We start from the raw sequence: 72,089 nt of genomic DNA, 5'->3' as shown, positions 1-72,089 counted from the left end.
CCAATCTAAGTCGCCCTCCCACCCTCATCACACCTAACTGGTCTAAAAATGGATGCAAAAGCCTTACAGAGGATTGCCTTTTTAGAGAACGATGTTGCTTGAGATCTCGTATTTCTTCTTGGAAGCATTCAGCCTGTGCGAGACGAACTAGTGTCATTTTTGCGCGCAAAAGTTGATCAACGGTTAATGAATGCAAATGATCCGAGCCAACAAGATTCACAGGATGTGTTCTGGTTTTAGTTCTGGTGTTGTAGGCGAATTTCAAGCAGTAGGCGACTATACGGGTCAAACGTGAAAATGTTGAGTAACGAGAAAATATTTGGTTGTACTTCAGCACAGAACGGGCTACGACGGTGTTAACTGGTTTGCGTTCAGTATCTGCTTCGGTTGAATCTACTTGATTGGACACCGGCCATTCACCTTCACAACAGGACAGCCACTCCGGTCCTATTCTCCACAAAGCACTGCTCAGGAAATCTTTAGTGTTCATGCCACGAGATAGCAGATCAGCGGGGTTTTGTGTACCTGCAACGTGGTTCCAACTAGCTCCGTGGGTGGTCGTCTGGATTTCTGAGACGCGGTTTGCCACGAAAGTTTTCCACGAACCAGGAGGGGATTTCAGCGAATGGAGCGTCATTGTGGAGTCAGACCAAAAAAAGGAACCTGCAACATCCATGTCCAGAGCCTCCGTGATTCGACTGTATAGCTGAGCTGCGATGACTGCTGCACATAATTCAAGCTTGGGGAGCGATAATCTTTTGAGGGGCGCTACGCGAGTTTTTGCTGTCAACAACTCGTACATTCCCTTCGGAATCCACTGAACGTGCATAAGAACAAGCTCCATAAGCAGCTTCGGAAGCATCCGCAAAGGTATGGAGTTGAACTTCAGCATTTGGTTGGAATGCATAGCGTTGAATCCGGAACTCAGACAGCTCCGGGAGTTGGCGATAGAAGATGTCCCACTTTTGTTTCAAATTGTCAGGAACTTCGTCGTCCCAGGAACAAGCTGCTAACCATAACTGCTGAATCAATAGTTTGCCTCGCACTACAATAGGTGCTATCAACCCTAACGGGTCGAATAGTTGAGAAATAGTCGAAAGGATAGTCCTCTTTGTTGCTCGTGATATGTTCTGTCTTACATTGAAGTTGAACCGAAATTGGTCTTTCTCCGGTTCCCAGCAAATGCCTAAAGTTTTTACGGTTTCGTCTGGATCAAATCGAATGCTAGATTGAGTTCCTAGGCAATCTGCGTCGAGTCCTTCTAGTACTGGTAATTTATTGGACGTCCATTTCCGGATGGGAAATCCTCCCTTCGACAACAGAATGGTTAGCTCGTCGCGCACCTGAATGGTTTCCGGTTTCGAAAGATTTTTGTAGTGCAACTTTTCCCAGTGGATAGGCCTGACCCTCATCGATGGCCAGCTGCTGCAGTGTGCTTGTAGCCAGGAAAGAAGAAGGAGCAGGACCGTATGTGATCGCCTGAAGGTCATAGATTGAGGGTGGTTTAGATGAATCAGATCGCCAGATTATTCTCAGAAGTGGACCGTCTTCGGGAGGAATTAGTATCTGGCTATGCATTTTGGCAATATCCTCAATCAAATCAACAGGAAACTTTCGAAAACGTATAACAAGGGTCAGAAGATCGTCCTGCACTACCGGTCCAACATGCGTCATTTAAAGAGTATCCGGAACTGGACTCATCAAACACAACACACGTTTTTGTGGTTGTGCTGGATTCCTTTATTACTGGGTGATGAGGAAGGTAGCATTCCAGAGCATCGGGTTTCTCTTCTTCATGGATTGGGCGCATATGGCCTAATGATAAGTATTCTTCCATGAAACTCTCATAGTTTTGCTTCAACGAGAGGTTTCTGGCAAAACGTCCTTCCAAAAGAGTGAATCGGCGCAGTGCTGTTTTCTTCGATTCTCCGATCATGGTGTTGGAATTTACATTTTTTGGGTATCGAACAATATACCTTCCTTCTTCGTTGCGGGAAACAGTCGAGCGATAGTAATCTTCACATGCTTTCTCCTCCATGGAGAGAGCAGTTCTAGCGGAAAGTTCCTCGATGTTCCAGAATCTCTCCAAACTTTCTTCAAGGTGACTCGTCGAAATTGTAACTGTCTGACAACACATGGAATCCATGGAAGGAGGAACAAGATGAGATCCACCAGCGACGATCCACCCAAACTCGCTATCAATGAGTATCGGTAGAGTGTCCGACAACTGAATTTTGGCCGCAGAAGGGAAACAATCGAAGAAATACTGCGATCCCAAAATCAAATCCACGTCACTGGAGCGATTAAAGCCAGGATCGGCAAGAAAAATATCCTCCGGTAGCTTCCAATAGTCCACAGACACAGTACTATTAGGAAGACTGGAAGTTATCTTACGAAGAATGAGGAATGTCACATTGCAAGCAAATTTTCCTCAATGAGAGCGGATCTCTGTTGTCACAGACTCGGTAACGTATTCAGGCCTCTGCCCAATCCCTTGAACTTCCACGTTCGAAGAAGTTGTGCCAAACGATCCGTTATCAAATTGGGTTGAGAACCACTATCGAGCAGAGCACGAGCGTAGTGTTCCTTTCCGTATGTATCCACAATTTTAAGCACTACTGTTAACATGAAAACCGTAGGAATAGCATCGCGAGCAACATTACTGATTTGCACCTCAATCGGTTCAGTGGTCGCAGACGCGGACTGGACTCGGCGTTGGTCATTGTACTGCGAGTTATTCGAAGTAACAGAGTTGGAGGTTCTCCCGGATGCAGAGGAAGGGACATCTTGGTTGGATGGACTGGAACTATTGGAGAATCCGAAATGCAGCAGAGAATGGTGTCGCTTTTTACACACTCGACATGTGTAGTTTGATGAACAATCCCGGGCAAAATGGTCTTGACGGAAGCAGTTAACGCAAAGGCGCTTAGAATTCACTAGCCGTAGCCTTTCGGAAACAGCCATGGCCATGAATCGAGGGCATTTTACTAAAACATGACGGTTGTCACAAGCATGACACTTGGGGAATGCACTTTCTGTTACGGAATGGGAAGACAATTTGATGAATGGCTTGCGGAATTGGTAACTGCTAGACTGGGATGCGATAGTAGGCTGAGTGCCATGATGGTTAGCCGAAATGGATTCCAATACGCGAACTCGTTTCTCCAGAAACTCGACCAGACAGGAGTAGCTCTGGTTGTTGACAGATGCGGCGTGGTCTTCCCAAGCCTTAATGGTATCGTCGTGAAGTCTGGTGCACAGAAGATGTTCCAGCAAGGTACTCCAGGTATCTGTTGGCTCACCCATCTGCTTGAGAATTTTGATGTGACGCTGAAATTCATCCAGGGTCGAATGTAGCGCAGCCGCAGTCTCCTTTTTCATTCGTGGAACGTCCATCAGGTCCTGTAAATGTCGCTTCTTCAATAAATATTCGTTGGAATATCTACTGATTAATGAATCCCACGCCAGAGTATAATTCGCAGCACTAATCGCTATTGTTTCGATCGATTGTGCAGCTTCTGCCTTCAGGGCAGCCCGCAAATAATGGAACTTTTGTATTACGGGCAACTCATCGTTGTCGTGGATAAGTGCCTTAAACGTGTCGTGGAACGTTAACCATTGACGGTAGTCACCGTCAAATTCAGGCAGCGAAATGGTAGGCAACTTCAAATTAGACAAGGTGGAATTGACGCGAGGGGGGTCATGAGGGCGACTGACTTGTGGAAGAATTGGCGGAGGCAGTTTAGCTTTTAAATTGGCTTTAATTTTAAATAGCTTCGGCTCGAATGCAGCACGGAATTTAAGATTGGCGGTCTTACCCTCACTGGTTGTTTCGCTGTCCTCCAGAGCGGTTTGCACTTCCTCGAGAGATGCCCAAAGTACGTCCAAATTCTCCATCCGTAGCGGTACCTCGAGCTCATCCCGTCCGGCGTCGTATTGGGCGATGAACTGTTCTGCTCGGCCTAGCTGCGCTAGTAGTGTCGTCCTTCGAGTAGTAAGTTGTTCTCGCAGTCTATCATTCACGGCAGTCGAGCTGGTGCTTCCATCCGGCATCTTGTTTGAGAGTAGGGTAGCAGGAAAGAAGTAGGAAAGTGCCTGGCAAACAGAGAAACCGGGTAGACCTGGATGGATACGAATAGGTCACTTGGACAGGTACTAACCTTTTCCAAGGCTATTCGAGCCTTGTATAATTAATCTCCGCGGAACTGGAACAATCGCACCCTGGTGCGAGTAGTTTTGATGTGCTTCAAACTCCTATGCAACTCGTTCTGATGATCTGATTGAGCACTGGGATGGCATGCGAATATCCACAGCGAAGCATGCAGTTCTTGGATGGGGTAACAGTGGTGACTAATAATTAACGTTGCAGTGTCAAACGGCTAACACCTTGCAGCGATGATTTCCAATCGCCACCGAACAGAATTGTGTTGATGATTGCTGATTCGAAGCCACAATGTCGTACAAAATAATCGATGTGGGTTTATCCTTGTAGGCGGTGTGATCGTCTAGTGCATTTAATATGCTGACACAACGGCGATGTTGTGATGACCATGCAAAAATGAAGAAAACATCTAAAAGCACCCACAGATGCGCAAGAAACCACTGGAGAGGTACATTACCTTGTACCTAATTTAATAGGCTTTGATTGTAATTACTAGCGGCAACGTGGATCAGGAACAATGGCGAAGGCTAACAGTGGGCATCTGAACAATACCCAACAGCAATGGCGCTTCAAGAGGGAAAACGTGCAATCTTCTTAGGTTGTGATGGCTGCTGGTTCACAGCTTTCACTGGTATGGGCTAGATGGATTCAGTAGTGCAGCTCACGATCCTGGTCACGGCACCAGAAATATGTATGGGCAGGTCGTGGCTCACCTAGAACTCCAACGGAATGGTCACCGTACTTCACTAGTAGAAACTCCGAACAGCGAACGAACACGTTTTCCTTTGCACAGGTGGTATTTTCTCTACGCGAGTAGCACAAGACACGATAAACTTTACCACTTCTCGTTTTATTAGAAAGTGCATGCAAAGAGAATTTCGATAGTTTCGATTTATTTTAACGTCTACCTTGACCGGTGGCTAGCGAACAACTAAACTGAGTGACCGTCGGCTACTGATATGCCGAATAGCTGTCTATCGTGTGATAGTCGAAAGCGTGAGAAACTCTCCACACCTTATCGGTGATGGTATCGGCCTAGCGTGTATAACATACATGGATCGTACAGAACACCATGTTCAAGCATAATTTGCCATAATTCGTTCCGTTTCACTGAATCGTACGCCGCCTTGAAATCAATAAACAGATGATGTGTCTGCAAGTTGTACTCCCGGAATTTATCAAGGATTTGTCTCAGGGTAAACATTTGATCCGTCGTTGATCGGCCCTCACGAAAACCTGCTTGGTATTCGCCGACGAAGGACTCTTCAAGCGGTCTCAATCTGTTGAACAGGATACGGGACATAATTTTGTACGCCGAATTAAGGAGGGTTATTCCTCGGTAATTGGCGCACTCCAGTCTGTGCCCTTTCTTAAAGAGAGGGCAAATGAGGCCGTCCAACCAGCTAGCAGGCATTTCCTCGTCTTCCCATATTTTCGACATAATATGGTGCAGAACTTCATAAAGCTGCTCACTGCCATGTTTGAGAAGTTCAGCCGGGAGCTGGTCCTTCCCCGCAGCCTTATTGTTTTTCAGCTCTTTAACAGCTTTTTAACCTCATCTAGTGTAGGTGACTCCACAGCTTGTCCAACGTCGCTAATATTTATTCTGTTCACCGATGCACCGTCACTTCCTCCATTCAACAAAGTCTCGAAGTGTTGCTTCCACCTGGCAGCCACTTCAGTTTTATCTGTCAGCAAATTCCCTTGTTGGTCATTGCACATGATGGGAGATGGCGCTGTCTTTCTCCGCACGCCATTGACAGACTCGTAAAACCTCAAACCTCCGCATATCGTTCTGCTCCATTTTTTCCTGCGCCTCACTAATAACTTGTTCTTCGTACTCTTTTTTCTTCCTGCGGTGGGTTCGTTTTTCGGCTGCTCTTGCTTCCTTGTACCGATCTCTATTCGATCGGGTACCCGACACCAACATCCGGCTTCTGGCAACGTTCTTCTCGTCTGTCACTCTCTGACACTCCACATCGAACCAACCCGTCCTGAGTCGCCTCTGTGCAGTGCCTACCACTTCTCGTGCTGTTGTGCTCACCGCTCCATGGATCGACTCCCATAGATCGTTGATGTTGTCGCTAACGTTGATTGCACTTATCCGTTCGTCGAGCTTCTGGCGGTACTCAGCCGATACTCCTTCCGCCGACAATCGCTGGATATTGTAACGCATCGTTCGCTGTGATCTTTCGTTCGATACAGTTGACAACCGTGATCGAATTTTATTGACAACGAGGTAGTGATCAGAGTCAATGTTCGGACCTCTGAATGTCCGCACATCGATAACATCCGAGAAATGGCGCCCATCCACCAGAACATGGTCTATCTGGTTGCAAGTTTGAAACTCCCCCTTTTTTCTAATCGACAACTATCACTAGCCAGGCCAGACCAGGACACAAGAGACTCTCCGGCAATCCCAGGGTCGGCTAACTACTGGGTAATCAAGGGTTTTTCGCGGTAAACAAAAACTAACAACACAGAACTTTCACATTACTTGCACATAATTTTATTTTTCCTAATTGTGGTGTGTGCGTGTTGTTCTGTGTAATAAATTTGTGTTAATTTGTTAAGTGTGACCTATTCTAATGTTGGTACCGGTACATACCGCTGCTGCTGTTGGTGACGGGAGTAGAATGGCCGACACAGCGACTCCTATCGAGCTGTGCGACCAGAAATCTCGCCGGAATAGCGAGGCGAACGGTGAACGGACGGTCTTCGTCCGACGGGGCCAGCGGGCGTTGCTGGACAATGGTGGGCAGGCGTCTTCCCTCGTAGGCGCGATCGGCCGGCCGTGGCTTAGCCACCTTGGACGGCCGAGAGGGGAAATCCTCCTTTACGATTAGGGCCTACGGCCCGAGGAATCGTCCGGTGAAGGACGTTAAAATCCTTGACGGATTAGGCGCGGAAGCCAAATGACTTCGCGGGCCGAACCGTGTGCTGAGAATCTACCACAAAAGGTAGAGGAAGAGACAAAAGAGGTCCTAAAGGACCGATTGGTATTAAAACCGGGTTTCCCAGTGCACAGCGTCGAATTACCTGAACAGGTTTCCCCAATAATAAATTCTAGCTCCTGCTAGGAAGGGGGGGGGGTTCTCACGCACTGTATCAACTGCACTTTTTAAAAAAACACTTCTTCAGCACACGGACGCCTGATATTAAAGAGGCCGAATTTGGGCAATGGCTCCTCTTTTAAAAGAAATTCCCTCCATATTTTCCCGCTATTTCCATTTCTGTTTCATCCAACATGACATTTGCACATCATGATGCCATGTTGGATTTTGGTAGCTTCCTCATGTAATTACAGCGGTACAATCCCTAACGTTTCTGTGGTAGCATCTACTGTTATTGCACAAGAAACGTGAAGGTTCCGAAACAACAACATAATGACAAAACAAAAATCCACAATTTGTAACCAAACGGTTACACTATCCACCACCCCGATGAAAAAAATGCGAAAGCACGAAGAGATTTTGCATTTTTTTTTTCAATTCACTCTCTCAAGTCATCTTCGGCCGTCATCGGTTCGTGGATGTTAAACAATTTAAAATATATACAGTATTAACAAAAAAACAATTTAAAATTCTAAACTACTCTACTTATATCGCGCGATATCATAATACAGCTTTACAACAAATTAAAAATATAAATAATAAATATGATAAAATAACAATAACGTACGTGCACCAATATATACAAATTAAAATACAAAAATGAAATAAATTAAAACATGCAAAATATACAATAAACAAATTAAAATCATTAAAATATCCCGTATTATGGGTAAACAACATTATTTATAATATTTACAAGTTGCGCATCGAAAAACAATTTTACAACCCTATTTACAATATTTACACCACATTCGATCACATTCGATGTGCGCGGCCGAACCCCCTGGCGGGATTGATTCGCCGGCGGGCAAACTGTCAGTTAGTGACAGCTCGCTGAAACGTCATGAATCTGTCAAATCAAACTGTCACAGCATATCTATTGTTTATTTATGTTTACGTTATGCTGTGCAGTGACTATGAAATAATTTAAAGTGAAAAGTGCCTTTTTGTGAATTAATCGGTAAGTAGTACGTACGATTTATATAAACATATCGAAGATTGATCTTCGTATGTGTTTGTGTTTTTTTTAGGTGAATGACTTCATTCAACCAGGGTTGTTGTGCTATTTGGCAACAATCTTTCCGATGAAAGATTGGCCAATAGTAAACCCATAACGGTTCCGGGACACCGTGATAATCATCTTGCCACTGCAAGATGCAATCAGGTAAGTAATGTGTACACAATTAACAATCCATCATAGTCATGATTGGAATTTAATTTTCTAGTTTGGCCAATACAATCAATTGGGCGATCCCCTCCCAACATCTCCACAGGTGGAGCGAGATGAGGGAAATTGTTTTGACCCCTCGCCTCCCGCTCCGATCCTGCCAGTGCTGGTATGGATCCCCGTAATAAATCAGGTAAGTGGATCATTTTATTGCATGCTAGCCTTTTTCACCGACTGACCGGAGTCTTTCATCCGTCGGTCAAACTACATTAGGACTAGACTAACAGCTAATTGATTCTCTTTACAACTAACACAACCGACTAACAATTCCATTGTCCTTGGGTGTTATAAAATGATTAAAATTGGTTTCTCAAATTCTTTCCAGGTGTTCATCCTTTCGGCGGTGATTGCACCAAGTGACTGGGGCAAATAATGATCCCGCACAGCACCGGAACTGGGCAATCTGCCATAGGTAAGGAATTGGAAAATGATGAGAAATAAAATTGTCAAATTTTTAGTTGGATTTGTTTTTCTTTTTATTGAAGGAAAATACCTTTTGGTGGGTTCCAGGTGTGCGTCCGGAACGGGGATTTTTTAATGAAAATGTAGGTTCCAAAATCGAAGTTATTTTCGTGCACAGTTCTTTGGCCGTGGGTTCCGCTTGAAGATTGTTGTTGGCCTTTTTCCGTCGGATCTTAAAAGTCCGAGTTTGCTTCCTTAGGGATTCGGGGTTCGAAGATTGGGAATTTGAAGAATGGAAAGCACTACCAGGTAAGTCTCGGGGATAGTCGAATGAAGGAAGCATCGACTTACTGGTGAAATCGGGAGAAAAATAACCGGAAGAAAAGCGTGACATTGGGCTTCTTGTCGTTCCCTTATCGACCTGAAGTTGGTCTTCCGAATTGAATTCGGACTCGCTGAAGGACATATTGTTTTCATCGGAATCGGAACTAGGAATTATTAATTCATGGTTTTCTTCTGGTTCCGACTCCGGTTCCCTGAATTCGCATGTCGCGCTAGGGGGTAAATAGCGAGAATTGGCATCGCTTGTGACGATGTCCATGTCACGCATAAATAAATTAATTATTCTTTTAATTTTTACGACATCCGCTGGCATCATTATCCCCGAAGTCCTCTGCTCCCGAATGGTATGCAGAGTCTCTTCGAGGTCCAGCTCTAACTCCTCTAGCGGGTAGTTAGGATGCGTCGATAGTAATGGACAGGGAATCTCAGTAGATTCTTCCAAGTCCGATTCGTCCGCATCATATGTCTGCGGCTGCCAATTTATTGCTGCATAATTGGTTTCAGCCTTTGCTCGTCGCTTGCGTGTCATTGTTTATGAGAATCAGTGGTGGTTAAGTGGGTGAAAACAAAATCGTAAAACACAGTGACGAAACAAAACAAAACAAGTTAAAATAAATTGTGCGCGTTCGTTGTCAAAGTAAATGGGCATAAACAGTAAAGCATAATTCTGATCTGGGTGCTGCGGATAGAATCGATTTGGTTGTCAAACTGAAGCCAAAATTTTCTATTGTGCCGGAGCCAAACATTGAAGATTGTGGTTATGTTCGTTTCTGATCTAATATTGAGAAGTATTGTTATTATTTTGGAAAAAAATAAAAATAAACTTTGTTTGAGTTTTGTATTCTTTGTAACAAATATTCTCACATTATATTTCGAGTGGAAAATTAGTGGGAATGCAACTAAAAAGCACTCGTTACGAAATTTCACGAGATTCAGCAGCTGATTAGAGCATGAATGTATGTAAACAATCGTAAAGTCATGTAGAGTCTAGCACATTTGTGTGCCCTCATGCAGCGGGGAAAGAGAAATTCGAAGAGCGGGAAATTTTTGACAGCCAAGTATCTGCAAAATAATTTTGTTTATGGGAGTGATTTCAAAATATCCCTCTGCTAGCTTGAGCGCAGAAAAACGGCTCTATCCGCAGCACCCAGATTATGATATATGTTATAAAAGTCAATAAACGGTTCACGAAACACAAAATTTGCCAACATCAACGAATTTTAGTACGGAAAAAACGACAATCGATCGCAAATGTGTCCGTGATGTGCTCAGGACCTCTTTTGAAGGCAAAAGCCTTGTGCAAACACTTTTTTCCACATCAAGGAATGAATAGTGATTAAAGGTGGATGTCATTCGTGCAAGCACGGATCCCTGCCACCTCCCGTCGGCAAAATCGTTAGATTTTTGTACACTACGACGGACCCTTGATTACCGTTCGCGGACTTTTGGCTGGGAGCCAATTGAAACTACTGTTTCCTGAATCGTCAACAATCAATAGCCAGGCCAGACCAGGACACAAGAGACTCTCCGGCAATCCCAGGCTAACTACTGGGTAATCAAGGGTTTTTCGCGGTAAACAAAAACTAACAACACAGAACTTTCACATTACTTGCACATAATTTTATTTTTCCTAATTGTGATGTGTGCGTGTTGTTCTGTGTAATAAATTTGTGTTAATTTGTTAAGTGTGACCTATTCTAATGTTGGTACCGGTACATACCGCGGCTGCTGTTGGTGACGGAGTAGAATGGCCGACACAGCGACTCCTATCGAGCTGTGCGACCAGAAATCTCGCCGGAATAGCGAGGCGAACGGTGAACGGACGGTCTTCGTCCGACGGGGCCAGCGGGCGTTGCTGGACAATGGTGGGCAGGCGTCTTCCCTCGTAGGCGCGATCGGCCGGCCGTGGCTTAGCCACCTTGGACGGCCGAGAGGGGAAATCCTCCTTTACGATTAGGGCCTACGGCCCGAGGAATCGTCCGGTGAAGGACGTTAAAATCCTTGACGGATTAGGCGCGGAAGCCAAATGACTTCGCGGGCCGAACCGTGTGCTGAGAATCTACCACAAAAGGTAGAGGAAGAGACAAAAGAGGTCCTAAAGGACCGATTGGTATTAAAACCGGGTTTCCCAGTGCACAGCGTCGAATTACCTGAACAGGTTTCCCCAATAATAAAATCTAGCTCCTGCTAGATTTTAGGGTTCTCACGCACTGTATCAACTGCACTTTTTAAAAAAACACTTCTTCAGCACACGGACGCCTGATATTAAAGAGGCCGAATTTGGGCAATGGCTCCTCTTTTAAAAGAAATTCCCTCCATATTTTCCCGCTATTTCCATTTCTGTTTCATCCAACATGACATTTGCACATCATGATGCCATGTTGGATTTTGGTAGCTTCCTCATGTAATTACAGCGGTACAATCCCTAACGTTTCTGTGGTAGCATCTACTGTTATTGCACAAGAAACGTGCGAAACAACAACATAATGACAAAACAAAAATCCACAATTTGTAACCAAACGGTTACAAGTTTCACCATTTGGGTGTCTCCAGGTGTGCTTTCGGATGTTCTTTCGTGCAAAGTAGGTGCTACTGATGGCCATCCCTCTGGCAGCAGCAAAATTTACTAGCCGTAGGCCGTTGTCAGTGGTAGCGGAGTGATTACCGATTACCGATTATGGGACGGAAAACGTCCTCTCTACCGACCTGAGCGTTAGCATCTCCGATAACAATTTTCACGTCATGCTTTGGGCACTCTCCATAGGCTTTATCAAGACATTCATAAAACGTGTCCTTCACGTCGTCGGATTTATCGTTTGTCGGTGCGTAAACGTTGATTAGGCTGTAATTGAAGAATTTGCCCCGTATCCTCAACACACAGATTCGTTCGCTAATGGGTTTCCACCGCATCACTCGCTTCATCTGCTTGCCCATCACTACGAAACCAACTCCATGCTCTGCTTTTTCACCGCCACATTTGTATTTATTGACACGCAAAACAACTTGTGCAAAAGATAAACTTGAAAGGTTAATAAACTTTTATTCTAGCATGTTGAAATGGTTCATTATTTCATGTTTCACTTATTCAACGCATTGATCTATTTTGTAACAATAAAATAATACACAAAATACTAAAACTCTTTGCCCAACCGCAGAATCTCTTGAGTAACGTACATTATCAAATCTACTGAAATTTAAAACTGATTTCGGTTATGCAATGTGATTTTGATGGTACCAATGAAAAATAATAACTTATCGATTCCAAAAACAGTTTTATTGTTAAGAAAATTATTTTGAGCTTTTTAGTGGAAGACAAGTCATAAGACAAGTTTGTAGACAAGACAATACAAGTTTGGTGGAATTAAATGGGATTGTACAAACTCGTCTTATGACAAGTGACAGTTTTATTGTTTTAATAGGTATGGCCACATTCTGGTTAGTTACGTGATTCATTTGCGAGAGCGCGGCGGAGCTGTAATTGTCTAGAAGGTACGAGGTGTTCTGATGAATGGCAGAGTGGCGCACATCCGGAAAGAGAAATCCATTGGAAGAATTCACCCAAGAAATTCCTGGGAGGTTGAAATCGCCGATTACAATCATTTCATCGCTTTTTCCAGAATAGTGGAAACAGATTGACAATGAGTTTTAACCCTTTTGTTACCGACAAAAAAGACACCCTTACGTTACCGACAGGGTACCCGGGTACCCACGGACTTAAAATGATCATAACATTGTCAGTTTTTCACCGATTTCGACGATTTTGGTTGCAACTGATGCAGGAACTTACCCGCTATTCGATACATGTTACAGAGAACCGATTCGGATTACCTGGTAACGGGAATTCCGGATTAACTGGGCCAAGTCCCAAAGTATGTGTGAATTGAAGATATATATTCAACCAAATGAAGATTTCTTGCATGATGACTAATCAACTTCGTTGGAAATTTAAAGAATATAACTTAACTACGTTACAGGACCATTTTATGAATTAATCCCGGAACGGTTATTCCGGAAACAGGTTCCCGTCGGGCCTAAAGTGGCCACAAACTTATTCTGAAGAAACCCTGGCAATATGGGTATCAAAATTCATGAAATTGTTTCGGAAGCATGATCTGATAAGTAATTGGACCATAGGATGGTTTGACAATGGACCGGTCATCCTGGAACAGGTTCCCGTGGGGCCTAAAGTGGTCACAAACTCATTCTGAAGAAACCCTGGCAATATGGGTATCAAAATTCATGAAATTGTATCGGAAGCATGATCTGATAAGTAATTGGACCATAGGATGGTTTGAAAACGGGCCGGTCATCCTGGAACAGGTTCTCGTGGGGCCTAAAGGGGCCACAAACTCATTCTGAAGAAGCCCTGGCAATATGGGTATCAAAATTCATGAAATTGTTTCGGAAACATGATCTGATAAGTAATTGAACCATTGGATGGTTTGACAACGGACCGGTCATCCTGGAACAGGTTCCCGTGGGGCCTAAAGTGGCCACAAACTTATTCTGAAGAAACCCTGGCAATATGGGTATCAAAATTCATGAAATTGTATCGGAAGCATGATCTGATAAGTAATTGGACCATATGATGGTTTGACAATGGACCGGTCATACTGGAACAGGTTCCCGTGGGGCCTAAAGTGGTCACAAACTCATTCTGAAGAAACCCTGGCAATATGGGTATCAAAATTCATGAAATTGTATCGGAAGCATGATCTGATAAGTAATTGGACCATAGGATGGTTTGAAAACGGGCCGGTCATCCTGGAACAGGTTCTCGTGGGGCCTAAAGTGGCCACAAACTCATTCTGAAGAAGCCCTGGCAATATGGGTATCAAAATTCATGAAATTGTTTCGGAAGCATGATCTGATAAGTAATTGGACCATTGGATGGTTTGACAACGGACCGGTCATCCTGGAACAGGTTGCCGGAGGGGAGGGCCTAAAGTGATCATTAATTCATTTGGTAGAATCCCTGGCAATATGGGTATCAATATTCTTGGAATTGTTCCGGAAACATGTTTTCCATGTAGTTGAGACCATAGGATGGATATCAACCGGAATGGTCTTTTTGGAACAGGTTCCCGGAGGGCCTACAGTGACCATAAATTCATTTGGGAGAATCCCTGGCAATATGGGTATATATCCAATCTATGGTCTCAAGTACATGGAAAACAAGTTTCCGAAACAATTCCAAAAATTGTGATACCCATATTGCCAGGGTTTATTCTAAATGAGTGTTTGGCCCCTACGGACGCTCGGGGAACCTATTCCACCGGTTGATATCCATCCTATGGTGTTAACTACATGGAAAATATGTTTCCAGAACAATTCCAAGAATTTTGATACCCATATTGTTTTTATTCTAAATGAATTTTTGGCCACTACGGGCCCTCCGGGAACCTGTTACAGAATGACCGTTCTGGTTCATATCCATCCTATGGTCTGAACTACATGAATAACATGTCTCCGGAAAAATTCCAAGAATTTTGATACCCATATTGCCAGGGTTTTCTCTAAATGAGTTTTTGGCCACTACGGGCCCTCCGGGAACCTGTTACAGAATGACCGTTCCGGTTCATATCCATCCTATGGTCTGAACTACATGAATAACATGTCTCCGGAAAAATTCCAAGAATTTTGATACCCATATTGCCAGGGTTTATTCTAAATGAGTTTTTGGCCACTACGGGCCCTCCGGGAACCTGTTACAGAATGACCGTTCCGGTTCATATCCATCCTATGGTCTCAACTACATGGAAATTATGTTTCCGGAACAATTCCAAGAATTTTGATACCCATATTGCCAGGGTTTATTCTAAATGAGTTTTTGGCCACTACGGGCCTTTCGGGCCCTCCGGGAACCTGTTCCAGAATGACCATTCCGGTTCATATCCATCCTATGATCTCAACTACATGGAAAACATGTTTTCGGAACAATTCCAAGAATTTTGATACCCATATTGCTAGGGTTTATTCAAAATGAGTTTTTGGCCACTACGGGCCCTCCGGGAACCTGTTCCAGAATGACCGTTCCGGTTCATATCCATCCTATGGTTTCAACTATATGAATCACATGTTCCCGAAACAATTTCAAGAATTTTGATACCCATATTGCCAGGAATGAATTGGGTTGTTTAGGGGTATATATGTTTTTACATATTCTGAATCTGCATAAAAAACTAAGCCTAACCCCAATTTTTCAGAATTTTTGGAAATCCGGAACTATTTTTAATTTGCATTTTAAATTTATATGGGACTAAAAATTTGTTCTTATGCTGCATGGGCCAACTGTCATTCTATGAATCTTAGTGTCATTCTATCGATTGAAATGGCTTATTGTTACCTGTATAAAAATGTAAATAAAAGGTTTACAAACAAAATAAAAATATGTTGGAGATCAGCAAAGCATGCTCTTTATGTTAAACTATAAAAAACCTCATATTTTTCTTTGCTAAACAACCCAATTTGCGGCCACTATAGGGCCCACGGGAACCTATTCCGGGATGTCCGTTCCGAGTCCATATGATCACGTGGTCCTAATACGTTGGGAAGTCATAATCCTCGAATTTTCTGCGAAACTGGTAGCTCAGGGTACAAGAAATCATCATTTGGATTCTATAAGATCAACTTCTCCATTTTTGATACATGGTCTAGCAAATCCGGATTTCCGGTAACCAAGTAATCCGTATTCGTGGCATGGATCGGATAGAGGACGAATTCCTATATCCATTTCAAACAGAATCGTCCAAATCGGTTGAAAACTGGCGAAGTTATGGTCATACCAAGAAAGTGGGTACCGGGTACCCTGTCGGTATATTACGGGGTCAAAATATTCAGTAGAACCACCCCAAGCCCCCCTACTTGATTTTCATTTTCGTACCACCCAAACCTTAATTTTGCCGAGTTTGAAGATGTCACGGAGTTTCAATTTCCTGCGATGTTCAGAACCCTAAAAAAATTTCACTTGAAAACGAAAAAGGTACCCGGGTACCCTGTCGGTAACAAAAGGGTAACGCTACGTTCGCGAATTTTGTCGGGTGGAATAAAAGATATTTTAGTTATTTACTAGATAAAGATTGTCGCTGTCGTCGCTGTGCGGAACATCTTTTGCTGGCGAGGATAGGGGAGCTAAATGTCAAAGAAGGAAAATCCATACGATCTGACAGCTTGGTACCCAACATGTTCCGGACAGCAGAACAAAGGGAACCGAAGCGACAATCTTTATCTAGTAGCTAAAATATCTTTTGGAAAACCTCATAATCGTTGCCAAATATCTGGCTGGAGAGCGTGCGTGAGTCCAACCATGTTTCAGTGAGAATGATGAAATAAAGGTCAGTAATTGCTATGCGATAGTTGTCAATCTCGCTGTTGATACCACCTACGTTTTTATAGTAGTTAAGTATTTCATCATGGCGTTCGGGTGTGCTTGAATAGGGGATGGTTAGCGTGGAGCTCCGATGACTGACAAGGCGGCTGAATTCGAAGCGGTATCAGGTGGATGAAAGATTGGACTGTCATTGTACTTGCCTGTGTAGACAGGCTGGAAGATCCCCGGTCTATCTCTGCTGTCAGGACCGAGACGACTGTGAAGAACGCTGGCAACATTAGGCTCGACTGAAACAGGAACCGGGGACTTCCAAAATGCTTTTTTACTATGCGTCTCGGTTGGTGCCGTGGTACTTAATTTATGGTTTGAATAGGTTCGTTGTTCTTCTTCTTATTGGCATTACATCCCCACACTGGGACAGAGCCGCCTCGCAGCTTAGTGTTCATTAAGCACTTCCACTGTTATTAACTGCGAGGTTTCTAAGCCAGGTTACCATTTTTGCATTCGTATATCATGAGGCTAACACGATGATACTTTTATGCCCAGGGAAGTCGAGACAATTTCCAATCCGAAAATTGCCTAGACCGGCACCGGGAATCGAACCCAGCCACCCTCAGCATGGTCTTGCTTTGTAGCCGCGCGTCTTACCGCACGGCTAAGGAGGGCCCCAGGTTCGTTGTTACTGTTAACAAACTGGGCAATGCAGCTGGAATTCGAGGCGGTATCAGATCGGTAAAAGACAGAATCGTGAGGGTACTTGCCTGTGGAAGCAGGCTGGAAGACCCCCGGTCTATCTCTGCTGTCAGGACCGAGACGACTGTGATGAACGCTGGCGGCAATAGGCGCGACTGAAGCAGAGGAACCGGGGGTTTCCGGAATGCTTTTCACGGTGCGTCTCGGTTGACAGGCGGCAAAAAATGGCATCAGATGACCGGTGAGTCTATCTGGTGAACCTTCCTGATGGTCACTGCTCGTGGGGTTGGTCGCGGAATGATTGGGTCTCAGATTTCGAATAGCGGCAGTCTTTGGACATTTGACATCGTATTTCGAAAGGTGTTTAGCATGCTCGTTATTTGAATTAAGGCTGGAATCGGAAAACGATTCAGAGAGCAAATCGATCACAGAGAAATAGTACTTGCCTAGAAGTTGATTTTGGAAGGCCCCATCTCCGTACTCAGACACAGGACCGGGACGGCTGTTGGGCGTTGTCAGGAAAGGCTCGACTGTGTTGAGAGGATGGGGGACTTCCATAAGACTTGTGGATTGGCGTCCCGGTGATCCAACGCAGATTGGTTCAGGTATTATTCGATCATGATTTCTTCTACAGTCGGGAATCCCAACGGGTCGTTGATCACGGATGATGGTTTTGGCCGCCAAAAATTTGCCGAAGAATTATCACCGGAGAATTCCCTGAACACTATTCCCTTTGGCCAGGTTGAGGTAGAGAGTGCCTTCTGTTTCAGTTCCGCATTCATCGTGACTTTAAAAGAGACAAAGGAGAGCGTACTAACGTCTCTTCCTTTTGCTACAAGTCTAGCTACTTGAATGTCTTCTGTACTCAAGCGTTTTTTTGCAAGATCAGTCACTTGCTCCAAAGAGACTTCGGGTGCGATTCGCGAAAGATAGAGGTAAAATTTCGGCTGGGCTTTCGGAACTATTCTGATATCCGTTGAAGGGGATAGAGTACTACCGGATCCTTCCATTTGCCGTGCCAATTTGGGTTGACAAGCCAGGCTTATTGTTCCTAGCGATTCCGCGCGCACTATTAGGAACAGGAAGTCAATTTTGTGCCATATTCTGCGCAACAAAAATTGCTTTCTATAAGATAGAGATTACAATCTGAAAGCCGATTTTCATCATATTGAAGCAACATCTAATTTTCTTTTACACTTAGCTTTGAAAAAATGAGTCCAAATCTTTTTTTGCTCAAATTCGAGAAAAATTTGTTTACTGGCGTTTTTAGCAATGCTACTAATGGAAGCCATTTTTAGATTTTACCGATTTTGGGAAGCAGCAACTAGGCGAAGACATACGAATGGGATTTAATGGTAGACAACAGGAGGAAGACATTCTTAAATGTATAGTATTGTTTATCGGGTACACGTCTTGCTGTATCGCGGGTATAAAAGTCGATTTCATGCTGTTTTTGTAATGTAAATTCTTTTTTGCTGTGTTCTGTCATTAAACCGTCGAATTCTTGTTGTTAGCAAATTGGAGTTCTCATAATAATCAAGCTGTAAAACCCGAAAAGTGAGAAGTTGAAACATTGAGATTTCAGTCGAAACAACGCCTCAACAGCATTCTTCTACGCACCCATCGGAATGGCCTGTCGGAGCTGTAATATGTCAACATTGATTGGGGAAGAAGTGATCGTTTGCGAAGGGTTTTGTGCTGAAACGGTTTAGGGTCATTTGGCCGAATACCGTTTGGCCGAATGCCGTTTGGCCGAATAGTTGAAATAAGTTTGCTTATTAGGTGTGTGATGTGATCAGTAAGAAGAATATGTAGTGGGAAGCAAGAAGTGAGAAGTGATATAGCGAGTAGCAAGCAATACGAAGCAAGATTATCTCTGAATAAAGAATAAACAAAGAAGAAGGTAGGAGGAAGAAGAAAGAAGGAAGAAGAAGGAATAATGGAGAAGGAAGAAGAAGGAAAAAGGAAGAAGAAGGAAGAAAGAAGGAAGAAGAAATAAGAAAAAAAGAAAGAAGAAAGTTGGAAGAAGGAAGAAAGAAGAAGGAAGAAGAATTATAGAAGAAGGAAGAAGGAATATGGAAGAAGGAAGATGAAAGAAAGAAGAAGGAAGATGGTAGAAAAAAGAAGGAATAAGGGAGGATGAAGAAGGAAGAAGAAGGAGGAAGAAGAAAGAAGTAAAAAGAAAGAAGGAAGAAGGAAAAAGAAAGAAGAAAGAAGACGGAAGAAGGATAAAGGAAGAAGGAAGGAGAAAGAATGGAAGAAGGAAGAAGGATAAAGGGACAAGGAAGGATGAAGAAGGAAGAAGAAGGAAGAAGGAAAAAGGAAGAAGGAAGAAGGAACAAGGAAGGAGGAAGAAGGAAGAAAGAAAAATCAAGAAGTAAAAAGGATGAAGGAAAAATCATGAAAAAGGAAAAATCAAGAAGGACGAAAATTCTTCTCACTCTCATTTCTCACTATTCACTACTCGAAATCTGAGGACAATTTTTTTAACTCTTCGGCCAAACATATCACGCAAAGTGTGGGTTAGGTGCCTGCCAGAGTAGACGCGTCTACGCGACGAATAACAAATAATAATAACAATCAAAAATAAGGAGCTGTCAAATCGTATGGACGCTTCGCTTCGCATTTCGCGTCTACTCTGGCCGCACCCTTAGTCAACGGATGAAAAAATCTGCTGCATAAAAAATCCCCATGTGTTCTGGATCTGCAGTTTCTGTAGCAAAATGTTACATGAAATCCACTATTCAGAAAGTATAGTAACAGTATAGTAACAGTAGAAGCGCAAAATCATAATGATAGTGAACGCAACGTGTCTACCTGCGAATCAAATATTGCCATTTCCGAAATCAAAGCAGAGATAGTTTTGATCCTGAAAACGTTAGCCGAGCTTACTGCATCTCGTACTTCTGCTTTAGGCACGACTGTTGCTGTTAACGAACAACCAATGGCTCATTCGTCGCCCGTGTCATCGCACCACTATACGCTTGAATGTCGGTCTGAAACCCCCACAGGAGCAACGCCACGCAAACCGGGAATTGAAAGCTGCTCTATGAACTGCAATGAAATATTTTGGATCTTCTTCTCTCGTGTGAAAAATGATGTTACTGAGGATGAAATACGCTTGATGGTTGCCGATTCTTTGGAATGTACCGATGCGATCACAGTGCAAAAATTAGTATCTAATTGGGTAGATGCAACTCGTCTACCGTACATCTCATTCAAAGTAGGGATCGATTACAAACTTCGAGATCGTGCAATGCGTAAGTCAACGTGGCCCAGCAGTGTATGGTTTAGAGAGTTCAAGGAATAATGTTTTACATGGCACCCTCAAGTTCGACAAAAAAAAATATAATACTGAATGTTAATGTTAATTTGATGATGTTATTGTGCATTATATTTTTTAAATGTTTGTATAGAATTAGTATAATATGTATTTAGCAATAAGATTCAATTAGATCCACACGAGATCCGTTGAATATAATCAAATAAATAAATAAATAAACCAAGCAGGGCTGACAATAGTCATTCTCGTCGTATGAAGAAAGCGAAAAAAATTTAGTCTTCGTCATAGCATTGCACGACGCAACACCTATTCGTTTTCTTCGCGCCGCATGCGTACCACGACGATAGTCGCGCAGCCAAAAGTTATGACGATTTTCGTCGTCACTTCTTCACACAATTGATTGCACGTCATTATAGACGGACTGGTAAAAAACATAATAGCGTCTCAAATAAACAAATAGTAGGAAATTTGGTAACAAAAAATGTATAGAAAACATTCATAACGCTTTCATACGTTGCTTCAAATTCATTATTACAAAGAATTAGTAAAAATCTTCGCATGGCAGCTGCCGCTTGAAGAATAACGGTATGAAGTATTCGTTCTTCGATGTCGTCAGGACGATTTGGTTACACGACGGAAGCTAACGTCGTGCGCGTCATTGACGATGTGTAGAGTAGCAATGAAGACAATGCAACTCGTCGCTACTGTGGCATTTCGTGCTATGACGATGACGATTGTCAGCCCTGAAACCAAGTGTTACGACAGCAAAAGGGATGGGTGGACGATGATTACAGTCTAACATCACCCATTTTCAATAATTGGTGGACAAGGGACATGTATTCGAGATCAAAGCCCGCCAACATTTCCCTGCTTTCCTCGGACCCGGAGATATTCAGTTAGGCCAGATCTGGGGCCACGTTGCTCCTCGCACGCCCACACGACCTGGTCAATGCCCTGATAATCTGTGCCGCATACACAGATATTGCCTTCTGAGAGACCCACTCGAAAAATATGTGCATATAAAGAGTAGTAATTGGACATTGACACATGGTTCGAATGAAATCTAGTACCAAATTCATTTTTTTGAACCATGGCTGCTTAGACACCTGTTGGTGATACAGCCATCTACCCATCTCCCCATCTGTCCATTTTTGTTGCCAGCTGATCAAGGTTTCCTGACGAACTAATGAGAAAAAATCATCGAAGGTGATTTGCCGATCGTAATATCACCTTCCTTAATAGGGGCCCTCCTTAGCCGTGCGGTAAGACGCGCGGCTACAAAGCAAGACCATGCTGAGGGTGGCTGGGTTCGATTCCCGGTGCCGGTCTAGGCAATTTTCAGATTGGAAATTGTCTCGACTTCCCTGGGCATAAAAGTATCATCGTGCTAGCCTCATGATATACAAATGTAAAAATGGTAACCTGGCTTAGAAACCTCGCAGTTAATAACTGTGGAAGTGCTCAATGAACACTAAGCTGCGAGGCGGCTCTGTCCCAGTGTGGGGATGTAATGCCAATAAGAAGAAGAAGAAATATCACCTTCCATAGCGCCCACCTTAGTCAGAAAGCCCGCTTTCTCATTTCCCGGAATCGAGCAATGAGAAGGGGCCCAAACCATTGTTGATTGTGTAAGACCGTTGTGATAAAGCACTCAAAGCTTTCCGTATCCCATTAATGAGATACGCTGAGTGCTTGACCGGTTTCATTGACCGAACAGCCTCCAAGGAACTTAGACTGTCGGTGAAGATGAAAAAGTGGTCTACCTCCTGATCACTTTTCCATCTTCACCGACAGTCTAACTAAGGGATGCGATCTGCTCCAGGGAATAGTGTATAGCTGGTAGCTTAGCAGTATACACGGAGCTAGGCTCTTTGAGCTTACAGTAGGCGCTATGAAAAACGTTAAATACACCGAACCCAGTGGAGTCATCCAAGTTTGACCCATCTGTAAAAAAGCTTCTCTCATCACTGGCGTGCCAATATTTGCTTGCAAATAATGGAGGTATGACCTCCGGACGAAAAAAGTCTGGTATTTCATGAACCTCCTGCTTCATGGACAGATCAAAAATTACAGAGGAACTAAGAAGTTAGCACGATTGGTATCTACCGAAGAAGGGCTTACCTCCAGCGTTATGTACCAGTGGTAAATACTCATGAATCGAGTTTAAGGGTTTTGTTCGAGTAGCTTGAGGAACTGGAGCGATAATTCCGCGAAACGATCTGTGAGTGCCAGTACTCCCGCAAGTACTTCCTAACTCATCGTATGCGTCGAATTCATACAACCTAACGCGATACGGAGACAGCGGTACTGAATTCGTTGAAGCTTCAGCATGTGTGTTTCAGCCGCGGACTGGAAGCAGAAACTACCGTATTCAAGAACCGACAGAATGGTTGTTCGGTACAACGTGATAAGATCTTCGGGGTGCGCTCCCCACCAAGTTCCCGTTATCGTTCGCATGAAGTTGATTCTTTTCTGGCATTTTTGTGTCAGATACACAATGTGTTTCCCAAAGGTGCATTTCGAGTCGAACCAGACCCCGAGGTATTTACTGCCGTCATATGCATATTTGTCCCATGTTTTCTGGGATTTCCTATGTACATGGGACAGTTATGCGTAGAACGGCAGTTTAGAAGACATGCTATGAGTGATTTCCTTACCCATCAGTTGGATTTTACCGATTTTGTTTTTCTGAATATTTTCGTTATCAACGCTGATTTATTGCCCATGACAACAATAAATTCTCAACTTTTTGATTACATGTAAGTAAATATATTAATAACAGTTAATAAAATTTGAAAAAAAAAATATGTTAGTGTCAAAGTGCGCAGAATTAGGATCCGCGGAGAATAAGGCATGCTAATCATGTCATGCTCACGGTCAATTGGATAATGCTAAGTTCCTAGAAGTGTGTCTACAAATGCTGTACACATACACACACATACATACATATACACACACAGACATCACCGATCGGTATATAAAACCATGGGTCTCCGGGCCTACTATCAATTTTTTTTTTTGGGTAATCCTATAGCCTTTCGGTACAACTTTGTTATATGAGAAAGGCAAAAATGTGTAGAATGACAGTGAAAGTCTCCAGGAAAAAAAACTAACTTTTGATGAAGAATTGCATTGTTTATTATAACGTTTTCTTATAGGAATATAATACAATTTAAATTGAAGATTTTCTAAACACTTTATGGTACAAAAGATATTTTTTTCTGGGAATGGCACTTAATAAGTTATTAATATAAAACTCATTCGTCTACAATCTACCTACTACATAATTTCTCACTTCACTGTTTTCATTTAATTTTAAATATTGTAAATTATATGCTTGGAAAAATGCATTGTGTAGAAGTTGCTAAGAAATGAAAATGTAATGGCACACATTCCGAGTCCTGCATTATAATTCTGAAGATATTTTGTTTCCATATTGGGCATATTTCTTATGTTTTATAAATAGGCTATTCAAACTACAAGCTTTATATTTTAGTATAGAGTAGCTAATTTTTGCTGGACATGAAATATATGATCTTTCATATCAATATACTGTATATCACGTGATAAAGCTCGTAGTCTAAACACCCTATTTCATTATAAACAAAAATACCTAGACGCCTTACAATGCTCAATACATGGCTACGAAACCCTCGTATTTTTCGACCGAAAATATGTCTGCTCTCCTTAAACATCAAAATAATTTGAAAATATTCAAATGATTTCAACCTAATACATAAACCAATAAAATGCAACTGTAGAAGTGTTTATTCCTTTGGATTTATCTTTACCCGAATCATGATCCACATCAATTTAGAGTGCTGCTCATTTCAAATGGAAACGTGATATCTTTGGTTACCATTGATTGAATAATTGTACATTTTAACATAATTAATTACCTTTTTGCTTGACTTTACATATAATACGATTCGACTAGGTAGTAAAACAAAGGTGCGAGTATAAAGGATAAGTGTTGTCTGACACAAAGTTCCGTTAGTGTTTATAGAGTCTTCGACACTAACTTATATGGCAGGAATTAAAACAATGCTCCATGGTGTGGCGTCTTAGGCCGAGATCTGAACTTTGGAATTTGCTGCAGTGAATACTGTTAATACAGCGCGGTACATTAGAATATTGTATGCTTTAATTGCGTATTCTCGGAATTCATTGTTTGATATAATGCAATTTGGCATAAGTGGTTTAGAAAGGTCACTCAATACAGTTTGTTGTTACTGTTTTCTAACTTGTTTTCTAGGAGCTCTAAATCTAATTTCCAAGACATTTATAAGTCAATCCGACTGTCTCAGTCGTGATTATTGTTTTTTCATTACCACTACGAACCTTTGGGCCTGCTTGTTGTAGCATATTTTTGCTGGGTTAGCTTTTAAATAAAATAATATAAAAAGGGCAAACTCGAAGTTTTTCAGTGTAATGTTTTCGCATGTCTTGAATATTAGTTCGTATTATTTTATTCGTTTGCAATAGTCCAGTGTCTACTACAGACACTATTGAAATCGATATATGCGTATCTTCCTGTATAACTACTTTAAACAAATAAAAACCGAAATAGTATACGAGATAGTTTGCTAGGTTTAAAATCCAATAAAAATACTGTATGAAATTCTACTAAAGAAGCTTGAATCATCATCACGTTTTAGACTGTGATCATTAGAGGCACTTTTATATCCTCCGTTATTGCGTTAATCACTTTACATTGAATTTGTCCAGCTTACAGATTACCTGAGTTGAATGTTTCACCATTATTTGGAGGTCTAAGTCATCATTATCAATTTCAACATAATTTAATTTAAAACCATTTGCAAAGCGATATGTTTAAATTTAAATTATTTAGCATGGGAGTCAACGATGACTCATTCAGGATCGAATCATAGAATTAATACACCGTCAATATTTCAAATTACATTATACCAAACAAAATATATCCATTTTTGGAATGGTTAAATTTGTTTTACAAAAGCTAACTTTATTCCGAGGAGTACGTACTTATAATAACTTTGTACAAAAATAAATAAAGAAGTCAACAAAATACTTTCACAAATCTGCCGCCTTCTTTCCTATCCATCATACCTATTAGGGTGGTTCAAAAAATCGATTTTGCTCCACAGTGCTCATCTGATTCTTTGCCATGTTCTGAGTGTCCTCTGAGAATTTGAGCTCATTTGGATTAAAACTGATTTAGCACAAACCGTTTCAAGTTTGCATGCAAATTAGTATGGAGAAATTTTTTCATTATACTGTTAATGACGTTCCCCCATTAAGCGCAGGTTAAAAGAAAACCTACACAGCTAAAAGGAATACTCAACAGCTTTCACCCAACGAAAATCGCAAGTTAATTAATCGCCCCAATAATTAGTAATCGAATTTAATCTATACCGTAGTTTTCTGGAGCTAATTGCATAACCCATCAACAGGCAACATTGCTGCTCGTGGCGCGAAAGATAGCACACACAAATTCAGGCTACTATGTTTCACTGCATATTTCAGTGATGCCCTCAAAGAAGTTTAACGATCATGACTAAAGATTCACAACCTGTCTTGAAATCGATTACTAATTATTGGGGTGATTAATCAACATGCGATTTTCGTTAGGTGAAAGCTGTTGAGTATTCCCTTTAGCTATGTAGGTTTTCTTTTAACCTGCGGCTAATGGGGGAACGTCATTAACAGTATAATGAAAAAATTAATTTCCCCATACTAATTTGCATGCAAACTTGAAACGGCTTGTGCTAAATCAGTTTTAATCCAAATGAGCTCAAATTTTCAGAGGACACTCAGAACATGGTAAAGAATTAGATGAGCACTGTGGAGCAAAATCGATTTTTTGAACCACCCTAATACCTATTTACTCTTGCATTCAAGTGCCAGAGGTGTCTCCACCCCCAGAATACTTGGTCCATTCCGCTCTTAGAGGGAACGCCTGTCGCTGCAGTCAAAAATTAAAAGGTCTATATCTTTATCACATACACTGTTGAGGCAATTACTCCTTCCGCCTGTGGACGCCGCTATGTTCCTTCGTAGGTGATCCATTTGCGGAACCGTTCAAGCGACTAGCAGACGCTAGCTTCGGTTTGATGAGATCATCGATGCAACGCAACCTCAGTTTTGCTGCGCTGAGTCTACCCCCGTCACTGTTGTTTTTGGCGCTGTGGACGCTGTATTTGTGCTCCACCTCTTTGGTGGTGGCCCGGAATGTTTCCATCATAACGGTTCGTACCCGCTCCATCAGTTCGGGGATGTCATCACTTGTTAGGCCCTTGGTTTCTATTGGTTCCAATGTGCTCACAATCACATGACCGTTGTTGAGTATTTTGGCCTTGTCATCCAGGAACGATCCGTATGAACTGTAGACAACCGGCATGATCGGCAGCTGCGATCGAACGGCCACGTGGAAGGCGCCCTTTTTGAACTGGTGGATTTCGTTGGTGTTTCTTCGTGTGCCCTCTGGGAAGACCCATAGCTTAACGCGCTTGGCCTTTAGCATATCAGTGGATTCATTCATGGCAACATGTGCCCTTTCGGCGTTCTTACGATCGATGAAGATCAGTCCACTGAGCCACGCCGCTACGCCAAATGGTCCGGTGTAAAGCAGCTCTTTTTTGGCAATGACGGTACATTTGTTCATAACGTGCCAGAAGTCGAACATTCCTGAAAAGATTAAGTTGTAAGTCATTCTTTTGGGTTTACTTCTGAAATTATAAAATGTTGATCATGCAACTTATCAATTTGATACATTGGTGTCTTCATGGGTCAACTAAAAAGTTGGTGATATATGTTCTTCCCGCAACGAATAATAAATGATGGTTTGAGTTTGTATGGAAGAGAAAATAAAAGAAAACGTATAAAGAGAATGAATGAAAAAATATCGTGAAAAAAATGGCGAAACTATATGTGGTGGAACTTGAAGGATTTTGTAATATTTCTTATACGTAGTTTTTTCTTAAATCACCAAGAATAGAGAAAACGAACATTTGGGTAGCATCCCCATTATCTCGTCCCCAACGTTCATTGAACATAATTGCTCGCATTTGCTGGTAGGTAAGATAATATATTATGCATCTCGAGATAAAATAGAATACTGCGGTTTCCTGCTGCTGGTCAATGAAAATCTCACCCACCGTATGCACTTGCCATGATAAACACTCTCCATGTACTCAGTTACTCCGGTTGCCTTTCACTAATACAATCGAAAACTGCTGTCATTTCGCGAAAAGCACATGGAATTGTTTTGAGCGGGAAAATTCTGCCTATCTTATAGCACGGCGGCTATCTTGACGTTTACCTTCGCAGTCGAGCCTGCGAGTGTAAGACCGCCGCAGCATTCTAGAAAAAGATAAGCGCGACAATAGTTTGTTCAATATTAACCAATTGAATAATATTCACCCCTATTCTTGTTTACGGACGAACGAATGCAGTTCGTTCGAATCGTTTCCCCATTTGATTTTGCTGGCGTAAACGAGAATGCGCATTAGCTTTCGTTCGAAAGCGCGTTCGTACGTAAACAAGAATAAGGGTGATATTCAATTGGTTAATATAAAATAAAGTTTGCATTCGTACGACCGCGCATCACTCAAGAATAGACAGCCCAATTTGCTAATTTATATTCCTTTTCTTCTTCTAGGGTAAAATGCCCAATAGTGGACCCCCAGTAGCGGAATTTTGCTCTTCCTGTCATAAGGAGGAGAAATTTTCAACAATTCTCGGGTACTTATTCAAAAGGACGTATGTGATTTTGTAAACAAAGATTCAAACGTCGATTTGTCCGATCTGATTGCACTCCCACGCAAACCAACACCACCAACAGGTAGCCGAAGCCTCTCCCTATCTGTCTATGGTGATGGTTTGCGTGGGAGGGCAATCAGATCGGACAAATCGACGTCTGAATCTTTGTTTACAAAATCACATACGTCCTTTTGAATAAGTACCCGAGAATTCTGCTTGATATCTAATAACAAATTCTGCATCTCCTCTTCACGATACATACATAAAACTCTCAAATACACGACCTTATTCGTTGTAATTAATATTTTAAACTCTGACTGAATTCGCCCTATAGTAGACTCCCTGGGGGTTCATAATAGGAAATTGCTTCCCTTTATTGCAACAGTTCATTTGATTTTCATGTTCCGTTTCGGGACGTTCTCTTGGGCAGAGATCACCAGCGAAATTGCAAGACGAATTTAGTTTACAAACAAACGAGATTTATTTTAATTAAAAGAAAGGTTGACGCTATACAGCATCCGCTCTGTACAGTGTTGCCACTACTCAAGACATACACGGAAAAACAATGTAGTGACAAATAGGGTAGCATGGTAGTTGCACTCATAACACTCCTCCTCAACGTACAGTGCCACTGTCGGAGGAGGAGTGTTAGTTCAGAGTTCACAAAACTAATAAAGCTTTGATTATCTTCCATCAACTTTGCCGGGCTCATGTTCGTCCATCTCCGCCATCAGTTTGCGAAGCCACATTTACTCCTGAGTAGCCTCGCTAAGAGCCACATTTTCTGACTCCATGGAAGACAATGTAACGCACGCTTGTTTACGACTGACCCATGAAACAGCACCGTTTGCATATAACAAAACACATATCCGGTAGTAGACTTCCTCGAGCTTGCGTCGCCGGCCCAATCGGCATCAGTAACCGTTCAAACTACCACCAGAACCGTTATACGTCAGCTTCCAGTGCTTAGTCGCTTTCAAATAGAGTAAAACTCGCTTCGCTGCAGGGCCGGATTTAGGGGGGGGGCGGTGTGGCGTGGCCCCGGGCCCCCACAAATATTATGTACCAAAACCAACATTTTTTGTACATTAGAGGCCCCCTTCCGTCTAAATCCGGCCCTGCTTCGCTGCTACCCAACATGACTCAGAGAGCTCAGAGCAATATCCGGCCTTGCTCACACCGATATGTACAAAAGAGTGCCAACAAGACTTATGTACTTTGTCTCGTCCCTCAATACTGAACTTGTGACTTCCACTTTCAAAAAACCTTCGTCCATCGGCGTATTAGCCACTTTTGCATCACTTAAGCCGGTTTAGGATCATTTGGCCGAATGCCGCTTGGCCGAATGTCGTTTGGCTGAATGCCTTTTGGCCGATTAGTTGAAATATGTTTCCTTCGAAGTGAGATGCAAGAAGGAAGAAGAAAGAAGAAGGAACACGGGTGAAGGGAGAAGGAAGCAGGAAATAGAAAGAAGGAAGAAGGAAAAAGGGAGAATGAAGAAGGGAGAAGGAAAAAAGCAGAAGGAAGAAGGAAGAGGGAAGAAGGAGGAAGGAAAAAACGTGAAGGACTGATTTCAAAAAGTGATGCTTAATTTGCATTCTTTCAACATTTCGGGCTGCTCATATGCGGAGAAGTGAGTAAAAACTTGATTTTTTCAATGCCCTTTAAGAAGAAGTGCAGTGCAGTGATTAACCCACCAAATCGCGAACGACTATTAAATTGGCACGAAACTGCTGATTTATGCTATAAATCGAGCTGAAGAAACCTTGTCATTATCACGGGAAGTAAATAAATATGCTGTGAACAGGTTAGTAATTTGAATATTAAACTTTTGTTCGATGCTGTTCGATGCATTCGAATGTTGGTGGGAGAGGAGTGCGGGAGGTGTGGGGTTGACCCGTGGAAGGTCCGGTGCCATATTGACTGCCATCGTGGTACTCTTCCAACTATGTCCTTAACTACCGATACAGTGATTTCAGGGCTGGTAGCGATAAATGCCGTTCAAAATAGTGACTTAGTGACCAACGATGACGAAAAAAGTGACCAAATAGTGACTTTCAGAAGCAGAAAAAGTGACCAAATAGTGACTTTTGTATGAGCTGAGGTGCATTCTTATTGTCACTGTGTAACTCGTAGTAGATCGGAAACTAGGGATATCATGTTTTTTTAATCCTTATTAGAATGCTATAAGAAATCAAGAAAAGACAAAAATTACAAAAGTATGAGGATTACTACTGCTGGCCTTGTGCATCTTCACCGTAACTAGGGAGAGGATGGATCTTAGCAGGGGGCAACCGACTTGGCGACACCATCATAAATACCACGAAGTTGGATATTGAGAAAGGTATAAGTTGGGACATCCAGAGGCTAGCAATATGACCATGGTAAACCTTATTCCGTAACACACCACGTAATGGTATTTAGCCAGCGTCACGGGTAAAGCAAGTTCTACAGCGTCGTGGTAATGAAGTTTAACATGAGCTCGAAGTTTTTCGTGAAACTGTGTATGAAAAAGGCAGAATAAAATATAATAAATTTTGCGCTGTCTTTTACTACCGTTCAAAAAATATTGTCTCGTCAAAATATATTCCTAATGATTCAGCTGCAAGACAGTGTGAAAGAGTGTTAGAACGAAGCGCAATCGAATAGGCTTTCGCTAATTTTTATGTAGTTAGACGTGTGAACATTCGTTTTGGTACGTTGAAAAATTAGCACGGTTCTTCGGTAAAACAAGCAATAAAATAACATACAATTATTTGGAATCACAAAGCTTATGAATCTTTATTAGAACAAATTGTTGAAAAAAACTTAAAGAATTCAAAATTATGACATTTTTAAAATAGGATTTTTAATAATTAAAAATAACATTTTTAATCGTAAAAAAATCAAATACATACATAGTCCATTTGCCATTTGTTTTTTTGAGACCCTGATCTCGTTTTTATTAAAAACATTAACCAGAACTCATATATAACATGAATTTTACCACACCTAAGTTTCAAGTTTCGTAAAATGTGATCCAAAATCTTGAATTTGATGCAGAAATTGCTTTGGAAAACTTTGGATTTTTTTTCCGAAATTTCAGCGGAAGTTGTTTTTTGTGGAAATTTCTTGAGGAAATTTCTAGGATTTTTTTTCAGAAATTGTGCGGAAAATGTGAGGATTTTTTTCAGAAATTGTGCGGAAAATTCTTGTGAAAGCTTTCTCCAGGAGTTCAAACGGAAATTCCAATAGAAATCCGATGGCGAATGTCAGCACAAAAACTTCCGGAAATTCTTTCATACCATAAATTTAAGGCAGAATATTTTGTAGACATTCCTGCTGTCTTTCAGGAATTTCCGCGGGAGCTGCACGTCAATTATTGTAAAAACTTCTCCACGAATCCCTGAAAACAATTTTCTTCAAATGCAAGCGGATTTTTTCATGAATTCCGGTAGAAATCCTTTTGGGAATTCTTGTAGATATTGTTTGGTGAATTCCTAAGTAAAACCTTCCGAAAATTATTTACCAAATTCAAGGCGGAATTTTTACAGAATTTTACACAAAGATTTTTTACAGAAATTACAGCGAAAGTTCCTCCAAGAGAAACAAAGTTAGGAGGCTTTTTATAACGAAGGTGGATTTTTCTCCAGATACAGGCAACTTACTCAACATAGGAAGTAGTACGCTGGATTCGCCTAATAATGCGCTAAACAACACATCAATTAGTTTGACAGATAAAACTTCGGAAGAAAGTTTGGTTCGGAAGTCCCGACTTCCGAATTCTAGTGTGGTGCTACGCCGACAATATCATGCTGCGTGGTTCGTCGTAGAGGGGTTTTAATCAATCAGAAACTAAGAAATATCTCGGAATTATGTCAAACTTGACGTGAGAAAAAATGGATATTCAGAAACGATGAAAAATGACAGCAAGTGAAGTTCTTACCCTTATAATGCTTGTTAAACGAGTGTTCAAGAGTATAATGCAAATGGTGAGCATAAACATCAAATGTGGAGTCCCTTCTCAACGACATTTTGCTATCGAAAACAAAAGCCTACGCTCCTTATTTATTAAATTTCCACCCAAAACTAAATCCGCGTGAAGCCTCAAAACCGTTATGTAAATCCGCCATAAATCCGCGAAAACAGCAAAAACCGCGAAAATCGCGAAATCCGCGTAGTCGTAACAATTCTGCGCTTTATAAAAGGAGTTGCCTAAACGTAAGCCCAAGCTTTGCTGTGTGGTCTGCATGGTCTCTTGATCCCGAAGTCCATGGTTCGAACCCACTCTGCCTTTCATAAGACGGCCTTGGAGCAATTTCTCAAACTTTATATTTTTCTTCCGAGCCTCTTGGAAGGAGGCTAACAGATTTACATTTGATTTGGTTGATGATAATGGTAGCTACATATGATTTTTATTTTGAACTTTTTTTTTTGCAAATGGTGGTGCGAAAATAGTGACTTTAGTGACCATTTTCCGAAAAATAGTGGCTTTAGTGACTTTTAGATGCAAATAGTGACTTTTTAATGACTAGGCTCAAAATAGTGACCAAGTCACTAAAAAGTGACTTGCTACCAGCCCTGTGATTTCGCAAAAAAAACAAATCTCTTTTCCGCAACGTCGAACCGCAAAATTTGTTGCTTTCTGCGATTCCTGGGCCACATAACCTCTTGGGCAGAGATCACCAGCGAAATTGAAAGACAAATTGGGTTGTTTAGGGGTATATATGTTTCTACATATTCTGAATCTGCATAAAAAACTGAGCCTAACCCCAATTTTTCAGAATTTTTGGAGCCCCGGAACTATTTTTAATTTGCATTTTAAATTTATATGGGACTAAAAATTTGTTCTTATGCTGCATGGGCCAACTGTCATTCTATGAATGTTAGCACAAAATGTTAGTGTCATTCTAGTAGAATGATTCTATCGATTGAAATGGCTTATTGTATGCTGTACAAAAATGTAAATAAAAGGTTTTCAAACAAAATAAAAATATGTTGGAGATCAGGAAAGCATGCTCTTTATGTTAAACTATAAAAAATCTCATATTTTTGTTTGCTAACAACCCAATTAGGTTCACAAACGAAAGAGATTTATTTTAATTAAAAGAAACAATGTTGACGCTGCAACGAATAGCACACTTATGAATAATTGCGCCTTCAATTTATCTAAAAAACAAATCAGTTAAGGTACCCCGGGGCAAGTGGGACCTAAAAAAAGGTAGAAAACAGGTTATTTCAGAACATTAACCACTGATACATCATTATATGCTTCCATTATTGAAGTGTAGAGGTGTTGGAAGCCTTCTTCTTCTTCTTCTTCTTATTGGCATTACATCCCCACACTGGGACAGAGCCGCCTCGCAGCTTAGTGTTCATTAAGCACTTCCACAGTTATTAACTGCGAGGTTTCTAAGCCAAGTTACCATTTTTGCATTCGTATATCATGAGGCTAACACGATGATACTTTTATGCCCAAGGAAGTCGAGACAATTTCCAATCCGAAAATTGCCTAGACCGGCACCGGGAATCGAACCCAGCCACCCTCAGCATGGTCTTGCTTTGTAGCCGCGCGTCTTACCGCATGGCTAAGGAGGGCCCCGTTGTTGGAAGCCATTTATTCAATTACAAAAATATTGGTAAAGCAAGAAATTAATTTACCTTCAGGACCCACTTACCCCTTCAAACGGGGCAAGTGGGACCTATTATGTTTTCTACTGTCAAACGAAACTAATTCGAGGAATGTAGATATACTGTTCTGGAGGACCAACGCGCACTGGGAGTTTTCGAAAGGAAAGTGCTGCGTACCATCTATGGTGGGGTGCAGATGGCGGACGGTAGGTGGAGGAGGCGAATGAACCACGAGTTGCATCAGCTGTTGGCAGAACCATCCATCGTTCACACCACGAAAATCGGACGACTGCGGTGGGCCGGGCATGTAGCCAGAATGTCGGACAGTAACCCGGTGAAAATGGTTCTCGACAACGTTCCGACGGGCACAAGAAGGCGAGGTGCGCAGCGGGCAAGGTGGATCGATCAGGTTGAAGATGACTTGCATGACCGCATGCGGACCCTCCGTAGACTGGCGAGGTGTAGCCATGGACCGAGCCGAATGGAGAAGACTTATACCGCACAGGCCACTTCGGCCTTAGTCTGAATAAATAAATAATAGATATACTGTTCATATTATTTCTGAGTATTAGTATTTTCAGATCATGGATAGAGATTGGTTGCATGAAGGACTTTATTTTCGCAACAAGAAAGGGATTATAATGTTAGCAGATATGAAAACAATACAATAGCCGATTTACTGTTTATTTGGCTGTTGTCTTGTTTTCCATTAGCTTACTTTTGTACCGAATGTTTCAGGTGGCAAAGATAAGCAAATCTTTATTCACTTTTCGTATGAATAAATATTTCTCTTTTTAGAACACAAATTATTACATAAATCAATACTTCAGAAGAAACGTTTTTATTCAGGCGATGTGCAGTGTTTTTAATTTATAACAGAACAAAATAGCCAATTTATGTGTTAAGCACTTTATTTATCTAAAAATCTGATGCAAAGTTTGAGAATAACAAAACACAAGACAAATCCTGTTGACCTATTGTAGAATAAATAGATTATTTGCACTGTAAATGGAAGAATATCGCATAGTTATATCCATTGCTCTTCTTCATGCGGGAGATAATTTTCAGAATGTAAAATACACAGTTGGTAAATAACTGTACAATACTTTTTAACAACGAAATCAAACTGCATCTGATTCAGATTCAGATCCACATGATATATGAATGACGAAGTTATTTTTCACTAGACATTCATCTAAAAACAATTAAAATAGCTTAATCGAAAATGTTGTTCAAATATGTCCCACTTGCCCCATGTATGTTAAAAGCCAAGGGAAAATGGTAGATGTTGGCTTTAATAACTTTTTTTAAATCGTTTCCGATGTCACACAATTATTTAATTACTCAAAATATTCAGTTTCCATATCAATGACAAATTTAGAAACGACTATTTAGTTGGAAATCCATGGAATTAAAATAAAAGTAATAGATTTCTCCCGGTAGTTTAAAGTCATGATCAAGCAATAGCATTATGCAACGTACACACCAGTCAAGCAGTTTGACGAACATTGACTCCGCCCCCAAGAAAATGCTTCGGTTGCTGCTTTGTTTGAACGTGTGTGAAGTTGTTCGAACAACCATTTGACAGTTGGCGGCTCGGTTGGAAAAAAATAAAACGGTTTGATTTTGGTTTGAGTTGTCGGGGGCTGGAGTCAAGGTTCGTCGAACATGTTTGAGCATTTGTAGTGAAGTTGCACAAACCCCCATATATTTTTAGATGGTTGGTGCTCAAGTTGGCGCTTCGCTCGTTCGTGTGTGATAGTGTTGGTCGAATAAATTGATTGCTCGTGCCACTGTTGGTAAAACTTGATGGATGTATGGATGGATGGATGATAAACGAGAGGTGGAGTCAATGTTGGTCAAACTGCTTGACCGTGAGTACGTTCCATTAGTATAGTGCCTCAAATGATTTTGATTCCAAATATTTTTGTGGCGGTTGAATTCGTTTATAGTTCTGCTTCATCTTCCTAGAACATTGTTATCATTAAAAACGTTCATCAATTCATCTGCAGTCATAGTACCCACTTACCCCGTATTTTCACCTGCACCGGGGTACCTTATTCAAAATAATTTTTCATTTTTCCCATAACACTTTTCCTATCAATTTAGTAACCAAACCAAACCAAAATTAGCACAAAACGATCTTTCCGTTATCTGATGATAATGCCAACTTAGATGACATAATTTGAAATTACCATACATATACAATTATACATATATAGACAAAGTTGGCATCACTCATCACTCAAGAATAGACAGCCCAATTTTTGCAAATTTATATTCCTATATACGTAAAAATTCCTATATATGTACGTGTAAAAGATATTTTAGTTTGAAGATAAAGATTGTCGCTTCGGTTCCCTTTGTTCTGCTGTTCGAAACATGTTAGGTACCAAACATTCAAATCGCATGTATTTTTCCTTCATTGACATTTAGCACCCCAGCCTCACCAGCAAAAGATGTTCCGGACAGCGACGACAGCGACCATCTTTATCTTGTAACTTAAATATCTTTTTGTAATGTCTATCAGTTTTTTTGAAAATGAAACAACTATAAATTAGTGTGCATAACATATCACTCACCTAAAATATCTAACGAACTTTGATGATTGGCAACGATGATATATGCCTCGTCTCGTGATAAAATATCCGCACCACGCAACTCCCATTTGATGCCGAGCACTGTCGATATGGGTTTACAGAACGTTCCTGCCCATCTGTAATGAAATGGATCGCACCAAAACATATTAATTTTCGGACAATGATTAAAATCAGAGATAAATTAAATAAAATGTTTATTTTGGGTTTTGTAACTTCAACGATTTCAATCAAAATTGATGATATTAAATGAAACCGAAATCCCAATGCCATAATTATGAAACTATGAAATTAAAATATGAATCGAAAGGAATTCGCTTGCAGCAAATCCCGAATTTAAGTGCAGTTTGGTCAGGTTTTCAGGCACGGTAAATGCTGGGTAAAGCGTACCATTGGTACTTCGCGTCTGTTCTAGCACGTCACAACCTTCCTTTAGCTGTAACACAGGTTCTACAAAGATTTGCGATCGTGTCAGACCACCAGTACACTGGTTGTCGATTTCCTGGGGGCTGGGTCTTCCTTGGCATCGCCACGTCGCATGCACGTGTAAGTACTTCCGTCAGGTCGTTACCGCTTAGTCCTGTAGTCCTACTCTCCCAGCGCAGCGCCTCCACCAACAGCTCTTGATTGAACTGTGAAGTGCGCCATCCGGGATCCGTTGCACCACCTCTTCTCGTCGTAGTTCTCCGGGTATACTCGACCATAAAACGTACTTCCTGATGGTCGCTAGAAGTATGACCCTCGTGGACCATCCATCCCGGTTCTTCAGTCCATCCTGCGCTGCAGAAGGTGACGTCGATATATGAATCACCGCTCGGCCCTCTGAACGTTACACTTGACCTTCGTTCAGCAGGACTACGTTCAATTCCGCTAGTGACTCTAACAGGATATAACCTCTAGCGTTAGTAAATTAGTGAAGGTGCCCAAAAAGGGTGACCTGACTGTATGCGATAACTGGCGAGGCATTATGTTGCTGTGTACCGTTCTCAAAGTTCTGTGCAAAATTATCCTAGCCCGGATTGAGGAGAAGATCGATGCGACTCTCCGGCGGCAGCAAGCCGGATTCCTTGCCGGAAGATCCTGTGTGGACCATATTGTCACGCTCCGCATCATTTTGGAGCAGGTCAACGAATTCCAAGAGTCCCTTTACTTGGTATTCATTGACTACGAAAAAGCTTTCGACCGTCTCAATCACGAGAATATGTGGGGCGCCCTGAGACGCAAGGGGGTTCCTGAGAAAATCATCTGCCTCATCGAAGCACAGTACGAGGCCTTTCGTGAAGAGTGCTGCACAATGCGGTCTTGTCCGACCCTATCCGGGTCGTAGCTGGTGTGAGGCAAGGATGTATTCTATCACCGTTACTGTTCCTCATCGTAATCGATGAGATTCTGGTAGATGCGATTGACCGTGAACCAAACCGCGGGCTGTTATGGCAGCCTATAACCATGGAGCACCTAAACGACTTCGAATTGGCGGATGACGTTGCACTACTCGCGCAACGGCGCTCTGATATGCAGAGTAAGCTCAACGACCTTGCCGATCGCTCCTCCTCGGCAGGTTTAGTCATCAACGTCAACAAAACCAAATCGTTGGATGTAAACACGGTGACTCCTTCCAGTTTCACAGTAGCCGGGCAACCAGTGGAGAATGTTGAAAGCTTCCAATATCTTGGTAGCCAAATGGCGTCAGACGGCGGTACCAAGATCGACATAGGCGCACGGATCAAGAAAGCAAGGGCTGTCTTTGCGAGTTTAAGAAATATCTGGGAAAACAGGCAGATAAGTGAACGCACCAAAATACGAATTTTCAACTCTAACGTGAAATCTGTGCTGTTATACGCTAGCGAAACATGGTGTGTATCAGTGGAGAACACTCAACGGCTGCAGGTGTTCATTAACAGATGCCTGCGGTATATAATTCGGGCCTGGTGGCCTCACAACTGGATCTCAAACAACGAGCTCCATCGTCGTTGTCACCAGAGGCCGATAACAACAGAAATTCGGGATCGGAAGTGGGGCTGGGTCGGCCACACTCTACGTAGGGGCGGAAACGAAATCTGTAAGCAAGCATTAGACTGGAACCCAGCGGGATATCGCAGCAGAGGCAGACCCAGAGGCTCATGGCGGAGAAGCCTCAATAAAGAAATAAAAGAAGTCGACCGAAATCTAACCTGGCAACAGGTTAAAGCGATAGCCGGGCATCGCTCAGGATGAAGATCTTTCAAGTCGGCCCTTTGCACCACCGGAGGTGTACAGGATCCATAAGTAAGTAAGTAAGTTAGTAAATCGGGAACCCCAGTCCACTGCCCACGCATTGAAGTCACCTGCTACAACTACTGGTTTAAGGCCAGTTAGTTTCGCCGCAAGAATATCAACTACCCTAGTGTACTGCTCTATACTCCATCTAGGAGGACAGTAGCAGCTACAAAAGTAAACACCGTTTACCTTTGCTATGACGAAACCCTCATCGTTGAGAGAAGATATTATCTTCTGGATGGGGTAGTGCCCACAAGTCCAGATTCCCACCATACCGGACTTGTCCGCAATCCAGCTGCCGTTTCCAGCAGGGATGCGGTATGGGTCAGACAGCAGGGCAACATCAGCTTTACACTCGATAACCGACTGTTGTAGCAGCAGCTGGGCCGCCTCGCAGTGGTTCAAGTTTAGCTGTGTTACTTTCATGTCTGGACCCTTCTAGAGGCCGGACAGGCCTGCGCACCGGTGAGATGCCTGTTGTCTGCCCCCGTAGGACAGATCAGGCATCTCGGTGCAGCCTGGCAGGTGCGAGCCTGGTGGTTTTCGGCTCCGCACCTACGGCACAGCTTACTACGGTCAGGTCCCTTACAGTCATAGGACTTATGACCGTGGCCAAGGCACCTGTAGTAGGCCTGAATGGGTTGGCTTGTGCTCAGCGAGCACACCGACCAACCCACCTTCAGTTTTACCTTATCCAGCACCTTCTTGGCCTCAGCCATATGTACTTGGAATGAGGCAACCTGCATTCTCGCAAAGCCTTTGCGAAACCGAATCGCGGATTCCTGGATCTCGACATTGCACTGCTCCTTCAGTGCGCCTACCAGGTCTCCGGCTTCGATTATTTCATCCATGCCCTTGCACTGGATGTTCAGGACTGGGCACGGGGCTCTAACCTGGACCCTTTCACCCAGGATCTCTTCCGTCAACTTTTTATACTCGGAACTCTTCCGAGTAGCATCCCGCTTCAAGACGAGAATCATCTCGCCTTTGCGCGTTCTTCGAATACAGTTGACATCCCCTCCTAGACTAGAGAGCTTCTCAGTGCCTCTCATAGTCTTTAGGACTTCGGCGTAGCTTTTATCGTCAGCCTTGACAATGATCGCTTCACCTCTATCCTTCCGCTTGCCACTCCCACTAGAAGGCGCACCCTTTTTCTCACGGGCTCTACCCTTCTTGGCGGTGACTGGATCCTTTCCCTTGGTCGCACTCCTTGCGACCTGCTGACGGCTTCTTTTCGCCTTTTTAGGATTCACTACCTTTGTCCATGGTAGATCTTCCTCCCGGCGGTCCTCCGGTATCTTCCTAGGTGGAGGTACCATTTTCCTCTCGGTCTTCGGTACTTCGCGATACTTCGGTACTTCGCGTACCGGAAGGAATAAAATAGACCCCATCTCGCGGTCCTTAGCCTCTTACCCAGCAACTCCTATCCCTACCTCCCCGCGGTGCTGGCCGGGATACGAGCAACCTTAGGGAAGATCGGGTAACCAACCCCGGTGGGAACTATGGTCGTATGCTGACAGGGAAGAGGGGGGGCTTGCTCCTCTCTGGAGGTGCAAATCTTATTGAGCGTCTGTTCTCCATGTCAGGATCGGCTCACAACAGCGTCTGTTCTCCATGTTAGGGGCGGCTGATCATCGTCCGAGTGCCAGCGAGGGACTCTAAGTGAAACTGTGCACCATGGTCCACCGGAAATAAGGAGGAATGGTCCTCCGGAAATTTAGGGGGTTTGGTGTCAGGCCCTGCAAGCCAGCCTTTAAAAATCATGAGCAACGAACATTCAGCAAGAGAGTACGGACCGGGACCATCGGCGAAGACCACTGCGACGAAAAGGGACTAGCAATTGGAAACTCGGATCGTGGAACTGCAAATCTATCAACTTCATCGGGAGCACACGCATACTCGCCGATGTGCTCAAGGACCGTGGATTCGGCATCAGAGTGCTGCAAGAGGTTTATTGGAATGGATCAATGATGCGAACGTTTAGAGGTAATCACACCATCTACCAGAGCTGCGGCAACACACACGAGCTGGGAACAGCTTTTATAGGCGATATGCAAAGGCGCGTGATCGGGTGGTGGCCGGTCAATGGAAGATTGTGCAGGTTGAGGATCAAAGGCCGGTTCTTCAACTTCAGCATAATCAACGTCCATAGCCCACACTCCGGAAGCACTGATGATGATAAGGACGCATTCTACGCGCAGCTGGAACGTGAGTACGACAGCTGCCCAAGCCACGACGTCAAAATCATCATAGGAGATTTGAACGCTCAGGTTGACCAAGAGGAGGAGTTTAGACCGACTATTGGAAAGTTCAGCGCTCACCGGCTGACGAACGAAAACGGCCTACGACTAATTGATTTCGCCGCCTCCAAGAATATGGCCATTCGCAGCACCTACTTCCAACACAGCCTCCCGTATCGGTACACCTGGAGATCGCCACTGTAGACAGAATCACAAATCGACCACGTTCTGATTGATGGACGGCACTTCTCCGACATTATCGACGTCAGGACATATCGTGGCGCTAACATCGACTCTGACCACTATCTGGTGATGGTTAAACTGCGCCCAAAACTACCCGTCATCAACAATGTTCGGTACCGACGACCGCCGCGATACGACCTAGAGCGACTGAAGCAACCTGATGTCGCCACTGCATACGCGCAGCATGTCGAGACAGCGTTGCCGGAAGAGGGTGAGCTCGATGGGGCCCCTCTTGAGGACTGCTGGAATACAGTCAAAGCAGCCATTAACGACGCAGCGGAGAACAACGTCGGGTATATGGGTCGAAGTCGACGGAACGATTGGTTCGACGAAGAGTGCAGACAGATTTTGGAGGAGAAGGACGCAGCGCGGGCGGTCGCGCTGCAGCAAGGTACCCGGCAGAACGTGGAACGTTATAGACGGAAGCGGAGACAGCAGACCCGCCTTTTTCAGGAGAAGAAACGCCGCCTGGAAGAAGCGGAGTGCGAGGAGATGCAGGGTGGCCACTGGAATTCGATTTTCAAATTCCCGGTTTTTTCCCGCTTTTCCCGGTAATTTTTGTCAAATTTTCCCGGTTTTAATTGAACTTGAAAAAAAAATCAGGGAGAAAGTTTTTATACTTTAACTAGATATTTTATTTTCTGACCAAACTGGAGGTCAGTTTTGTATCGAAGCAACTGTTAATGAATTATTGGCAGTGGCTGATTTTCTACCCGCCGCTTCCCCATCCAGGCGCTATCGTATATGAGCAAATAGCCAGCATGAGTTAACCGCCAGAAATTTGTATGGCGAAAGACATCTAACGCGGGTTTTCTCAAAATTAGTAACTTTTCATGAAAAACTATTTGGTACCGATTATGTAGGAAGGTGTTCGCTACTACGCCTATCGAATATTTTTTCGATGAAGGTGCTTAATTTTAAGAAATCGAACTTTAGATGCCATTCGCCATACTGATTTCAGAAAGTTAACTCCTAGTGTGTCGCTGTAAACACGTTCAAAGCAGGCGATTCATTTGTAACGAACCTTTGAAATAGATACATTAAATTACCAACAACGTGTTATGCGAAAATGGTTTTATCAAAAGGCACACTGAAATTGTGCGCTTCGTTGCCATGCAGTTAGTGTTAACCGGCATTTCATCAATGTCGAATTGTAATTCTACAATGGCACTTAATTACAATGATTTAATTCTTTTCTTAGTTGCAAAACATTCGTATTTTTTTCTTGGATGCACAACTTTCGTTAGTTTCTGACAGTGCCAATGGAAATTGTATGCCAGTCTAGTGTGATTCTTCCTTCTAAGAGCATAATGTTCACAGAAAGCAAGTTATAGTTATAGTATAGCCGACATCTTTTTAATGTTCAGCTCTCGGTTTGATCTTAATCAGTCTATTTCAAAGAATACCTTCCTGGGTAACTGATGGAGCTTTTTAAATTATCGCAAAATTATGTGAGTAAAGACACAATTCTTTCTTATAAAGTAAATTAAATTCAATTACAATTTTAAACTTAGGAACTTCGCAATTAAATAAGTAAAGCATTGTATAACCTCATTATAGTGATTTGCATCACTTTTCTAAACGTCTACAGAATTATCAAACAACTAATTTGAACACAGATTTAACCCGAAGGCAATCTTCGTTTCCGATCAAAATAATTATTCAGTTTTCTAAAAAAGAATTAAACACATTTTAGGCAATCAAAACATATGTATTCGATTCGTAATTAATTCAACTCTACTTTTTTTTAATTTCTAGAATTAATGTCTAGAAAGTAAATCTTGGATTTTTTATTGAAAACTTTGAACGTCCTCATTCAATATAAGTATATTGAAATGTTCTTAGCTTTGGAACTTATTTATTATTCCGTGTTACAAATCAGAAAACTATCTTAGAGTAGCTTTTTCACCATCATAACCTTCTATAATATTAGGTTAGTTGTGGAAAAATAGTAAACTAAAGATATTTTACTCTTTAGAATAGTACAGACATATTCACGTAGTATTAAATAATTACCATTTTCAATGATTTGTAGAATTTTCAAATATAATTCCAAACAACTCTTTAACATAATATTTATGATATATGGCCAGGGCTCTACCAAATCACACCAAGCGCCAAAAAATTACTCATATTTTGCCCAAGTTTTTGTAGGATATCCCTCAACCCCATAACTGAGGTTATCCTACAACAAATGTACGCATGAATTGATTTGAAATAATTTCCGTTTTCCTTTCACGTACGAAATATCACAAATCAGTCAAAAAGCTGCTTACTAGAAATTGGAATTAAAATGATCTTGAGACAATTGGATCTGGAAAAAAAACTACTTATTTTTTATACCTCACACATTATGTACTAAAATCAAATAACTCAATTAGAATGCGATTGAAGAATGAATATCGAAAAGAAAATCTTTCCTTTTTATCAACTTCATTAACAACTTTGAAGAATTTTGAATGTTATATTTATTTTTTCCCGGTTCATGTTCTGAATTCCCGGTTTTTCCCGCTTTTTTTCCCGGTGACTTCAATTTCCCGTCTTTTTCCCGCTTTTCCCGTTTTTCCCGGTTCGGAGGCCACCCTCGAACAGCTGTGCCGTTCTCAAGAAACACGCAAGTTCTATCAGAAGCTCAACGCATCCCGCAAAGGCTTCGTGCCGCGAGCCGAAATGTGCCGGGATAAGGATGGGAGCATCTTGACGGACGAACATGTGGTGATCGAAAAGTGGAAGCAGCACTACGAGGAACATCTGAATGGCGCGGAGAGTACAGGCAGTGAAAGTCAAGGCAGCGGAGGAGATGACTACGTCAGTTCAGCGGACGATGGAAGCCAACCAGCCCCCACCTTGAGGGAAGTAAAGGATGCCATTCAACAGCTAAAGACCAATAAAGCAGCTGGTAAGGATGGTATCGAAGCTGAGCTCATCAAGATGGGCCCGGAAAAGCTGGCCACTTGCCTGCACAAACTGATAGTCAGAATCTGGGAAACCGAACAGCTACCGGAGGAGTGGAAGGAAGGGGTTTTATGCCCCATCTACAAGAAAGGCGACAAACTGGAGTGTGAGAACTTTCGAGCGATCACCATCCTTAATGCCGCCTACAAAGTGATATCCCAGATCATCTTCCGTCGTCTGTCACCATTAGTGAACGAGTTCGTGGGAAGTTATCAAGCCGGCTTCGTTGACGGCCGACAACGGACCAGATCTTTACTGTACGGCAAATCCTTCAAAAATGCCGTGAATACCAGGTCCCAACGCACCATCTGTTCGTTGATTTCAAGGCGGCATACGACAGTATAGACCGCGTAGAGCTATGGAAAATTATGGACGAGAACAGCTTCCCTGCGAAGCTTACCAGACTGATCAAAGCAACGGTGGATGGTGTGCAAAACTGTGTGAAGATTTCGGGCGAACACTCCAGTTCGTTCGAATCGCGTCGGGGACTAAGACAAGGTGATGGACTTTCGTGCCTGTTGTTCAACATTGCGCTAGAAAATGTCATGCGGAGAGCCGGGTGTAACAGCCGGGGTACTGAAAATCGTACATATCCAGTCAATTTATTTGCTTCGCGGATGACATGGACATTGTCGGCCGAACATTTACAAAGGTGGCAGAACTGTACACCCACCTGAAACGTGAAGCAACAAAAGTTGGACTGGTGGTGAATGCCTCAAAGACAAAGTACATGCTTGTGGGCGGCACCGAGCGCGACAGGGCCCGCCTGGGAAGAAGTGTTACGTTAGACGGGATACCGTCGAGGTGGTCGAGGAATTCGTCTACCTCGGGTCCTTGCTAACGGCTGATAGCAATGTTAGTCGTGAAATACGAAGGCGCATCATCTGTGGAAGTCGGGCCTACTACGGGCTCCAGAAGAAACTGCGGTCGAAAAAGATTCGCCACCGCACCAAATGTGTCATGTACAAGATGCTTATAAGACCGGTTGTCCTCTACGGACATGAAACATGGACAATGCTCGAGGAGGACTTGCAAGCACTCGGAGTATTCGAGAGACGGGTGCTTAGGACCATCTTTGGCGGTGTGCAAGAAGACGGTGTGTGGCGGCGAAGAATGAACCATGAGCTCGTCCAACTCTACGGCGATCCCAGTATCCAGAAGGTAGCTAAAGCCGGAAGGGTACGATGGGCAGGACATGTGGCAAGAATGCCGGACAGCAACCCTGCAAAGATGGTGTTCGCTTCCGATCCGGCAGGTACGAGACGGCGTGGAGCGCAGCGAGCGAGATGGGCAGACCAGGTGCAAAACGACTTGGCGAGAGTGGGGCGTATTCGAGGATGGAGAGATGCGGCCTCGAACCGTGTATTGTGGCGTCAAATTGTTGATTCAGTGTTATCTGTTTAGATGTTAACTAAACAAATGAAATGAAATAATGACCTAAAGAATGGGGAATTTCAAATATGCCTTACATCCATTATGCCTAACATACATTATTTTTTTAAGATTTAATAAATTTAATTAAAATTTATGAATTTTACTGCTTTTTTGTATTTTTTATGAAAATTTTCCATTTTTTTGATTGTTCAGTCGAGTCAAGAACGAGACACTGAAGACGGCCTTACTGTTGAGGTCGAAATACGTATTTGTCAAAGGTACAATTAAGTAGTGGAATTAAATGGAATTGTACAAACTCGTCTTATGACAAGTAAATACATTCCACTAAAAGCTTAAAATAATTTTCGTATCGAAGTGTTTTCACTAAATATAATATAAAATGAAAAAAAAGTGTAAACTTTGAAATCAAGATACCTTTTATCAATTGATAAAGCTTTTGGATGTCCTGTCCTGACGCATCTGTGTCTGTACCATGCTTGTACCATTTCGTTGAAGAACTGCCTAGACACCGGAAACGTATATCACAAACCACTGTTCACATGCCTGCTCACCTGCTGTCGAGCGCCTTCACGCCGAAATAAATTCGGTTGTCATCCTTCGTAGCCTTTCTTTGCTTTTTAGCATTTTTTTAGCAACGGGTTTCCGGTTTGATAGCCCATCTGCTCCATTTTCTAATTTGCAACGGACATTCCCATCGTTCCATTAATTAAGATCAATGGTATTCGATTAGAGGTTCCTAATCTATTGAATGGGACCGAGTTCCACAAAGTCACTATGAGTAAGTAGAAATGACTATTGCGTCGTTTAGATTCAGATATTAATTTTCCAGGTAATCTGCAAAAAGCAAGTCATCATTTTCCGGATGATATCAAGAGGAACACGATGAGTGCTGCCATTCGCTAGCTTATCATATGATGCAGATATGGAAATTCCTATTCCCCGTATTGGGCATCTAGCGATGTTGTGTTCATGACACTGTAATCGAACAAATCATAGACGGTGGCGGCAAGGTCCAACATTATAAAATCATATTCAAAGGCCCGCATCTTTATCGACACTAAATCGGACCTCCCCGAAAAAAAAAACGCATTTGCTAATCAGTAGATGACAACAAAATGAAAAATGCAGTGCTTAATCGTATTTCAGAAAAGCTTAGCAGAGTTAATTTAAAGAAATTACAATGGCAAATGGGTTAACGCTTTGTTGCGCAACCTCTGATTGCCATGTGGAATGATATCAAGTTTTCCAGACTATTGTTTATCTTATCTTAATCGAAGCCAATCGGGGGGCCTGATATGTACTTAGTTCTATTTTGAATCCATACTTACGAAAGCAAGGCTTCGTTATCAATATACGGATTAACAGAGCAATACAATTGACGTATATAGATACTATATCAAAATGAAGATATTTTGTATGCGGGGTATCGATGGAATGACGCTCAACCATAACGTCGAACAACCAGCGAGGGCATTTTTCAATGCTTTGTTATTAAAGATTGGACGCTTGCGATTTCGTGGGATTTTACCATGAGAAATTTGAAATTTCGCCAAATTTCGATTGCATGAGCACCAAGCTTCGGGAGAAATTTACATGTGATTTGTCACCTTAACTGATGCTGAACAGTTAGCTGGTTTGGTCAATACCATATTTAACGCTTTCATAGAACAACCATCCTGGAAGTGGTGAAGGTCGCCGTCCAGTCTGTTCAAAACAAACCCAAACCTGGAGTAAAATAGCAGTAACACAAGCGTGCTGATAGGTCTATATAATAAATTCAATCACCACTCATCCCCGGACCTATTTACCTACCCACGACTGCTGGAGGACTCTTTGGCACGAATAAATTGAAACTTCAACCGCGAGTTGTCAGCGTCGTCATTGTCGCGCATAATATCCATCGGGCAGTTTTCGGTGCACGTAGAGAGAGCCGCCACTTGCTAATGTGTACACGCTGAGGGAAGCACCTACTGAAATTTATCTGTCTCCTTAACGAGGTTGATACACGAGCCAAACGTTACTGGAATTAGGAATTAGCTTGCGCTCAACCTCTCTCTTGTGGACACCCGACACACTTAAGTAGTAGAACACAGCGCTGAGCAGATGGAACTTATGTAATTTCAGTCTAGTGTAAAAACCGAATCACAATTTTATACATAATTGTGTGAAAGATCTTGAATTACAAATTCGAACTGTGAACATACAGAAGGAAGAATTATGCCATCGTCCATCATTTTTAGTTTTTCACGATTCTTCCAATTTACACGGGATTTTCATAAGAGAAAACATTTTATACATCCGTCGAAGATTATAACGAACAGATTTGTTCTTTCTCGGGAGAGACGATGAAGAAGAGGCAAATGTAATTACAAGCAAACGTCACGACAAATGTACTTGATTAGATCTCGAATTATGCAAAAAAAAATGATTCATTGGAGCGGGATGGTCTCGAACCATCATGAGTACCTTTCCTGGCCCCAAAACTCCTGGATACAAATTTTAACGCCGATCGGTTCAGTAGTTGCGTAATCTAAAGGGTCAGTGGTCAGATAGATTAAATATGCATAAAAAAGGCTCCAATAGGGGAATTTCATACGAAATGACCAACTTGGAAAAAACCGTGGAAGGTCCGAGGAGGTGCCGGCTGAAGTAAAGATGCACGGCCCCACCCTGACCCACGTCATCAAATCGGTGATAGCGAACCACGAGGAACGCGGTGGCCAGACGATGGAGGTAATCACGGATGTTACAGACTAGAGATGGGCGTTCCGCTCAGGAGCTGTTCCAAAGATTCGCTTCCTTACATTGAGCTGATGAGCCATGGATCTTTTTTAAAGAAGCCCAGCTCAGCAGCTCACTTTAAATTGATGAAATCATTGTCAAACACGCGCCTAGAGAAACTCCCTCGAGTGTACGCACTCGAGTACGCGCGCTGTTGTATTTTGTACAGCACAAACGAAAATACCACGCTCGCGGTACACAACACAAGCGAGCTTGTATGAGCATTCCAGTCCAGTACCGCGCACGTGCTGATCGTTTATTATTTGCACCTCAAGCACCATCAAGCCAAGCGACAGAACAAAAGATATTTTAGTTACTAGATAAAGATTGTCGCTACTGTTCCCTTTGTTCTGCTGTCCGAAACATGTGTGGTACATACCTGTCAAATCGTATGGATTTTCCTTCTTTGACATTTAGCTCCCCTATCCTCGCCAGCAAAAGATGTTCCGGACAGCGACGACAGCGACAATCTTTATCTAGTAACTAAAATATCTTTTGACAGAACCATCTAGCCAAGCAACAGAAATCATTTCTGCTGCAGAGAGGAATAAGAAACACATAAGCAAAAATAATCTAGCTTGCCGCCTATTTCTTAACCTATACCCACATACTCGGCGCTACGAACGGACACACAAAAGATACCTAGTAGTGCGGTAGCGAACGAACCGTACTAAGCAAAAGATCCGAAGATCCGAACAACTCTCAGTTCCGCTCATGTCGTCGTCCGTCTCGAAATTGCTGTGACATGGAAGCGAGAGCTGCGCCACTAGCTCAGATCCGTGCGACATGGATCTCGATCCGGATCAGTCGCGACCGATTCTAGCGAGCGAACCGTGTGGTTCAAACGAACCGAGCTGGGTGCTGTGTCTTGCACGGAGCGGATCTTTTACTTGCGACGGGTTTTTCTGCCAGCATACTGCTACATGTGCACTCGGTTTGTTTGTAGCACCGTGCTCTGTATTTTTTTACTCTCTTGTTTTTATTTCTCTCGCATTTCGGGAACCAATATAGATGAATGGGCTCGCTTTTATGAAAATGTCAACTACGCATGGTTAGAAGGGTTAGAAGCGCGCGCAAACAAGACATTGATTTACTGCACCCAGTACGAAGAGAAAACTTATGACACGTGATATGGTTCATATACATATCAGAGACTAGGGACTGAATTATTTAAATTAACGATTTGAGAAACGTTATCAACAAAATGTAACTTAGAATTATGAATAGAAAATAACGTTGAGTTAGTTTTTGTATAGAAATAAATGTGATAGTTCTAAATGAACTCCTAGACTTCAAAACTAGACGGTCAGAAAAAGTGTAATAAATGTTATTAGTTTAAAATTGTCGGTTTTTCAATAGAAATTATTACCTCACTGTAGCCAAACATTTTAAAAATTTCAAAGAAAGGTGAATAGATGAATGATGAACGAATGAATAAATCAATGAATGACATAAATTTTTCAAATTTTTGAACAATAATTAAAACAATAATATTAACAATTATGTTTTATTACATGTAGCATTAAAGAACTGAAGAGCTGATCCAAGGAGGTGACTCTTTTCAATGAACTGAACGGATCAGATCCGCTCACTGCAATGAGCTGTTTTGCCCATCTCTATTACAGACATGATTATGTCGTTCCTGGACAACCGGATTAACTACAGCAAGGACCTAAAACTTGCTGTGGCGAGGGCGAGGCGATTATCGTCAGTACTGATGATAAAAGCTACGCCGAAGTCTTGAACGCCATTAGAGTCAACGACAAACTCTCAGGCCTAGGAGGGCATGTCAACTGCATCCGAAGGACGCGGAAAGGCGTGATGATTCTCGTCTTGAAGCGGGGTGCTGCTCAGAAAAGTTCTGAGTACAAAAAGTTGACGGAGGAGGTCCTGGGTGATGGTGTTCAAGTAAGAGCCTTATGCCCAGTTTCTAACATCCAGTACAAGGGCCTGATGTAGCCTTGCTGTCCGATCCAGACCGCATCTCTGCTGGAAACGGCAGTTGAATTGCGGATAAGTCTCAGATGGTGACCATCTGGACTTGCGGGCGATACCCCATCCAGGAGATATTATCATCACCTGATGATGAGGGTTTCGCCATAGCAAAGGTAAACGGTGTTTACTTTTGTAGCTGCTACTGTCCTCCCAGGTGGAGTATAGTGCAGTTTACTAGGGTAGTGGACATTCTGGCAGCTAAACTAACTGGCTTAAAACCATTAGTTGTAGCAGACGACTTCAATGCTGGGATCCCGGTCCACAAACGCTAGAGGTTATACTTTGCTAGAGTCGCTAGCGGTATTGAACGTAGTCCTGCTGAACGAAGGCCAAGTGTCAACGTTCAGGGGACTGAGCGGTGATTCATGCATCGATGTGACCTTCTGCAGTGCGGGATGGACGGTGGAGCCAGAATGGGAGGTTCACGAGGGGCATACCTCCAGCGATCATCAGGAAATTCGTTTTATGATTCGGTCTAGGATGGCGCATCTCGCAGTTCAACCCAGAACTCTTGGAGGAATCACTACGATGGGAGAGGCGAACAACGGGATTAAGTGGCGATGAGTTAATCGATGTACTAACTCGTGCATGCGATGTGACGATGCCTAGGAGGACCAAACCTCCCGGAAATCGGCAACCTGCGTACCGGTGGACTGACACAATTGCAGACCTTCGTAGAACCTGTTTTCGAGCAAAGAGAAGGCTGCGACGTGCCAAACGACAATCCATGGGGAGATGCATACAGGATTATGATGGCTAGAACTAACAGGACGCCACCTGAGAAATCTCCGGAGATGTTGGCCAAAATAGTCGAAGGTTTTTTTCGAGGCATGAATTATCGAACTGGCCCGCTACCCCGTACGAGTCAGTCGACGTGATACTGCTAGTGACTAACGAGGAGCTTATCGTAGCTACAAGGAAACTTAAGCTCAAGGCACCAGGCCCGGATAATATTTCAAACCTTGTCCTTAGACACGCTATTCTTGCTGATACATATGTGTTCAGGAGCTGCCTCCAGAGATGCATGGACGAAGGAAACTTCCCAGATCGATGGAAACGGCAGAAATTGGTGCTAATTTGCCTACTCGATACAGCTGGAAAGCTGCTAGAGAGGGTCATCCTGAATAGAAATCCAGCAACCAGTATGGTTTCCGTAAGGGCCGTTCTACCATCGAAGCAATTCGATCGGTAACGGATACGGCCAAGATAGCGAGAGGTTTGAACAGGCGAGGTATTAGGTACTGCGCATTGATTACACTTGATGTAAAAATGCGTTTAACAATGCTAGCTGGGCAGCTATTGCTGACTCCCTGCACCGAGTTCCGGATTACCTGTGCAGGATACTGAAAAGTTATTTTCAGAATATGGTGCTGATATACGACACGGATGCTGGTCAAAAGTCAATCGTAATGTCTGCGGGTTCTGTGGAATATTATGTACGACAGAGTATTACGCTTAAGTCTACCGGTCGATTCGAAAACAAAAGGCTTCGCGGGTGACGTAATGCTAGAGGTAACAGGAGACACTCTCGACGAAGTCGAACCAAAGGCTTCATACACGATTGGCAGAGTGTAGGAATGGCTCAACTCGAGGCGGTTGTTCCTTGCACATCACAAGACGAAAGTCATGGTGGTGCATAACCGCCATGGGTTGCAGCGAGCGAGCATAAGAGTAGCAATAAGGCCACCAGGCCCGAATTATAAAACGTTAACATCGGCTGACGAAGACTTGCTGTTTCTGCATGATCTATGCTGATACACACCAATTTTCACAGGCGTATAACAGCACAGATTTCGCGTTAGAGTTGAATATTCGAAATTTAGTGCGTTGACTGATCAGATTCAGGATTACGTAATTAATGGATCTTTCCTAATGCAAATTTTGGCAATTCCATACCCCTCCCTACTTTACAGCGTAACGGTTTTTAATAATAAAAAAAAGTATTATAATCAAATTTTGAGAACAAAAATGTATCATCTTTTGAGCACATAAAAATAAAATTACTGTCATTAGAGGATGGTATGTTAATATTTTTTGAATGATCATTTTGATGAAAATGAGTGAAGAATTATTTTCAGGAATTATAATTAAAGTTACTTTGATAAAAATATTTATTTTACAATACTGCTCTAAAGAATACCGTATGTTTTAACAAAAGGAAAATACTAGAATAAAATGTTATCAGGTGTTTTTGGTATTTCATGTGCGGTATTCAAATGCGAAACTCGAAAGAAAAGGTTATGAATAAAAGCAAGAAAAAATCAACAATGAAAATAAGGTTAAACACAAATATATATTAATGTGCGAAATTCTAAAGACAAGCCTTTGATTAAAAGAAGGAAAAATTCAACAATAAAATATAATCAAACACAAATAAATATAAATATGCGAACCTCGAAAGAACGGCCTATGACTAAAAGAAGAAAGAATTCGACAATGAAATATTATCAGGTAAAACTTAAATGTGCAAAAGAATGGTTGATTAACACTCGACGTTTTGCCTCATTTTTTCGACCTTCCACCTTTTGACCATCGAGTTTTTGATCTTCGACTTTTTGACCTTCGACCTTTTGTCCAACAACCGCAATTTCTATCTTTTTTTCTTTCGACCTATTGTACTTTGACCTTTTTACTTTCAACCTTTTGTTCTTCGACCTTTTGTCTCAGATTTTTTGTTTCGACCTTTTGTCCCTGCGACCTTTCGACCTTTTGTCCTTTCGACCTTTTGACCTTTGATCGAACTTTTGGCTCAGATTTTTTGTTTCGACCTTTTGTCCCTTCGACCTTTTGACTGAGATTTTTTACAATGATATGGAAATGCTAATATCATCTTCCAAACTTGGACGTACATGTTCATGATAGCATTAGAGGCGAAAGTATAGAATTGATAGTTCCGTTAGGATACGGCAGGCATGAAGAATGTTTTTATAGAAGTCGATTTGAAAGTGAGCGGAGGGCAATATTTGTGATGGCACATATCGCACGACCTTCCTTCTGCCAAGCTCCCGTATGAAGGGGGAGGGAAGAATATCAGTGTGGAAGCTGATATATCTCCACTGGCCTCTAATGCTATCATGAACATGTACGTCCAAGTTTGGAAGATGATATTAGCATTTCCATATCATTGTAAATCGTTTAACTTCACGTAGAAGTAACACACACGAAATCATTAATTTAGTGAGATTTTTTGTTTCGACCTTTTGTCTCTTCGACCTTTTCACCTTTCGACCTTTTGACCTCTACCTTTTATTCTACAACCCCGTTCGACGCTAACGTCGTTAACTGGCTGCCAAGATCAAGCATTGAAAAAAATCATATCATGAGTAAAAATCGACTAAATTCAAGCTTACTTGATGCTCTGCCTAATCGATGATAATTTCTAGATCGTTGGAATTTGGTGTTCGTTGATTCATAGTTTAAAGATCATCATCGCTCACCATAGGGAGATAACTGAGTGAGGCAAATCACTCGGTAACCTAACAATGAATGTTGTTACGACAAGTTGTTAGAAAAATCTATTCAGACATTAGTAAAATTTAGTCCACTATGAGAATGGAACTCTGATACACTGCAGAGGAGGCTTTCATACTTCTCTCCTTCATACCATCAAACTGAAAAGCAGAACAGCTGATGTGTTAGTTTTATTGTAGTAGAGCAAGCGTAACACAAATGGTCAAGTCGTAGCTTCCATGAAGACCATACCAAGTTTGGCTTGACGAACTCTGTTACTCGTTGTTTACGCAGCAACGATCGCTCATAATCGTTGTTTGGTATCCATCTGAGCAAGGCTGTTCACTCACTGGCGTAGGATGCTATGATTGAATTAGATCAATGCTAGTCCGTTTCACGCAAGCTTTCAATGCCTGGTCAAGATATTGAAAGTTTTCGACCTTCTCCGGCTACCGTAAAGTTGGGGGGGATCGTTTGTTTTGACATCCAACGATTTTGTCTTGTTGGCGTTCGGCCAAGTTGTTCAGCCCAGTCGTTGCAGCCCACGGTTTCTAGGAACATGAGCGTAGAATCCCTTTCAATTTTCACAGAAAATGTCCTTAAGTGTCCACAGATTTTTTTTTCTATTTTTCAAAAGTTCTATTAAATTTCAACATGAAATTGCTTTGATACCGATATGAAAATCGATAAATAACGTCGAGCAAAAAGTATTCTACTAAGAGATTACAAACTTGTTTTGAGGCGATTGCCGAATTGATTGATGTTCATTTCGTCTCAATCCAATTACTTGAATACAAATTTAACTGAGACCCTCGCAACACGTGGATATTTAATATTGACAGAAGCAGAACAGAAGCCTAAAACAAATTGTCGTGACATCACGTCCGTACACCAACGTAACCGTTTCAAAACTGACTTGATTCGTACTCCTCTCTGCATACACGCTCAAGTACGAATCCTTAGTTCAATTATTCAGACCTATCCAGATCAACTTTCGAAATGAGCTGCATACATTTTTTTACTCTACATCATACAAGCTCTACACAAATAAAAACATAAAACTGAATCGATGAAAGATTACTTTTGTTTTGTTTCACATCACATGGTACTGTATTGTATTTTACATATTTATGTCGACAATTTCCCCAATGTAAACTTGTATGCTTTGACAATGTCATCGTTTTGTTTCTATTAGAAAAGTTCAGTTGCGAACTAGGGTAAGGGATGTATTTTGGACCACCCGTTCCAAGGCTCATATTTTGGACCACCGAGTTGCATTTTGTCATCTCTATCATATACAACTAATTAAATCAAAGTTTTTTTGCTTTTACCTTTTAAAGAGATAGTTGTTTGTTAGGATAAAATCAAAGTATACCTTGATTTTATTAGTTCCATGTGATAGCAATGACGAAAAGCAGTTGGATGAGCTTTGGTACGGGTGGTCCAAAATACATCCCTTACCCTACTAACCGTATCTATCTTATACACCTATTCGTTATTCATACGGCCGACGATAAACCAATCAACTGCTTGTCATTATAGCCTACGTGTTTTCGCTCGTTTTACTATTACAGGCGGATTTTTTATTGCAGAATGGCTTCGTTATCATTAAACATTACCACGTGCTCTGCCTTGTTAATGGCCGGCAATGATCGAGTACTACACCTTAACTGATTTTACTACTGAGTCTCGTGCTAGTCATTTGTCATATACCTACCAGAGAGCTATTCGACGATGACCGCCTGGACATTTAAAGTATAGTTTTTCTCATTAACTCGACTCAACGATTGAGTTTGGTTTCCCAGAAATTTCTAAGTACGCACATTATATCGCAAAATGACAGCACAATAAATAAATCTGCTTCTCTCGTATTGCTATTCAGTTACTACAAAACTACACAATACATGTGAAGGGGAAAACAATGACCTCTATTGTGATTGATTGAACATAAATATTAAAATGTCAATGAATTTTACAAATGTATCTAACCGCGGTATAGCACTGTGGCATTCCTATCAATCAGTTATGGTACATTATAGGGAAAACCCCTTCATGACGAGCAATTTACCGCGTGTCCTAAATTATGCAAACGGAATGTAATGAACACCTGGATGCCGCGGTTCAGCTACTATTCCCGAGGAAATATAACCTAAATTGTAAAGCAGCGGTTCTAAACCTTTTTCTTGACAGATACCCCTTCGATGTTTTTGAGGTACCCCCATTTTTTTATGTAAATCAAAAATTAGCATAACCGAACCTTTAAAAGGAGGCTTATGAGCCTCTTTAAATTAGGCTTCCGAGCCTCTTAAAGAGAAGCGAGACTTTCGAGCCCCTTGAAAAGAAGCTTTCGAACCTCTTGAAAGTAAGCTACAGCCTCTTGAAAGAGTTTCTTGAAAGGAGCCTCCCGAGCCACTTGAAAGGAGGCTATCGAGCCTCTTCAAAGGAGGTTTCCGTGCCTTGAAAAAAGAAGACTTCCGAGCCTCTTGAAAGGAGCCTTTCCCGAGCCTCTTGAAAGGAGGCTTTCGAGTCTCTTGGTAAGAGGTATTCGAGCCTCTTGGAACGAGGTGTACGAGCCTCTTGAAAGAAGACTTTCGCGCCTCTTGAAAGGAGGCTTTCGAGCCTCTTGGTAGTATGTGTTCGAGCCTCTTGGAAAGCGGTGTTCGAGCCTCTTGAAAGGATGCGTTTGAGCCTCTTTAAAAAAGGCTTTCAAGCCTTTTGAAAGGTGGCTTTCGAGTTTCTTAAAAGGAGGTTTCCAATTCTTTTAAAAGGAGACTTTTGGACCTCTTGAAAGAAGGCTTCCGATTCTCATAGAAGGAGACTTTCGAGCCCCTTGAAAAGAGGCTTTCGAGCCTTTTACAAAAGCTTTCGAGCTTCATGAATGAAATGTCCGAGCCTCTTGAAATGAAGCTTCCTAGCCTCTTGGAATGAGACTTCAGAGCCTCTAGAAAGGAGGCTTCCGAGCCTCTTGAAATAAGGCTTCCGAGCCTCTTGAAAAGAGCCTTCCGAGCCTCATGATAGGAGGCTTCCGAGTCTCTTAAAAGGAGGCTTCCGAGCCTCTTGAAATGAAGCTTAAAAAATTCTTGGAAGGAGGCTTCGGAGCCTCTCGCAAGGAAGCTTACGAGCTGCTTGGAAGGAGGCTTTCAAGCTTCTCGCAACGAAGCTACTGGGCTTTTCCGAAAAGCCGTCATGTATGTTAAATGGAGGCTTCCGAGAGTTGAGAACCGCTGCTCTAGAGTATAAGTGTAAGTGTAAAGAACACTGGTCGGTACGTCTTGTTTAGAAACATGTAATTAAATTAATCGATACCGTAGAATGTAACACCGTTGATAGTACAAATAAATTTATTTTAAATTCTGACCAGATTTATTATGCAGTGGCCGTTCGCTAATTATTGTTTTGTTTTGTTGCACAAATTTAGGGGAAGATAGTTCTATGGCAATGGTCAGTGGTTACTTAAAAAAACAGATATCAGAACGAAGGCTAAGGTTGTACATTCCTCTCAATTTGGGAGAATACTCCAGAGTGTAAAATAATCGAAATTGTTTGGTGAAGTCCACCTTTCTTAGGCTGACCATACGTACCGTATTTAACGGGACAGTCCCGTTTTTAGACCTTTTTCTGCTGTCCCGTCGTAATCTAAAAATCCTCAATTTGTCCCGTTTTTTCATTGACTCTACCAAAAAGCTCTAAAATATTATTCAAACATAATCCATATTTTAGGCCGGAATCTAAAATTAAATACAGGGGTTAGACAAAAAGGTTAGGATAGGCTAAATTTTGTCGAAGTTCAAATCAGCATAACTTTGCGTAGAATGATCCGATTTCGATGAAACCGGGACCTTCGGACGCGGTATACTGTCCCCATGCAAAACCCCAGATTAGCCCTTGGCCACCGGAGATGTTCCGGGTTTTCCGAGGATACGTTAAAAATGCAATTCTTCTGCTTGTCGTTTTATATGACGTTTACTGCCATCATGTTTTAAACTCTACCTGGAAACTAGAACTAATAAGTTTAGCAATGCTGGCTGCAAATCGAAAATTCGTTTGGTATACGCAAAGATATGGCCATTTTCGTAAAATCGGTACGGGATTGGTCATACACCCTGACCAAATGTCACTTTCGCAGAACACCCGGAACCTGTTACAAATTGGCCAGAGAGTCTAAAAGTCGCCATAATGTATCTTGAATAAAGATCCTATATTCATCGTCTTGGGAAAACATGAATTTTGAATTTTATCAGACGATAATGATTGCAATTTTCATGTGAAAAATTTTCACGTGAAAACAGTAGGCGAGTTGTCGCCGCCGACAGCTTCTCAAATTATGTACTCAAACGATAATAAACACAGAATTTTCATTCAAATATTAATCTTTACTATGATAAGCTAATTGTTAACAGTCCCGTTATATCTTCTATTTTGCGTTATGGTTTCATGGTAGTAAGGAAAAAGTGTTTCAAATGTAACGGCAAGTGCTTCCAATCAAGATACGATTTTCAAACGATTTTTAATCGCTGGCGAGTTTTTATCACTTGATAATTTAAAAGTAAGATCGCCGGTGAGTTTGATCATCCTCTATTTTTTGAAAATTAGATTCTTCCCAACCCTGCATATTAGTTCTAGTTTTTGGAGAAAGCATAAAACATGATGAAAGTAAACGTCACATAAAATGACAAGCAGTGGAAAAAAATGCATTTTGAACATACCTTCGGAAAACCCAGAACATCTACGGTGGCCACGGACCAATCTTAGGTTTTGCAAGGGGGCAGTATACTAGAAAAGCGTCCGGTTCTGAAGATCCTGATTTTATTGCAATCGGATTATTGTATGATGATTTGAATTTCGACATAATTTTGCCTATCTCAACCTTTTTGTCTAACCCCTGTACATATAGAAAGTGTTTTTTGTGCCTTTCTTCTTTCTCTTCATTGACATGGCATCCCTTGGGACACAGCAGCTTAGTGTTCATAAAGCATTCCCACAGTTATCAACTGCGAGGTTTCTAAGCCAAGTTACCATTTCTGCATTCGTATATCATGAGGCTATCACGATTATTCTTTTATGCACAGGGAAGTCGAGACAATTTCCAATCCGTAAATTGTCTAGACCGATATCGGGAATCGAACCCAGCATGGTCTTGCATTGTAGCCGCGCATCTTACCGCACGGCTAAGGAGTCTTTATTAGAGAGATTTACAGCCCTCGGCTGTCTCATCTCTCAACAAAGAATGTGGACGAAACCCAAGATAAAACCCATAAAAAATGTGAGATGTTATGTTATTAGTGTTGTTTTTAAAAGAATCTATGCCGTTTTGTATTTTCCATTGATCGACTTTTCTTAAGGTTTTTTACAGTTAATGACAACAGGTGCTTCTCCAGGAGATTTTTTCATACAGATTCATTCCGATGATTTTTTTTTTCTGCTTATTCCGGAGGCATTAAAATTTGGCCAATATCATCAGTGGATTGAACGGAATTAGTAACTTGGTAGGCAAGTATTTCCTGAAAATCAGGTCACACCTCATTAACATCAATAAAATAAAGTGCAGGTACAGACAATCTTATTTTCAGATTATGCTCATTTTCGATTATTTTTTTTTAATCTTCCAAATGTGCCTAACGATTTTTTTTTTCAAATTTGTTTTATCACATATTTTCCAATCATTTGAATCTTTTCGAACCATTACAAATCATTAAAAGTCTTTCTGAATATTTCGGAATAATTTCGAAATCATCTACTGTGAAAAAAACGACGGCATGAAAAAATAATAAAATGTAGCTGAACAAAATTGAGTTTAAGGCAGTTTCAAACCGAAAGAAAATTTGGTCGGATTTAAAGTACTGAAGATCGTGGGTTCAAGTCCCATCGAAGGGATACATTTTTCAAATAAAAAATCTTGCACATAAAGTACATATTCACATATGAGATTTCAGAACATTGTAAATTAATGTCCAAGTCGGGTGGCTAATCCCCGGAATCTAGGCAATTAACTTTGATTGAACTACTTCACTCATTTAAAACGTGTTCCGATTTCAGATTATTTACCAATTTGTAGAATGTGAATAAATATTCAATGACTAATATTGAACCGAATTGTTGGCTTAACAAAGTGATTTGAATATGCGTCCAATTTGGGAATCTCGAACTCATTCAGTAGCCGCTAGGTTGCGAAGGCCGACGGAGGTCCTTCGTAGCTTAGTTGGTTAAAGCACCAGTCTAGCGTACTGTACTGTAGATCGTGGGTTCGAGTCCCATCGAAGGGAAAATGGTTACCTCCAATTTTTTTACCGGGATCTCAGCAAAATGTTGAACTTTTACCGAGATTCGCACAAATCTTGAAAGCACAAGGTTTGGAAAGTAACAGATAATTCAGTTTCCATGGCTGGTTGTTCTCAATCTCGTAACATCAGAAGCACTTCCCGGATCAATGAGCGTTGAACTGAAAATGCAGCACGATGCTTGCCTCTCACAGCATGCCTCAGAACGTTTACAGGCCTCTACTTCAAATAATCCACTTTAACTTTAACATTCAACCCTGCGAACTTATTTATCAAATACTCCGTAAAGTATTAGCTGTTACGTTCACGATCAAATGTCATAATGAGTGGATCTTATTATAGAGTTCCGGCTGAACAGAAGATATTTATAATACCAGAGCACATCTTATCCGCCATCTACTTGCCATAACGACATAATCGTTAAGGGCGTTTGATAACCATTATCATTCCCTTTGTTCTACCACGTCCGCCGTTATCAGCGACAACTGCTTTGCACCGAAAAAGAATTGATTCTCTCCCTGAATAACAGTCATTGTGTGACGTTGCTTTTATCCCAGAGTAAGGGAAAACTACTTATTTTGGTGGAAATAAGATAGAAGCTTAGAAAAAATAAATTAATCAACCCTCTTTTTTTAGTAAGACCACGTGTGCTGGGCGCTCGTTGTCAATCAAAATCGATCACGTTTATAATTTTGTACTAGTTTCTGCAACATCAATATAAATTATAATATTTAAGTGGGCCAGCAAACACATACAGAGATTTGGTTTTCTAATCCCAAACAAACGATGCCAATGAACTTGACTCTGATTTTCGAAACAATCTATCAATACCCGAGCAGGAGCGACGACCTCGATAACAGCAGTTGGTATGAACTTGGGTATATAAAAGGTAAATTACCAAAAAAAAATTGTGTTAATGTGTAAAATACTTCAGACATAACATTATTGAATTATTTTCTCCTGCTTGAGTATTGGGGCTGTTTGTCATGATCCATGTGTTATGCATCATGTTGTAGTGCATGTTTGGTTTCATCACCCACATCGGTTTGACATTTTATGCTACCGGTACTTTGGCTGCTAGGTCCAAGCAATCTAGATGTTGGTCACGCGAACAAGAGCGACATTAGCAATCTTGCATCAACTGTCATGATTTGATTCCTCATATATTGAAAGATTAAAAACGCCCAATTTAAATTGGACATTTGAGCCGAAAAATCTAAATGATCAATCGGAGCAACACCAAGTCCATTAAGCTTGAATATGCACTCTGACCTTGGGAGAATGAACGCAGTATGTCTGATAGCAATGCAAAAAGTTTGACATACGACATTCGCATGCTGAGATGTCATTAAAAAACAACGAGAATCAGACATACAAATGGGACTGTCGAACTACAGTAATATTAGGTCCATCTACCCTAGCTACGTGTACCCGAATGATTATCAAAATTCAATAAATGCTAGTCATAGACCAATTGGTCTTATCTTGTGTAAAGGTGTGAATTGTGTCATATTTGCCGGGGAGCAAATTATGTGTCTGTACTCTAATCTTTTAGTATGTAATGGAAACGTGTCTCAGCATCTGCGTGACGGTAAACCTTCTCCAATATTGGAAAGTGTGGTTTTAGTAGGGTGCTCATGTACTAAGCAGCGTGCGTAAACCTCTACTTGCAGAGTTATGGTTGTCCCAGGGCTGGTAGCGGTCAATGCCGCTCAAAATAGTGACTTTAGTGACCAACACTGGTGAAAAAAGGGACCAAATAGTGACTTTCAATTGCAGAAATAGTGACTTTTAATTTTATTTTCTGTGACAAAAACTGACTTTTATATGAAGTTATAATATGGCCGATACAAATAATTTTCAAAAAATATGTCTCCCTCTAATATCTTTTGACCGAAAATTTCAATTTGAAGGAGCAATAAATTCCACAAAAATTATGAATTGCCAAAACATTATTCAACAAAACTGATAAAAAAAATTGTGTTCTTATATTGAACCGGTGCCAGCGAAAGTGGTACATAAACCATTTTTGTAGATTTTGTGTTTTTTACACCAACTGCTTCTGTGAGCAAAAGTCTAGTAAGCGAATAACGAAAAAGTGATTTTTGACAACTAAATCTGGAGATATGCACATTTTAATTTCTGGTATATATCACAATGTCAATTTCGTTGCAAGGAAAAGTGGTACATGTGCATTGTGCAGTTCTACCCACTAAAATCAGCTCAATGAAAAGAAAATTTTACAACATGGATGTTTCCGCCACAGAATTTAACCCCATTTTGAATTTCAAGTTGGTTCATTGCGGTTTAAAATAATTAAAATAAATAACTATAAGACATCGATCAAAGTTTACAAAGTGATGAATTTAAATGGAATAGTTCGTCTTATGACAATTATTGTGACTTAAGTGAAATATGATGAGTTTGTTTTATCAATCTTAGAATTTGGGGAGACTTGATCTTTTTCTCATGAGATCTACCCAATATTTTTTTCAAGTCAACCCTTTATCGAATGTGTCAAATCCACAAACAATTGGACACATGAGGACAAGTTTATATATTTTTTTTTTAATTTGGAATAAGTGACCGAAGAAATACAAAAATCATAAAATTGTAATTGAATGTTGACATTTTTATCAGTGCAGATCGTTTTTTATGTTCATGGCTTTGATAAAAATGAATGATTGCAGTTTTTCATTGGCTATGATAAAAATGATTGCAGTTGGTCAATGTTATGGGAAAATTTTCAAATTTCGCGGGACACTAAAAAGGGTTTTAAAATACAAACCGTTCGAATAAACTGGAGTTTTCACCCGAAATCACACAATTTTACCCACCATCCATCGTTGCTATTATCAGTCTAGTATGCTTCCCGGGAAAGCTATTCAGATATTCCTTAACCACTCAATCATCATAAAAACATATATTCAAGTTTACGAAAAAAAAATGTGAAGGATCAAATTTTATGGGGTAATATTTTGGATTGGCCACTTGGTTCCGGAAATATTTTGGGGTGTACTGGGGTAGGTTTTTTGGTACCAGTGGGAATGGGAAGATTTGTTTAGCACTTCTATATGTCAACGTGTATATCACAATGGCCATTTCGTTGTAAAAAATCTGGTACATGTACAGTTTCACCAACTAAAATCAGTTTATTTAAAAGAAAATTTGGCAACATGACTGTTTTCACAACAGATTTTGATCCTATTTTGAATTTCAAGATAGTTTACTGCCGTTTAGAATGATTTAAAAAAAATGTACATGTACCACTTTTACTGTCAACGTTTAACCACAGTTAACAGGTGGTTTAACGGTTTCTGTTTCCTTTTGTTCCCATTAATAGTGGTACTTATGCAATTTGTTCCAAAAAAATTGAAATTTGTCATAAACTTCACTTATTTTTCACTACTGTCTTTAGGCACATCAGTCATAACATGTTGGTACAGTTTAGTTGCAAAAAATTGGAAATATGAATTTATTATTCGATGTTTTTGGGAAAATGCGTCTCCTGAAAAATTGACTCAATGTAACATGTACCACTTTCGCTGGCACCTGTTCAATTCATGACGAAATTTTATAAATTATTCTTGAGGGGAATTCCTGGAGAAGTTCTAGAAAGAATTTCTGGAGAATTTTAAGAAGAAATTCCTGGAGAAATTTTTGAATGAATTTTTTAATAAATTTCATAATGCAGAAGGAAAACTTAAACATTTAATGATTTAAAAAAAAATCTTCAGGGCTTTCTGAAGGAATTTCTAATATATTTCTTCATGAGTTTCATCGAGCATTCTTCCAATAATTCCTTCTAAAAGTTCTCCAGGAAAATTCCTTCAAGATATTTTTTTTTCATTTTTTCATTTTTTTTCACAATTTACTAAGATTGTGGTACATAATATCTTTATTTTTATACTTTAACTAAAATTGGTATTTTCCTCAGCACAGAATAAAGATGCAATCGGTTTTAAAATAATCGCCAGTAAAAAAAACTGATTTATCCACTTAGCGGTAATACAGTGCTGACCCGATTTTATCACATTTTCTACCTGATTTTGCCACGCCAAATTTGTTTCCTTTTAATTTGGTGAATAATACCGCAAACAACATTGATTTTATTAAGAAAATTATTTTGAGCTTTTTAGTGGAATGTTTTCACCTGTCATAAGACGAGTTTAAACAATCCCATTGAATTCCACCACTTAATTGTATCCTGACAGATACGTATTTCGACCTCAACAGTAAGGCCGTCTTCAGTGTCTCGTACTTGACTCGACTAGGGATTGATTTTATACTTATCCAAACTAACTCTAGTTATAAAAAGATTAACAGATATTGTAAAATGAGTTGTACAAAAAAAATCCGGCTCTGTAACGCCAAATGAGCCTTCCAAATAAACGCAAGATTATCTAACTCTAGTAAAAAAAACATTGATTTCCATGAAATAACTTTTACTTCTGACTTCTGAGTACCTGTAAAGGATTCTATAAGGGGCCGTACACTAATTACGTAAGCATTTTTTCAGGGTTTTTCAACCCCCCCTCCCCCATGTAAGATTTTTCCCATACAAATTATTTTTTATTTATATGGAGCGTAAGGAAATGGCAGATCCCCCCTCCCCCCATAAGCAGTCTTGCAAAATGTCGTGTCCATCACCAGATGATCAGAAATGAAAACAAAAACCACCACGCTTTTAAACGATGTTATTTACGGACAATCACTGAAAGCGCGTTGTGAGATGTAGAAGCTGACACATGAGTACCTTCCGTAAGCGTGACACCCAGATTGACAACCACAAGCTGAGAGCCATAAAGAGCATCAGGTCGGTCAGCTGTCGAAAGTGCAGGTGAGCACCGTTATTGATTGATTTTGTTGTCGTTTAATTGGAATGACGTCGTTTTTAATTGATAAATTGGATAAATCAATAGTTAAATTAAGGGTTCATTCACAAATTACATAACGCTAAAATGGACCTGGGGCTGAAAGCCCCACCCACCCTCTCGTAACGTATTTTGTATGGGAGGGTTCTGAAATTTGTATGGGCCGTATTTGTGAATGGCTCTAACTAAGTTTTTACCAATTTGATCCAGATAATCTTTTGAAAAGGCCAAATTTTTTTATTGATTTTTTCAAATGGATACAATCAAAAATCGACGCATCCTACAAAAAAATGTTATAATGGTGACTATCGCAAAATCAGTCAAAGTTTCTAATAAAGATATCGGAAACAATTCAAATTGAGCCCTACACTGAAAAAAAAACAGTTTCAACAGTTTCAAAAATTAAACTCGATTTGCGAAAAAACGCTTTTTTGATTTGTATGAAATTGTGTCTCAAGATAGGTGATTATGTTCCCTACCAACCGTCCATACATCGCAAGCTGGGCACTTTGAAGGAAAAAAGTTTTTCTAACAAAACTTTTTCTTGTCGAAATTATTTTCAGTGTATTTTTATCCGTTGCGATTAGTTACTACCTTAATATTGTACTCTGCTTGACTGTACAGCAATATTTAAATATATGTATGTATATGTTAAATCCACTGGCACTCCTTGACACTGAGAAAAAAATCAATTCCGACAAGAAAAATTTTGTTAGAAAAACTTTTTCCCTTAAAAGTGTCAAGCTTGCGATGTATGGACGGTTGGTAGGAACATAATCACCTATCTTGAGACACAATTTCATACAAATCAAAAAAGCGTTTTTCGCAAATCGAGTTTTAATTTTTGAAACTGTTGAAACTGATTTTTTCAGTGTAGGGCTCAATTTGAATTGTTTCCGATATCTTTATTAGAAACTTTGACTGATTTTGCGATAGTCACCCATACAACATTTTTTGTAGGATGCGTCGTTTTTAATTGTATCCATTTGAAAATTCAATAAAAAAAATTTGGCCTTTTTCAAAAGATAGTCTGGATCAAATTTGGAAAAACTATGTATGTACTTTTCTTTTAATAGCACCTCTTAAAATATTGCACAAAAAGTCAATATAAACAATAAGAACACTTAAATGTTCCCAAAAATTCTATTTTGGCTTCATGCATTTTTATCACAGCAAAAATCCATTAATTCCGCTAAGTGGATTATTCCATTGCTGTCGAGCGTTGATTTCGAACCAAACACCGCATAGGCGTGGCATAGGTCAAGTGATCATCACGATAGTCAAGATGACATGGATATGACAACCACAACATCAGGAAAGTTTTCCTATAGCAGACCCCACACGACGGAAAAAGTTTGACAAACTCTTGATTATTGAAGAAAAAGATTGATCGTGTGAGTGCGAACCCAAAATATTGAAGTAAATATTGAGGGAAATCAGAAAAGTTTGATATTCTTTTCAATATTTCCCCTCATCTCCCCCCGCAGTTTGCCCACAGGAGTCGATGACGGTTGAGTGTGTGCGTGTTTTGTGCGTTATACCGCTATTTGATTCATATTAGTTCAAGAAAAAATTGAGTTTTTCTTCAGCTACGGCCATGCCGGCTAATCAGTGAAAATATTGAAGAAAAGTTTGATGAAAAGTTTGACGAAAAAAGTATTGTCAATATATGCCTCGTGTAAGGTCTGCTTATCATTCATGCTGGTGATCACAGGCAGAAGAAGTGAAGACATGGTGAGTGACCAAGCGCTAGTTGCTAAAATGTCACTTTCATGGTGATCGTTACACCAAGCATGTGAGATCCACATTGAGCATCACAATTGAGTACTTGACACATGACCTGGATTTTGTTATTGTCACGCTTTGCGTGACTTGTACGGTGACACTTTGCAGCACTGCCCATAAGTGCTTACGTAATTAGTGTACGACCCCTAAGCATTCGCGACAAGAAATAATGGGTATCCAGACCAACATTTTTTTATGTACAGGTTATCCGACTTTGTCAGTAGATGGGAATAACCAGCGCGGGGGGGAAACATACATTTTCAGTGCAAAACGTAAACAAACGAGCATAAATTCCATACAAAAATCCAAGATGGCTGAGTAGGGGATATTGACAAGGACAAGTCGGATAACCTGTACATAAAAAAATATTGCACTCACCGTCGTTCGGTAAACTCACCAGCGAAAGAAAGAGTGGGTCGCATAAAGTGTGGTGAGTATTGTTTGTAGGCTCAATTTTTTGCATTTCTCATGCGCTATACAGTGCAAACACTGTGGTGAAATGCCATCATACCCCGGGTATGGTTCACGAATTTTTCTTTTAAATGTTAACATTATTTCATTTATAAATACCGTACAAACTATATCCACATATTGCCACATTGCCGCAAAGCTCGAGAATTTTATTGCAGTAATCAACTCAGTTTTGACTAAAATGTCACTTACACCCCTCTCCTTCTAACCCTATATCATTTGTGAAATGAACTAAAAAAATAAAAATATTTTTTCCGATTCTGTCACATACCCTATTTTTCACTCCAAAATTCACCAGGGTAGTGATAAAATCGGTATATTACGGTAGTGTTTTTCTCGTACATTATAGCATTATTAGCATTATATCATTTTGGTCATAACTTTTGTGCTCACTAACTAACCATTGTCTGATCTGGTCAATTTTCAATAGAACAGGATTTCATATTGAATGCAGCTTGTTGCGAGCAAATTGGTTAAGGATAAGTGCCTACAAATTAGTCAGTTTTTATTTTCGCACATACATACACACATACATAAATCATAGCTCAATTTGTCGAGTTGAGACGATTGGTATTTAAAAGGCGGCCTATCAAAACTTCGTTTTTTAAGTGAACATATAGCCTTTTTGTTACACCTTGTGTACGAGAAGAGAAAACAATATCAAAATCGGTTCGGAAACGCCAGAGATATGTAATTTTTATGTTCAGTTTCGCCCCACTAGTCAGACGTATACAAGATAATGGTTATATCATCGAGTATTGAATCGTATGGTATATCAAGTTAAACTCGGAAAAATGCATGAACAGAACAGACCAAAATTATTCAGATTTCCTTATGCAGCTTTAAAAACCACAAGACAGAACATATTGATAACGATTTGTATGGCATGGTTTGTACCTAGTACTGAAGAAAAATGGAAAAACTGCTTATACAAGAAATTCGTTTGTTTATCTGTTTTCCCCATTCTTAGGTCTCGCATATAGACATACAGATACAGTATCATAAGCTACATCGTTATAGTCTCCCCCATGTCGGGATCGACATTATCGATTTTTCCTCATCCAGTAGTGTGAATGGATAGCGAATAAAAAGAACTCTGGAAAAGTTGACACAGGAATGTCATTGGGTAAAACAATCAAGGGCGTTTACTTACATCAAATTCCGCACATCCTTCGCTCGAAACATCATCGCCGGAATCAGAATAATAGAATTGATCATCAGCACAAAGTAGTAGATGAAAAATTTGAAAAAGTACCGAAACTTATGAGACGTTTCGTAGAAAATGGGCATCAATATGATGCCACAGATGAGGAAAATTTCATAATAGCTAGCCATCGTTGTTTCTTCACTGCAAGGATCTTCGTAACTTCAGGAACCGGAAATACTCCAATGAAGAAATCGTTTAAAACGCACTATTTCGATCACTTATTTCGTTCTAATTCACACATCCAAGTAAGCACGACGCTGAACTATTCACATCCACACACCGTCTTATATTCGAATTAGGTTCAAATTGGCACGACGGAAACCGCACTATCAAAGTAGCTCAAACGATGCCAACGGCTGAACTGCCTACACTATCGCTTCTACAGAAGCGATACTATCAACCGGACCGGCCAACTATGTTGCTTTATTTATAACGATAATGGCCCGTCTGGGAAGCCGCCCGCACTGAGAATTGGGGGACTATCGCCGCACAGAATCCACTCCAGACCGAAGCAAGCAAAGAAGAGCACTTCTAACGCTGCGCTATCATACACGGCGATATGATCCGGGATGCCGACAAACACTGACTGTGGTGCGATGAATTCGTTTGTAGACACTTTATTTTCACGCGCACAACGATGCACGAGTTCACATTCGTTATAGGTACTTTTATTATTGTTGGTACGGCTCAGTGGCAGTCGATTTTCGGTACGCGTCCTTGAATTGGTGGGCAACAGGGTTACGTGCCAGAGACACCATTGTCCTGCATTTTTCTTTTCATAATCACATGCAAATAACGACGAATTTACAACCAATATTCATATCAATGGTAGCATAGTTGCAATTCTCAGGACTCAGTCAAAAGTTTTTATTATATATTATTAGTAACGTAATTAATGGATGGTCCTATGCGTGTGCATGTATTTTCAACTTCCATTCGCCTTTCATTATCCTTTTCAAAATATATATATTTTCTCTTGAATGTGAGATTCTCTCGCTCTGATACTCTCAAACAGTCAACACACACATATATATAATTCAGCTGCATGGGCTTGATACCAGATCATGGATGCCAGATAATATTTTCAAATATGTATCTTCAAATCAAATCTCGCGTGATTTTAAAAAACGACGAAGACTCTCTTTCATTACGCTCTCTTTTCCTTATATCTATCACACTAATTTTTTTTTGTTGGAAACCAGCAATATTTTGCTGATTTTTTTTGTGCTGTTCAACCAGCAATAAGTTCAGCAAAATATTTTGCTGTATTTACAGCAATCAAGACAGCAATGCGTTTTGACAGAACTATTGCTGGTTTCCAGCAATTTTATCGCGAATAAAATTTTACTGGTTATTTCAGCAAAATCTTAAGTTTGTGTTTGCCAATAGTTTTCATTGAAAATATGATAAAAACATGAGCCCCCCACATTCATTAAGTCTTGAATAAATATGGAGGCTGCCAACTGCTTACGAAGTGCTGCTGTCATCTCCAAAACGCAAATTACCAATTTATTCTTCGGTTCCACATTTGCCATGGCTTTCATCGTCTGTCGCAACATGGCAAATGAAATTAACAGGCTATTGACATCCTATTGTTTAGCTCATTGCCAGATCGTAGCCAGGATGTCACGGGCTATAATTTTTTTTCATACTGCGTTTCAATGATGACAGCGGTCTATGTCTATTAATGATGATGACACCGTGCTTGTCACCGGGTCGGAAATTAACGAATAAAATTATAAGTGTTTGACATATACATCGCTGAACGTTCAGCAATGGCGAAGAATTGCTGGATTTCCAGCTAACAAAACCAACTTAGCTGAAGTTTCAGTAACAGGAAATTTACTGAAGCAATTCCAGCAATTCAGTTTGCTGGACGACGATAAATAAATTTAATGTGATACACACCAACACAACTTATTGCTGGTTGAACAGCACAAAAAAAAATATTGCAAAATATTGCTGGTTTCCAGCGAAAAAAAAAATAGTGTGTAGGCTAGTTTTAAGTTTGTTGCAATATTTTCACCTCAGCACACTAGACAAAGCTACACACTTAACTCATTTCACCGTATTCGGTAAATTTTACCGAAATCTCAACAGCAGAACTGTTCGGTAATTTATTTTACAGATTTTTTGTAATTTTTTCCATTGCTCAACTGTCAAAATCACCGAAAATCAGTTAAATTATTTACCGAACGGTTCTGCTGTTGCGATTTCGGTAAAATTTTACCGAATTCGGCGATTTATTTTAAGTGTGATATTTTCTTCAGATCGGTGCTGGAACATCCAATGTAAATGTTAGTATGGTTTTGTAATAATCGAAAGAGAAAGTAAACAAAGAGAACCTCTCTTTTGGACTTACGACGTTTTCAAAAATCACGCGAGAAATTTCTTCTATATTTAAATTATGATTACCACCCAAGTAACACCAAGCATTACAATATTGTTCAACTTTCTTTTCGTTCAAGTGAATTGAATTAAGGTGTTTACACGTTCAGTTCGCGTTCGATTCAAGCGACTTGCTCAATTCACTCGCCTTGTCTAAACGTAGCATAAGGCTGTGAACCATTCCACCGATTCGTTTAACTTTTAGTTAAAATATGACACTTCGATGGTTATTTTCCCATCGTGGTTAAAATTTTACTCCGGAGCCAACCCATTTGAGTTTTGATAGATTGATAGTTATTCGGAACGAAATGGATTTGGCGCCAATTTTCTCGCGAACAAAGTTTAACCATCGAACTGTCAAATCTAACCATGCTCCGGAACAGGGTTATTTTTAACCACGGCGAAATAACCATCGAACTGTCAAATTTTAACTAAAAGTTAAACGAATCGGTGGAATGGTTCACAGCCTAAATCAGTTTTAACGGTGTGAAGTTGCACTTATTTATCAACTGTCAGGCACCGATACTCTAAATCAGCATTTCGAATGCAGTGATGCATTACTGATGCTTTATTTCAACATTTCATTGTAATGAACCATTTATTCGGTCTTATAAGTGCCCTTTTCCACTTTAAGTAAACTTTTAGGGCTGTATTTTTGACATTGACTTTCAGACAAATAGTTGACTTATAGTCCATTTTTTGAGTGGTTTACCCTTGGTTTCGGATGAGCGATGTCATATGTTTTACACGTGAAATTGATTTGCTTTGAAAACATGCGCAAATTCATGTGTAAAACACACCAGCGCATACCAGCGTCATCGTGTTGTCAAAATGAGATTGTGAGTTGCAATGTCGACGTCGATGGCGTTGAGGTTCGGTGTGTTTGTTTACACATGTTTTGCAAGAAATTTTGTTCGAGCCTCCATGTCTGTTCTCTGTGCAATTACAATACATTCAATGGAGATCTTGATCATGTTACTCTCCATGCGTTATTATTTTCGAATAATTTACATGTAGCCAGGACCGGATTTATGGGGGGGCAGGAGGGGCGTGGCCCCGGCCCCCCACAAATCTTATATAGCAAAACCAACCTTTTTTGTACATTTTGGGGCCCCCACATACCGTCGGCCCCGGGGCCCCCTTCCGGCAAAATCCGGTCCTGCATGTAGCTGAATTAAGGCTAAGTAAAATCCTTATTAAGGGTCTGTCTCAATTGGATAATTAAACTGAAATTAAACTTAAAAGTGACATTTCAATAATTATCAAATAAC

General features: G+C 41.0%; 2 protein-coding genes and 1 long non-coding RNA gene across 3 annotated transcripts; 1 reads left to right on the top strand and 2 right to left on the bottom strand.

Annotated features, from left to right (window-relative positions):
- Positions 1–8,311: 8,311 nt before the first annotated feature.
- LOC134224028 (uncharacterized) lies at positions 8,312–8,945 on the top strand. The gene is made up of 3 exons (XR_009982812.1): positions 8,312–8,440; positions 8,502–8,636; positions 8,829–8,945. It is a non-coding gene; the product is annotated as an uncharacterized LOC134224028 (long non-coding RNA).
- Positions 8,946–8,969: 24 nt separating this feature from the next.
- LOC134221553 (uncharacterized) lies at positions 8,970–9,776 on the bottom strand (the record flags this gene model as incomplete). Its single annotated transcript, XM_062700746.1, has 1 exon — positions 8,970–9,776. A coding segment is annotated over exon 1 (807 nt), but the record flags the coding sequence as incomplete, so codon positions are not given.
- A 13,890-nt stretch (positions 9,777–23,666) lies between these two features.
- On the bottom strand, positions 23,667–69,071 carry LOC134227823 (1-acyl-sn-glycerol-3-phosphate acyltransferase alpha-like). Its single transcript, XM_062709501.1, has 4 exons — positions 68,377–69,071; positions 36,486–36,619; positions 26,413–27,219; positions 23,667–25,641 (listed from the first exon to the last, which is right to left on the bottom strand). The coding sequence occupies exons 1-3, from the start codon at positions 68,556–68,558 to the stop codon at positions 26,552–26,554; spliced, it is 984 nt and encodes a 327-aa protein (XP_062565485.1). The 5' UTR covers positions 68,559–69,071; the 3' UTR covers positions 23,667–25,641; positions 26,413–26,551.
- Between the last annotated feature and the right edge of the window lie 3,018 nt (positions 69,072–72,089).

Source organism: Armigeres subalbatus, chromosome 3, assembly GCF_024139115.2.
Source record: "Armigeres subalbatus isolate Guangzhou_Male chromosome 3, GZ_Asu_2, whole genome shotgun sequence".
In the NCBI taxonomy this organism is placed as follows: domain Eukaryota; kingdom Metazoa; phylum Arthropoda; class Insecta; order Diptera; family Culicidae; genus Armigeres; species Armigeres subalbatus.
This window is presented reverse-complemented; position numbering and strand designations above follow the sequence as displayed.

Bases quoted from the DNA above. Each gene is read 5' to 3' on its own strand.
- LOC134227823 (XM_062709501.1), bottom strand. From the start codon at position 68,558: ATGGCTAGCTATTATGAAATTTTCCTCATCTGTGGCATCATATTGATG. The intron at 36,620-68,376 runs GTAAGTAAACGC...ATTTCATTACAG, and splicing joins AAGGATGTGCGGAATTTGAT to ATGGGCAGGAACGTTCTGTA. The intron at 27,220-36,485 runs GTGAGTGATATG...TAATCTTTTCAG, and splicing joins AAGTTCGTTAGATATTTTAG to GAATGTTCGACTTCTGGCAC.